Source organism: Homalodisca vitripennis, unplaced genomic scaffold, assembly GCF_021130785.1.
Source record: "Homalodisca vitripennis isolate AUS2020 unplaced genomic scaffold, UT_GWSS_2.1 ScUCBcl_774;HRSCAF=3470, whole genome shotgun sequence".
Taxonomy (NCBI): Eukaryota; Metazoa; Arthropoda; class Insecta; order Hemiptera; family Cicadellidae; genus Homalodisca; species Homalodisca vitripennis.
This window is the reverse complement of record NW_025776900.1, coordinates 26910-98998: the sequence shown is the minus strand read 5'-3', so window position 1 is coordinate 98998 and position 72089 is coordinate 26910. Positions and strand designations below refer to the sequence as shown.

The window sequence follows — 72089 nt, the reverse complement described above, 5'->3', positions numbered from 1 at the left end:
ATATAACATATTTTCTAAATCTATAGATCAAGGAGTATTCCCGGAACAATTAAAAATTGCTTGTTTTGTTCCTATTTTTAAGGGGGGTGACAGCAGGGAAATGTCCTCATATAGGCCTATCTCTTTGATTAATACCTTAGCAAAGATATTTGAAAGCTTAATAAAAACTCAATTGTTAAATTATTTCATCAATAGCTCATTAATTTCACAAAATCAATTTGGCTTCCTACCAAACAAAGGTACGGATATGGCAATTGAGAAACATATACAATATATCGCTGAATCTGTTGATAAAAGTAAATACACAATTGCAATTTATCTCGATTTTCAGAAGGCCTTCGACCTGGTGGATATTGACTTATTGTTAAGACAGTTAAAGTTATATGGGATAGGAGGTAGGGCCGGGGAATGGTTAACCTCATTTTGTAAAAATAGAAGTCAAGTTGTAAAGATAGGTAATCATGTTAGTAATGTTTTACAACTGAGATTTGGGGTGGCTCAGGGTGGAGTACTGGGACCTCTCATGTTCATCATTTATATAAATGAATTATTGAAACTAAAATTAAATTCTAAAATTTTTGCTTATGCGGATGATACTGGTCTAGTTTGCTCTTCCTATAATAAAAACATTTTGAAAAAACTAGTAAGTAGTGACTTAAAGTCTATATCAAACTGGTTAATAGAACATAAACTATTAGTAAATACTAACAAATCAAAATGTATTCTTTTTTTCGATAGAACTAAAACTTGTAGCAATCTTCAGAATGAATATGAACTTTTTTGTCATAATCATCAATGTATATATGACTGTAAATGCATAAGAATAGAAATAGTCGAGAAAATAAAGTATCTTGGGTTAATTATCGATAGAAATTTAAAATGGGATTGTTATGCATTGGATTTAACTACAAGGTTAAGTAAAATAAACTATGCCTTGTATCATATGAGGGAGTTTCTCAGACCGGAGCATCTTAAGCAACTTTACTTTTCATGGTTTGAGGGAACAATGCGATATGGTATTATCCACTATGGAGGTACATACAGTACTATCCTGAAAAATGTTATTATGATTCAACGATTTGCAATTAGAAATATTCATCATCTAAGAAAATTTGACAGGGTAACACATATTTTTGAAGAAGATAATATATTTACTTTCAATCAACTATATGCACTGTGCTGCTTATTGTATATTCATAAAAATCTGTACAGATATGAATTTAATGAGTATTCTCGAAATACACGCCTGTCTTCTAAATTTATAATTAAAACTGAAAACCTGAACAAGGAAATGGCTAGAAAACAGTTTATTTATGCAGGAATTAAAATATTTAATAATTTCATCATACAAGGCAGCGACGAGTTGTTGTTTGAAAGCAAACCAAAATTTAAGATGAAAGCTAAACAATATATTCGCCAAATTATAATATAATGTAATGCTCCATGATGTGATTCCTGATTATGGCTTTCCAGTTGAACAGTTTTATACATTTAATTATATTTATTGAGTTCTGTTACTGATTTTTTTGGTTTAAAGTTTTATTATCCTGTTATTGAATTTAGAAGTTTATTATTTGTTATCATTGTTGATATTTATTGCTGTTATGAATTTAGATGTTTATTGTTAGTTATTGTTGTTGTTCATTGTCATCATTATTGTTGATCTTTATTGCTGTTATGAATTTAGATGTTTATTGATAGTTATTGTTTGTTTATCTTGTTGTTATTTATTTATTTTATTTATTTATTAATCAATAACTTATACATATGGGTGTAGACTCATGAGAGAGCTTACATGTACTGGGAGTCACTTGGAATACCTTTTAGTCAGAAAATGTGTGTTTTGTTGGTGTAATTGTAATTGTAATAGTATTTATTGTATTTTGTTGGGGTGTAGTTTTGTTTTAAAATTCTGTATTTGATAGTTTTAAATTGTTATTATGGATTGTTATTGTTATTGTTATCATTATTAGTTATAAAAAGTAATTTCATTCTAGAGTAGACTTTTCCTATATTGGAGTATTGCACTGTATAGTAGCCATATAAAAAAAAAAAAAAAAAAAAAAAAAAAATTGTATTAAAGATGCTTGTTTTTTTCAGAATCCCGCACGTGCTGTGTCAGGCACATGGGATAATGTATCAAATAAAAAAACAGTTAATAAATAAACATATTTGAACTGTGAACTGTGAACACACACACACACACACACACACACACACACACACACACACACACACACACACACACACACACACACACACACACACACACACACATGTGAGATGCAATTGTGTGTGAATATATATATACATTTCTTTACCTAGTAAATAATACTGAACAGTTAAATCGTATTTAGTTTTTCTCAATAGTATTTTAAACGTCATGAAGCTACACATATCTCTTTTGAAAATACAGATTCCAGTGACAATGGCCACTTGCTTAATAACCCCAACCGTAAACTGAGCTAATGAAACTGAGACCAGTAGTAATTTTTTGACCTGATTATCCGTTCCTAATTAAACACGTTTTTAAGCGCAAAACACTAAGGTTATCATTGCCCGACCTATTAAACACCTACATGCACGTGCTCTAGCGTATATTTGTAAAGCCTGAAATGTCGTGAAAAGATGTCGAACATTATTCCTAAGGAATAACATCACTTTGGTAAAAAATACACCATCTGAGTATGGTCTTTTGATATTTGATATCTGTTAAGACTGCCTCCGCCTCACCCCCAGTTAACCCCACCCCACCACCATCCCTACCAACCCCACTGGCAGGAGGGTCAGTACAAGGATTGGACAGCGACAAAACGAACAATGTCCTCGTTTACCACCGCTCTCCTTGTAGCAATCACCTGTTATACCTCCGGTCATCCCCAAGGTATTGCACTAGCCTCTTTAATGTTTATGAAAGAATCCTAAGATATTTTTACATGTATTGGGTATAACTGAATTATGAATTTTTATTTACCGTACAAATTAAATATAATTTATTTGTAATGAATTGTTATAACAAGGAAGCAGTGATTCTATTCTATGCTAAAAAACAACATACGTATGCTACCAGTTTCTATCATGTAAAAATAAAAGAGTTTTTAATTTAATGTTTGTATTTTCATACTTACGAATTTAACACGTGTATTACTGTTTATGTAACAACATAATTTTGTAAACACAACAAAACTATATTGACAAAAAAACATTGAAGTTAATAGACAATATAAAAGTCACGGCCAACGATCTCGTTATTTGAGTTAATGAATGTATAAATTTAAAACAAACCCCATACTGTATAATTACTTATACTTATAAACTATAAACATAAAATCACATTTATATCTACAGTATAAAATTTGTTCAACGTGTTTCATGCCTTCCGTATGCTCATAAACACAGTTATAGAAGTAAATTATATATTGCTTTGTTTTATATTCATATAGATTAATCCTTTTGCAATATTTTCAATCAGGGAGCTTGTTTATTAACAAACCTACCTTTAAATGGGAATTTATTGTGGTTTGAAAATATTGGAACAGGTTCTGAAAGAGTAATAGCCCGCATTAAATCTTTTACTTAGGTTGTCAGTCTTTTAATCTTGAATTAATTTTTGCAAATTGGATTTGGTCCTAATTGAAAATGTTGTTTGTAAAACGATAAAAACGCTAAAGACAAGTTTCTTTAAAATAGGCGCATACGAATCTGTGTACTTCAACACTTCAAAAAACTTATCACTGTTGTTTCAACACAGAAACGCGCTTAAATTCGTTTCCTTAACTCCACATTGATTCTTCATAAATATCTACTCGTAGGTAAAAGTCAGGCCACAATATGGACTATTTTAAAAATTATTTACAACAAGATTTGGAAGTTTTGTTTAATAAAACATTTGCTTACATTTCTGAATGTATTTTATTAATCTGACCACTTAATTTGAAATCAATGTCAAGATATATTAGGACAAGGAAACGTGTACCCTTAACTTCTTCAATAGTGAAATTTTTATAACTAATGCTGTACAAATGATTCTATTTTCGTATCTAATACCCTTTGGGTTCGTCATGAAACTATTTGCGTCGGTACAGTTACACGGTGCAGAAGTGTTTTTAATCATATAGTTATCATATCATAATTATATGATTAATTATATAATATGAATGATATCATATCATATAAGTCATATACTTTCATATATCTTTTTTATTTGTTTTAGTGTTAAGATATTTTAAACCTAACCAATTACAATTAATAGGAAATTTTTTTTTTAATTACACATGTTTTAAGTAGTTTTATAAAAGTGTCCAACCATTTGAGTACATTTTCACAAAAATTGCTGTACTCCGTTAAACTAATAAAAATAGTATACACTAAACCGTTAAACGACAAAATCTTATTCAAGAATTTCTGTACATGTCTTGTTCTAAGTTGATTTTAACCGTTAAACAATTAAAATTGTGACATTTACTAATAAATGGTGAAAATTACGAGAATTTTGAACTTTCACTTTTTAGATTACACCTAATTGTAATATGTTTAAACCCTTAGTGAGTTGGTTAATGGTTTAGAAAAGTATATTTTTGGGTATATTTATAAATTACACTTCAGTTGAAATGCAATTCAGTTAAATTCACACTATTCATGATGCCTCTATTATGGGCTAAATAAATGTAAACTTTTGTAAAAAAAGTCATTAAAATGTTGATAAAATTTAGACTTTTAAACTCTTTTTGGATAACGAATGTGAAAAATGAACATATATTTAAGAACGTTTTCGACTACATGCATAGGCCAAATTTACTCCAAATATATTTTGCCCCAGAAGTATAGTGGTTTGCGCGTACAGACTAGCAGGCGCGACTGCTGCATAAATTAACACATTACCCTTGTTCAATTAAATCTGTGTTACACACTAAGAGTTTTAAATTGTGGTCAGCAAAACTACACACCCAAGATAATGACGTTAAGAGTTCCATAATAAGACAAGTGTAGCATCTTTTAGACCGCTCGTTCAAGAATAAAATTAGGACTGTAAGTTAATAACCACTTTTTGATATAGTTCTAAATTTTATATATATATATATATAATATATATATATATATATATAAACACATCATATTTGAGTACCTATCTTGTATAAAATTTAGTCTTAATCGGATTACAATTTTTTGTTACTGGGAGTTATTGCTTGTACACGTAAACTATTTGCTTAATGCACACATATAAAAACCCTAATTTTAATGTAATTTCCGTTATTGTAGTTCTAATAGTTATTTTGCGGTTAACTTTGAAAACTCGGGTATCTATACTTTTTTATTCGAGAGTAATTTTATATAATCCCCCCCCCCCCACACACACACACACACACAGACACCCATCAATTACAATAGCCAAGATCTCTGACGGGCACATCTCAGGAAATCATTTGTCTACTGTTTGTTTTTTTGTTTTTTGTTTTTTTTTTTTTTTAATCTTATTTAAGCTTCAGCGTTGGCTATGGCGGCTTCGAAGTGCACTGGTTTTTGTTATTATTATTACATTTTTTGGACCTCCCCGGGATTCGAACCCGTAATCTCTCGGTTAGAGAGCCGAGACTATAACCACTAGTCTACGGAGGAGGACTGTTTATTGTTTAGTAGATAGAGTATAGTAACTATCGCGCCGTAACAGACAGGAATATAACGCCAAGTATAACTGCTTTTGAGACCAGTTCCACAATTATTTCAGATATTCTTAAAATTCGTACTCCTACAAATTCTTACTGCTCCCTTTTATAAGCTAGTATTGACACTTTGTTAATTCAATTAATTTTTCCATTTTCATGTTATATAATCAATTTAAATTGCATATGAATGCTATACTGATTTTCATAGTAGCGCAGATGGCAATCTATGGAAACCAAATCTCGAGATTAGATATAGTGTTTGCAATGTTGAAACATATTTCTTTCAGATTTTCGGCCACGTCTGCAAAGGAATGAGGTTATTTGATTTTACGATAAAATAATTTGTTCTGTTAAACATATTTTTTTTAAACTCTTTTCAGTTAGCCTTCCTTTCCACATAATTTAAGAACATTTTTATCAACATATCAATAAAAATGGTAAAAAACAGTCTTTGCTTTGGAAACCTTATCTGGCAGATCATTCTTTCAGTAGTGAATCTATATACGCACATAAATTGCAAGCGTCCACAATTCCACTATGAAATTCCCTCTAACCATCTTTGGAACAAATTAAAATTAAAACAAAATAGCAATTCTTTATTTCGGAAACTGTCTGATCTGCATAATTCAAATAAGCTGTAAGCAAAGAGTTGTGCTACCAATTGGCTAAAAACTTAACAACGAGCTGCATGGCTTAAAAACCTTAGTTTGCCATTAAATTGGCAAATGAGAAAATAAACACTTGTCACCAAAAGTTCCACTAACAGAAAGAACATAACCTCAAATCGAACCGTTCACTTTCATATCTTTTTTTTTTTTTTTTTTTTTTTTTTTTTTTCAAAAGCTTTAGTTTCTGGTTCAATTACTACCAAGATGTAAATAATTTTATACACAGAAGTTTGAATCATAGAGAACAGAAGAACAGTAGGAAATATTAAACAATAGTGGTGTTTGCTCTACCAATGGGAGAACACCCTATAAACTTAATACAGCAGTCTAACAGGAAAATAAAACAATTTAAAATTAGTACTTGACAAAACAATGTTAAGTTTCAAATTATAATTAAATTGTCTTGAACAAGACGTCGCTTTTCAGTCTTCTTGTTGGAGAAGTGGGAAAACACAGTTCTATTGATATGGGCCCTCTAATGTTAAAAAAATTCGGACAGCACCTGTTGAGAAATTGGTCCCAGAGTTTCTAGATATTGTAGCACTTAGTTTTCGGATGTAGGTCAAAGATGGTCGGTATATTCTAATTCATTTATAATGAATCGCTGTCGGTTTTTCTAACAAACATGGAGAATTTTGTTTTTGCTATTTCTCAAAAAAAAAAACAAAAACTTGTTTTGGGAATATTGAAGTTTGTTGTCATTTTTGATTTATGGAGGCCATGGACCCCCCAAACTGGACAAGCCAAAGTGTAGAGGGGGGTCTGAAAAATATTCACTTGGTAGATTATTTTTTTTTTTTAAAAAAGAGCGCATTTAAGTTTAAGAGATGATCTTCTATTGATAATTGGGTACATTCGGTGTGCCCAATCTTGTGTTTTTTATTGCTTTGATTTTTTTTAATTTTGAATTTATGTTGCTGTGTATAAGTAGTGTTAGAGTTCTAATAATGAACCCAAATTATTTTAAACAGTTTCTGTCATTTTCATTCCATGGTATGATGGTTATCTTGAATTTCTATATTCCTTAAGGGATTAGGAAATTTTCTTAGCGAAAAATAATTATTTTAGCTCACAATTATTTTCTAGAGGGTTAAGTGCGATTTTCCAATTAACGAACCTAGTCCAGCAGGTTAGGTGCCTGTATCAGGTCGGAAGCATGGTCAAAACTGCTGTGTCAAATTTGTCCTTTTTGATGTTGGGAAAAAAAAAAAAGTAAAACAAAAGAAAAAGCGAAGAAAAAAAACATCAAGGCAGTGTCCATTCAGCGAAAAAAGAGCAAGCGTGATTGAGCTTGGAATTGGTTGGGTAGGTCATGCATGAACATAATTAAACAGGGATAGGTCCTAAAATTGAGCCTGTGGCACACCAGCCCGGATCTGTTCGACAGTTGGATGGTGAAGATTTGAGTGTAGATTGAGGAATTTTATTTTTACTCGAAAAAGTTCCGGTTACTAAAAATGGATTCGCATGATGTTTTGCAAGTAAAATTTGGAAGTTCCGTTTGTAATAGCTGGTTGGTTTATATTTTTTTATGTTGAGTTATATCTATTTTGTGTTCCTAATGTTTTTGGTGTTTGCGAGAAGTTTTTTTATATTTTTTTTTCTTTTTTGTTAGTTGTCGTTTTTTTTTTTCATTTGTTTCTAAATTATTTTATTTTTTTTGTTTATATTTGTTTTAGATATTATGTTTTTCTTTATTTTTTCGTCATTATTTGGTATTCCAGAACGGCCTTTGGGCCAATACTTTGTCACAATGGCTGAGCAAAAACATCCAGAAACAAAGCCGCCGAGTGTCTTATTTATTTTCAAAACCACTATTGCACTATTGTTTGTGTTAACCCTCGCAAGGTTGCTGCCGCGGTAGTAGAATGTTTTGCCTTAAAACCGACAAATTGGTGGGGGGAAAGGAATTCATGAGCTCTTTCAATTGATCTGCATAGTCTCTTCTTGTATTTGCTTTTCAAATAACTTTTTGCCAGAGGGGGTTTAGTAGGTGATGGCTGGGTCCCTGTAAACTTAGAGGGATTTCTTAAAACAGGCTTACCGGGGGTTGGTGGGTTAACAATAAACTTCAGCATGTTTCAGGATTTAGGAAAGGTGAGTAACCCAAACGTGTAGGGGGGCATCGCATTATTTTTTAAATAAAAGTTTTTTAAAGCTGATGGGCTGTTGGGTGCGGGAGTTCCTCCTTTAATATTAAGTTTGTTATTCAAGTCATCCCAGGAGCTTTCCTCAACGGTAGGTATTGGATAACATTTTCTAATTTCAGATGTTGAGATTACTGAGTGGGAAGCTCAGCAGATAAGATTGTTTGCTATTTTTTTATAAAAACTGTTGACTTCATCTCTTCAGTTTGCCACCCAAAATATTAACAGTAGGGTTAGGGGAAAAAGCATTTTCCAAAATGAATTTCGCCAAAAACCCTCAACATTTTTTTTCAAGAGTTGCCAACTCTGGTTTAACGTGCTCCAGGCCTTGTTGCATCAAGCAGGGGTGGGCTGGATCGTAGAAGGGTTGGAACCGGATCGTTGCTGAGATAAATTCTTTTTGGTTGCAGCCACATTGTGAACTATCGCCTGGGGTTGATTTCTCCTCAACTATTTCTGAATAGTCATTATATTTTGAAAATATTTCTTATTATTTGATTTTTATTTTCCTGATGAGCACTGTTAAGCTTGCATGCGTTCTTCTGGATGCCTGTGTCCTCTGCCACCGTATCTCTCCTAAAAACTGTTTTTTTTTCTTTAATTTAAATTAAGAATTCTTTGCGGAGGGCGGATTTTTTTTTTAGGACAAAACATGGGTTATGTGATGGTTTGCGACTGCCTCTCCTTTTTTTTTAACCGAATTTTTTAATCAGCCTCAGTGAATTGTAGGTACACAGTTGTCAATATTCTTCGAATGCTGTAAACAATTCGGGCCAGATAATACTTTTTAGTTTCTAATTTCGTTATGAAAAAGACAGCCCAGTCAACTTTACCATTTATTGTTTCAATGGAGGATTGGTTTTAAAATCGGGTTTAATTTGAAAAAGTTTAATTTGTACATATTACTTGGTAATGTGTGAAGTCGGGTTGAGGCAGTCAGACGTTAACTCGCATTAAGCAGGGCCGAGGTGTGCTGTTCTTCGGCTTTCATTGAAATTAATGTAAACAAAACAATATTTCAATATGTCAGGTTGCTGGTTTCGCTCTGCTTAGTTTTTGCCCACGGATAAAAAAAATGTTGGTTCTACCAGGAGCAGATATATTAATAGTTGTACGCATCAAAGTAGTCATTCAATTTATTACCCTTGGGTTATTCAGTGCGACATTCCCCCATAAAGTTGTTTTTTCTGTTTTAGATCTCCCATTAAAAAAAATAGTAGGATATTATTATAGAGAATCCTATGATATTCTTATCAACATAAACTGTTTGTTAGGGAGGTAAGTATGTGATATACATGAAAAGTGAGTCCATTTTGTAAAAAATTATTTTTATGGAAAACAGCTTTCTAAACTTTGTAAAGTGGGAGCGGGATAGCAAGAAAGAAATTCGTGGTTGTTTTCTTATGTTTTTTTTTTTTTTTTTTTTTGATTCTCTCCAAATTGCGACCACCCCCAGAGGCATGAGGAGCCACTCGGCGGGTCCTGTCTGTAAATAGAATAGCCACTTATTTTAAATTTATCATTGGGCAGGAAGTGAGTTTTCAGTGAACCACACATGCAACATCTATTATTAGGTCTTACTAGGGAAATTCGGGTTTAAAGAGTGTTTTTGGTATCTTTCAAGCCTTTTGGCATTCAATTGTGTTACAAAATTTGTTGTAAGTTGTTTTATAAGGTGAGGTTGGGGGGCTGTTTGTTTTTTTTTTTTATTTTTAGTCCACGGGGCATTTTTTAAAGAAAGGAAGCCATTTAACCTGCTGAATAACCTTTTTCAACTGGGGGTCTTTCTTTTATGAGGTTATGTTTACAACATTGCTTTTATTTTTTCGTCAAGATCCTGAAGATGTTACCTGCCTTCCTGAGGATTTGTGTCTTTGTGGATTCCTTCTAGAGAGTTTGCGAAGTTGGAAGGAATGTTAACGACGGATGGGAGCCCCCACACCTCAGCATGAGCAGCTGGGGGGCTGTTCCATATTCATACGGAGATTCGAGGGAGGAGATGATTTTTGGTTGAGTTTTCCCTAGGTTTTCGTTGAGTTTTCGGGTCTCGTGTCGTCGTGTAAACGTGTGGAACTAAACGAGATTTCCTTTGGTCGTTCCATTATGGAGGATTTTCTTGGCGACCGGTCAATTTTCGTTCTTTCGTTGGCTGCTTGATGCGCAGGCGCGGCCGGTTAGTATTTGTGTTCCCGTCCTGGGTTTGAGGTCTCTGGTTGTGTATGGGCCTCGCCGCAGGGTGAACCACGAGGGGGAGGTGGGGGGTCACCGGGTAGGACCAGGGCAGGAAGGGGAGGGTTGTGTGTGGGGTGGGGGGGGGACCGGGGGAGGGGGGGGTAGGAGGGGGCACGGGAGGGGCGGAGGGGAGAAGGGAGGGGCTGGGGGAGAGGGGGGGGAGGGGGGGGGGGGGGGGGGGGGGTGGGGATAAGGGAGGGGGGGGGATCGGCGGGACGGAGGGGAGGCAGAGGGCCACGGCGAGAGTTGGTAGGGTGGGTGGAGAGTGGGGGGGGGTTGGGTTGCCTCTGTGCGTCCGCGGGGGGGCTGGGTGTTGCCTCTTCTTTTTCTTTCACTTTTTTTGTTCCTCCTCATCTTTTTTTTTTTTAATTTCTTTTCGTCTTCTCCGGCACCACCGGCACCAGCCTGAGGGGGAGGGGGGGGTGGGAGGTGCCGAGGTCGCCGACCAGTGCGAGGATGGTAGGGTCCAGTGTTGCAGAAAGTTTTTTGGGGGCCTAGGCGCGCTTAGTCGGTTTTCTGTTGTGACCAATAAGTCTTTGTATTATTGGCATCTCAGACATGTGGGATGTTTTTTGACTTTCCTTTTAATTTCCACTTTAAACTATGGCGTGAAACAATTGTTTCTATCAAGGTTCATAAAATATCACGACCCACTTTCCGAATTCTCCAGCTCTACGAAAAAGAGTGGCATTGGACTTTTGTTTTTGTGAACAATCTTGGATACTTTAAGGTCGGGTTAAACCCATTGTCACATAACTGCTTGATTGATTTCTTCGTTCAGTTAGGAGAGAGTAGGGAACATTTACGAATGCTCACTTCTAGGTTTTTGTCCTGGGGAAGGTGTTTTCTTAAAGTGAAAACTTTACTTGAGTTTGTTTCATTTTATAATTTTAAAAGTTAGTTAGTTTCCTGTAGTCATGTATTTTTCTGATTAGGTTTATCTTGATTCGATTTAGCTTTGATTTCCAGTTGTGAATACTTGATGATTACATTACACTTTAATATCTTTTATTATTTCTTGGTGGTTATTTACGTCACGCAAAAAATATTGGTGGGAGCTTAGATCACCCACGTCGTGATTTTATTTTTTTTTCTTTATATATCAGGAGATCCCTTGTTCCATTTCATGTCCTTTGTTGTGAGGAAGGGAAGGACAGTAGCTATGTTCTTGCAACATTTGGTTATGGTTCTTTCGGTTCAAGTATCTTTGAATCGGTTTTTTTTGAATGAATCACACTCACATCGAGGTAGAGTACTTCTTTAGGAGGTGGAGAGGAATATAACAGAGGATAAGCTGTAGCATTTGCAGTAAGTTTTAGTTATAATATGTTTTCGCTTTTGTTTTGGGATTCACGAAGTCGTTTGTTGTTATCGGGAAGAGAGAAGAGGAACCAGTCAGTTAGCGATTTCATCAGCTGTCTTAACGTCCGAAATTTGTCCGAGCGGGAACAATTCATTAGCCTGGCTACGGGCTGTCATGCGGGTAGGAGTAGGTTTAAAACATTTTGGTTAAAGCCTTTGTTTACCAATATTTGAATTGAACATCAAATTTTCTTGTGTGAAATCGAATCTATGTGATATTAGATCAAACAAATTACTAATCCTAAACACGGTAAAAAGGGTTAAAAAAAATAATTAAAAAACACTTAAATAAAACTTTTGGAACAATACAATTCGAAGGGGAAAATTTTATAGCGGACTAGAAAACACTAGGGTAAATAACTGGTTTTGCAGTCAGCTGGTTGAAATCACTTTCTTATCTCGACTACACGACCTTATCAAACCGTTTTTTTTGTCTTTTTTCCTGAAGGCCGGCTTTTGGAACATCCCATGAAGTCATGATGTTCACTTTGTTTTTTTTTTTTTTTGTTAATTTAGATTTCCACAAAAATCAATCGGTTCTTGTAGTTGCCTGTAAAACAATGATAATATTAATGGGTTTTAATACATTTTTTTATAGAGTGACACATGGTTTGAATTTAGTATAGCGAGATTCCATTACACCAACACTAAGGTACTACAAGTTTCTCTATGAGACTGCTCTTGTACTGTTAGCATGTGATGTCGTATAGCATTAGTTTTTCCTCTACCATAAAGTTTTTCCTAATTATCAAAATTTTGTTGACATATACCAATTCGTCTATAACTTTTTCTGAAATTTTGAAAGGAACTCGAAACAACACAAACGAACATACGATACATGTGACTAAAGGAAGGTTAGGAATTTGACGTTGTATGCGCCTGGGCGAACCTTTTGCTTTCGGTGGTTGCACATACAAACACGTCATACCAGACGCCATTATTATTCCTTGCATCTTTCGACTTTTATACGGGGTGTATCCGGTCCAGACTTATGCCTCAACCTGTATATAAGCATTAATAAGCTTTCATAAAGAGTAATTTGATAATTAATGCTATAATCATAAATTAAATGGATGACCTCCATATATTATGTAGATTTAAAAATTCTAACAAGACATTTTATTTAAGGAAAGGTTGATCCCCTTTCAAGCCTTATTATTACAGGTCACTGGCCTGTGCGAGAGGATCTTATTAAACAGAATAAGGGGGGGAGTCAATACATTACGCGTTCAAAGGTTTTGATTAAAAATGCTACGGTCACAGACGGGATTTGAATGTGTACTATCTCAAATTCATCTGCACTCAGATTCAGCGGTCTTAGACCACCCAGCCATTGGTACTCCATTGGGAGAGTAATGGTTAGAGCCTGTGGAGGAGGGAGATTCACTTGACCTTCACAATATTTATTTTTCTATTATCCTGAAAATCTTACCTGACCCATGGCCTTTTCGGGGCATTTTAGGTAATACAGTCCTGATAAAATCCGTTAATAAGTCCGCTTACTGTTTCTAGATGAAGCTCATGAACCAATGGTCTACATTAAAATTCCACACAAGGTGCCAGAAACCATTGAGAACACAGTTTCTCGTTCGAACGCCTTCCACCCTCTTGTTCGCTTTCGGACCATAGAAGTGCAGCCTGTCTACTTCTTTGTGGTTGGGAAATCTTCAGGTAAGTTCTGGATTAGTTTGGGTTATTAACGAGTTGAAACTTGAATTTTTATCTATGATGATCGTGTGAAAAAATTTATTCAGAGATTCCTTTAATTCCTATGTATAAATCCCATATTTTTTATGTCATTGATGATTCATTTCATATAATAGCATAGGGTCTAATAACATTGATAACGGACTCTGGAATAATCCCATCACCAGGATACTTACCAAATATTGAATGTCTGAGTTTAAATGCCTGAGGATCGGAATCCTTAATTTGGGAAGCAAACAGTTCTCTAGTAAGGTAATCTGAATTAGAGTTAACCAAATAAAACACACCTCATTTTTCTCAGCTGTATTGTAGTCATTTGGGAGGCTAAAGGAATGAGGGTATTTTGAATATTCAGCTTAAATGCTCACAAATATTTTGTAATTTTCAGAGTAGATTGAGTTGGTCAGGAGTTGATTGTGCTTATGCAGAAAAAAATGATCTTATTAACTACACTTGTATATTTGTAACACCTTTTTTCAGAGCTGCTTAAATTAAAACTTTTTAAATTAAAGCAAAGTATTCAGGTCTCAAAATTTATCAAAAACTGCTTCTTATTATTGGAAATATAAGTTCTGTTGACAAATTCAAGACTGAACTTAAAAAGTCCTCAAAACTGAGCTAGCGACTCTCAAAGCGGCTTTTCTTTGAACAGCAGCCGTTCTCTTTTGATACTTCTCTCTCCTTAAAGAGTCGGCCCAAACATCACATCAATACAGTAGGGTGGAGTTGGCAATCGACATCAAGAGTCGGCTTCGACCTGCGGTCAGGCTCCCGATATTCACCGTAAGTCTACTCAACGCTGCTGTTAGCTGTAGCTTTTTCTAATAAGTACCTGACATACTCCCAAAATTAAAACTTTTTATCCGGGTACACACAAGGTACTGCGGGCTTTGTAAGTATTTAAAATCTTCCAGCTTGGAGTTGGATGGTTCTAGGTAGTCTTTTTCGCATGAGCAGAACCAACTAAGTCTTTTTCAGTTGCCATTTTTAACTTATGTTCTCGGGGCCTTGAGCTCATGCGTCGCATTATCATGTTCAGTACCAAGTGTGCATCTTCTGAGCAATAATGACTGCAGCGATGTCATCTGCATATGCCACCAGGAAAGCCTCTGCGGGCATCTGCAAACGCAAAATTCCATCAAGTTCAGGAAATGTTCCACAAGTCGGGGTCCAAGATACAACCATCAGCAAACCAGCTTGTGACCTCTCTCATGCGTTCATCATCTGGTTTATAAAAACCAGCTGCTGATTAGTCAGGTAGTCTGCACCATTCTGGAAAGATATTCCGAGATCCTGAAATGTTTCTCCAAGGCTTCCAACGTGTCAATTTTGCCGAATTGAAAGTATTCTTGATGTACAGAGTGGCCAGCAGTACTCCCTAGGATAGTGATTTATATCTACTGTGCCACCTGAAATGTACTTATCACTTCTTTGATAGCATCAGTGGTTGACTTCCCCTGCCTGAAGCCATACTGCCGTGCCGAGAGGTCGCCAGCTTCCTGTATCCCCTTAAACTGACGTGGCCGAAGAGGTGTTTCCAACAGCTTCCTTGCAACATTGAGCATACGGAGAGGCCTATATGCGGATGGGGAGTTTGAATCCCTTTACCATTGCTGATCAAGACTAGACAGTCTTTTATACATTTTTTTTGAAAACAACCTCCTCCAAACAGCGGCTGTACATCCTCAGGAGCATTTCCAGGCACACCTCCACAGTTTTCCTCGGCATTCCACTAGGTATGCCATCTGCCCTTGGAGCCTCTTTTTTTGAACCTTTTTTTAATTCTTCTGTAAACAGTGGCACGCTCTGAACCGGCACCATATATAACTCCAATTCTCTTAAAAGATGAAGAAAAGAGAAAGTATCACAATGTTCTCCATCCTTTCAATATCCATCATAGGTCTGGGTGACAGAGATTTGAGCTTTCGCATTACTATCCTGTATCCCAGATCCAATGGGTCTGAGTTAATGTTATATCTACGCTCTTCCCACTAGAAATGCTTGGTTTTATTTATTGTAAACTTAAGATCTCTCCTTGCAAGCCTGTATTCCAAGTGAGCTTCATCTGCAACATCACCTCCTCTCCTTCTCACCCTGGTCAGGACCCTACGTCGTTGCAGACATCATCTCCGTAGACCTGCGATCTCACCTGTCCACCAGTATGCAGCTTTTCTCCCTCGTGGCATCGATTTCTTAGGCGTTGAGGCATCACTGGCCCTTAGTAATAAAGCCATGGTTGCTTCCACCAGGTCCTTGGTTGTACCTGCCCCATCCAGTACCTCATTCTTACCTGTCTCAAGAACTTCAGAAAGCACTTCTTTATTAATTTTTATCACGTTTCAACCAGCAGGTTATGAGCTCTTAGAAGGCCGCAAGAGATCATTGTATCGGTCAAACCGCTAACTGAAAGTAATAAACTGGTGATCACTACGAGTATAATATTCTCACTTTCCCTTCAGTCTAAAATATTACGTGCAAATGCATCCACTGCAAAAGTGACATACGGTATTATATCTTTCTCTGGCATCTGTATGGATCAAACCCCTTGATCTAAAACAGCATCAGCTAATCGACTTCTGTGAAGATTCACCTGTAAAATGCGCATCATCGTATTTTTTTAGTTTTTGCGTGAGCAAGAGTCTAAAAACAGAGCAAGCTCCAGTTCCTGGCAGATGCTTGATCAGGAAGCTTCAAATTATTCCCCTTGCAGAGAAAAGAATGTGGATCTGCCTTGCATTCGTCCTTTAAGTGACTTACCTCCACACTGCAGGCACACACCATCTTTTCTTCGGTCAGGGCCTTTACAAGTAGCTTGATAGAGCCCGACCCAAAAAAATTAGAACCAGCGAACAAATGTCACACGGGATCGCACATGGCAGTACACCCAACCAATCTTGATACGATCAGTGTCCACATGATAACTGCAGTTGAACTGAGCACACCCTTCAGCACATCACAAAACTGTGCTTTTCTTTTGAATTTGTGCCTTGCTCCACAAGAATATATCTCCTGACCTCATTTTTCTCACGGATCGGATCTCAGTTTCCATATTCTCAGGTTTATCCTTTGCTCAGATCTCTCTAAGCACATGAGTGAAATTCTTCCCTTCTAGAAGCTTCTTCCCTCCAGACGTGCCTTAGCCACTCTTCGTCCTTTCTTATTGACTTTACTGACCACTATGGCATTGATGCCATTCCTGCCGCTGCCCCACCAGCCACCAAGAGCCTTCTGTCAGCTCTTCTTGCTCTGTTGGGTAGCCCAGACGTTTGGTGATTGCACCTGAGTTGGAGGGAAGTTGCCATGGCTATTTCTCATAAGACACTATCATCTCTGCTTGCTGCTTTGCTTCATCTGTCCTTTTCTTCTTCACATCTTTGCTGTTCTTAACTGGGCTAGTTGCTCCTCGCTTCTAGAATCTAAAATTTTAATTAATAGATACCACAAATTTGTAAACAATTTGTTTGATTATAAAACTACACAATTTTAAAATTAAATTTTCCTTGAATTTTTGGGAGAAATTATTTTGATGGCTTTGGAAAAGTAAAAGTAGATAGATGCAATCTGTGTTCTAATCCAATCATAGAACTGGAATGTAATGAACATTAACTAACCAACATGGTTTGATGTTATATAGACACATTGACTTACACACCCTAATTAAGTGATTTTTCAATATAACATACGTTATTAGTCTAAGATTATAATTCTATTTAATCTTTGTTATTTAGATTATCTATCTAAGGTTTTTCATGCACAGAGTACTACTAATACACGTTTTGGTGATTGGTAATGTGTAATACCAATCAGCTGTTTTCCATGAACATAGACAGCAGACTTGCAGCGATACACAAACAATAAAATATAAAATATTGCAGCTATGTTGCAAGACTGGAAATGGTGGAACATTAACATGACTCGCGCAGTTAAACTCAGTAGATTCAATTATTGAATCTCATTGATCGTCTCGAATTAGAATCGATCGATGAATTCAAACTTTTTTTAGAATTCAGTGGAATTGAGATTCGGATTGGATACATCACTACAACCTACAGACTCTTATAGTTTCTAGATACAAGTTAGAATGCCAAATATAGTGATTAGAGGAACAAAAAAACTATGAAAAGCCTTAATTTGCGTAAAGTTTCACGCTTATATGTAATACATGACACAATTTAGAAAATTTTGAATAGAATGAAGTTTATTGATAATGAATTTAGTTTCTATTGTCAGTACTATGGTACTTTTAATATTTTTTTGTCACAATTACTTAAAATTTGGTACTGTTTTACAAAAAATTAAGTATTATTAATTTTGTTTCGAGCTAAATAAGGAAAACGATTGAACTCTAGCTAATATTTCCTAGTATGCCAGTTGAACATCAACTGATTTTCACTAAGTAATAATGCTTCAATGTACAGAACTGCCAGAGGCTGCAAGTTTATGTTTAGTTGTTATAATTTAAAACATTAAACGTTCTGTATAATTTATTATATATCTGTTTTTAAATATTATATTTAGATGCTCTTTTGAGCTTCTAAAATTATCCGTCGTAATGTTTTCTGTGTTTCAAACTGCCAAGTAATAAATAGTAATAATCTTACAGTTTATTTCTAAGTAAATACTTTCTAATAATTTTAAATAGTTTTCTGAACACTTTTTGAAATTGTTCTATACGATCAACCAATTTCATGGCATTGTAACTGCCATTTGCTCCAGCACTTGATTCCAATGTTGTAAAATTAATACTTAATAGAACAGCTTGTCCTTTATTTTATTCGTCCACTAAAAAATCTGGATAATTTTACACTACTTATATACCTCCATCTACAACAAAAACATTTTACTGTTACTATGGGTATTAGACTAGAGGCAGAGATAAGTACTAAACTGGAAGACTCACAACGCTTGCCCTCACAGACAGGTGTTCATTTCATAACAAAATGTCCCAATTTTCAAGGCATTAAAAACTCGATCAACACACTTTTTAGTGTCACAAACATTTTATAATGTTGATGAGTTTTTGGAATATGATTGGGAGACCACCAATTAAAAACACTGACTGACTCCGTCGCTAGAAGTAGGAATAATTGGCAAATGAATGGATATATGTAGTTTTGTATGTCGAGATTTCTTGTGGTGTATGACAAAATTTTAGTGAGTAGAAAGTTGACTTTTATCCTGCATTGTAAAATGTTCTTTTAATAAAAATCTGATTTTATTTGCCATTTTGCCTTTAAGTTAAACTTGTAATTAAGTTTTGAACCATATTTGCTAACTCTGCTCACAGAACTGCACTATTTGCCAAAAAACCATCTTATGCTGGAGCTAAGCTGTTCAACGCTCTCCCAACCCAGCTCAAGCAACTGGAGGAAAGCAAGTTGAAAAGAGGACTGCGCTGCTGGCTTATGGTGGAGTCAATTTACACCATTTGCGAGTTTCTGGAGAGGGCAATTGAACACTAAACCATAATTTATTACTTTTTTATTTTATATTGTGTGATACCTGTTCTAAACTTGATGTTTGTGAACAAGTTTTCTGTATTTTGAACAGTATCAAAGTGTATATCAACTCTTCTAAACATTTTCAGACTCTGAAGAGCAGAAAATAACAGCTGGAGAGTTGGTACAACTGCTCAGCTCAGTTTACGTAGACGAAAACAACGAACAACCACCAAGAGAACACTCACAGAGTATCATCCGGTTCGGTGTTATTCGCTAAACCAATAAATAATTTTAAAATAAAAGACTGTTATTTCTTTCCACCTTGGCTTAAGTAAGTGCTTCAGCACAAGGTTAAATAAGAAAAAATATTACATAAGGTGATAGATGTGTGTGTTTCAGCATAGAAGCTTTCAAGTAATTACTGCAGAGATATTGATGATAACTCTGTACTAATTGAGTGTGGCTGCCAAGTTATATATCTATGAACTTTATCCGTTTCTATGTATAATGGTGTACTAAGCATTCCCACACATAATTTCTGGCCTGAAGGTTAGCAGTCTGCATACTATTAGTTCTATAAAAACTCAATAATCCAAGTTTTTTCAATAAGTACTTAATAATGCTATTAAAATAAAAATCTATTTGTATTATACACATGCATAATACATTGAGTAACAAGTGCACTACATACTGTAAGTTGAGTAGGAAACTACAATTTGCTTGACAGATTTCAAAGGCATGAGATTGAAGCTCTTGGATGAAAAAAATATTTAATTTAACTTCATTTCTTGAATAAACTACTTCACACATCAAACTATATTTTTAGCACATTTAAATTAAAATTTTGTTATCAAATAAATGTTAAACTATGCAGATTTTAACCTTAATCTACAAACACACAAAGAAATAATATTTTAAGATGAGAAAATAATAACAATTATATAAAAAAGAAGGTTTTAATACAATAATTTCTTTTATTATTAATTTCTTTAGGAACAAATTCTTCCACCATTATTCATTTACATTACCATGGTCATGTGTTTTTAATGACCATTTCAGAATATGTTGCGAATTAAATTAAAATATCTGGAATAAAAAACTAGGATTTTAAGGATTGTAACACAGTTAAAATGAAGTACTTTTATTAATAACAAAACTTTAAACATATACTAACAATCGGGCCAAAACATATCCTTAAACTTCTTCTTCGGGTTTTCTGGGTCTCGAAGTTTCTTTGGAATATAACAGTTTGCTCGATCATCCAAGCGTCTCTTGAAAGGATCTTCTCCAAGTTCAAAAAATCTCCTCTTAGGATCCATGGGCCTTGTCTGGAACTTTATCTGAAAATAAAATAATTATTAAACTATGTTTGAAAATGAATTGAGACTGTTTTGTATGATTAATACATTTTGTATGCATTCAGCATTATCTTGAAATTGAAAACTAATAATTCGTAATATTATTTTATTTCATAATGTTCATCCTACATAAGACAGAAGGACACAGACAAAATATTTAAAATCATTCACTCCTAGTGTTTCAACAAAATAAATTCACAAATCTAGAATTTTGGAAATAAATAGAATAGTAATTTGATAGTAGTCCTTCAATGGAATGGAATTGAAGTTTATTTTTGAGGAGATGGAGATTTTAACACTTCACAGACAAGTGTGAATATACTCACTTAAGACGGTTTACAGATATATACTCTTAAGGTTAGATTCCTCATGGACGTTTTGCGGATATATTGTAAATTCAGAGCAAAACCAACCAAATTTATATTTTATGCAAAACTTTTTAAGACCGTATTCATCAGAGATAATTTATGAAAATTTAAATAAAATCTCTTGAAACACAAACTAAATGATTATTTTTAAGAGACCTTTGTTTTGTGTATTGGCAACACTGCAGTCAAATGCACAAAATGCTCTCAAATGGTATGGTTTTATCAGCACACCATTTTTGCAATAAAAAACTAAAAAAAATTGTTTGGTACAAACTATCACACACGTTTTACATAATACTGTCAGAAAAAAGGTTTTACTGTAACAAATAAAAAATAACTTAGCAAAGCCTTAACAGACTTAATGTATTTTACGGATTTTGACACCCACGAAGAGATAAATAACCACTTCTGTACCTGTTCTAAATGAAGACATTGCTGGAACGGGGATAGATCATAAATTCTGAATTTTGTATAATTCCTCAAAACATTGAGCACATTTCTTTCATTCATATGGTAGAGCTTACCATCTGTTTCACAAACTAGAATTGGCTATATTGGGTAACTGGGAAAAATAATAGGAATATTTTTTTACTTTATAATTGACAATGGATGATTTGAAAGTACAGCAGGTTTTCGGACATTTCAATAACATGATTATATTAATTTGTCAAAAACAATTACAGAAACATGACAGTTTAAAGTGCTGGTATCTGCACTGTTCTTGTGAAAATTAAAACAAAGTTAAACATGCAAAATGTGAAAATTCCAACACGTGATGAACGCACAAAAATAATTTTTGTGAACCAAAAAGTACATAAAATGTACCTGATATCCGGTTCTAAATCAAGAATTGAACAGGAAACCTCATGTAAAAGCCGATAAAAAACTAAATGGCATCCGTTGGGGTAGGCAAGAGTGGATAGTCCTCCAACCTACTGGTTATTCCTACCATTTAAATGGCTCTAAAGGTTACACTGTGTCCAAACTTTAATGAGACACATATCAATAATTTTAATATTTGTAGACTTTCTAGTTAGTTTTTTCTAATTACTGGCAGTCAAAATGACCTCACTTCAAAAGATGGTTCATGTTGGTCTGATAATTGTATATATAAAGCCACAATTCACAATAAAATTATTGTCTAAAAAAAATTATTGTGTTTGTAAAAAGATTCAACAACCCAATTAGTATTTTAAACCAGCATGATTACAATTTAAGATGTAGCAGATATGTGGAACAACATAGGCTGAAGTTTTAAGAAAAGAAAACTAGTTTCATCGGCACAACATTTTTGTTTAACCTTCCTCTCAATATTCAAAATGAGCAAAATTATGACAATTCAAAAAACTACTAAAAGATTATTTATTAACGTTATCCTTGTATTATTTTGAAGACTTTTTTTCAATATGTAAATAACTTTTAAGTATTGTTGGGTATGTTTAGAAATGTATAAAATCCCCTTAAATTACCTTAACTAATAACTGCCTTGATATAAAAATTGCTTTAACTTACTCTGTAGAAGGCTACATAGCCAAATCTTACTTTTTCAGTGAGTGTCAAACTGATTTTTATGTTTTACTATATAAATGATAAATTTATATTGAGATTTATTGTGACACTATTCTTGTAATCTGTTACATGTCTGAATAAAGAAATTTTGAGTTCGAGTTGAGTTTGAGTCTTTTTTGTTCACTTAGGAGTAGAATATGAGGATATCCCTTATTGCACTTAGTTCTCGAAGGAATGCCAGAATATTCAGGATGAGTAAGGTAAGGTAAAGAGATAGAGACCACCTTCTGTCAAGATCGTGAGGAGGGATTATGGACACTATCTCAGTCACATCACCTTGGAAAAATGGGAGGCTAGATTTGGGACGGAGAGGCAATACTCCCTTACGTTTAGGCTTGAAACATTCTTTAACTTTAAAGGACCTATACCCACTCCAACAATTATTCTCTGCTATAAACTACACTTATCGATCAAGTCATTTTACCCCAATAACCCGAGAATTATGAGCAATTTAGTATTTTTCCAATTGATTATTTAGTATGCAAATAGTATATAAGCTTTCCCAAATGGAGGTGTTTTAATGGAAATATTGATTTTTTTTACTGAATAAGAAAGAAGGAATAAATCTGAGAAAGCTAGAAAACCGTTATATGTGTGTCATGCATCACACGATTAAAACCAAAACTAAAAGCTGTGGCGATTTTGTTTCAATTACACCCTTTGTTTTGTTGTTTATACACAATAAAATTTAAGGTGGCTGTTCATTTTTAGTAAAAAAGACATGTTTGCTTTAAATCGCTGGTGATAAAACATTATAATGGTATTGGTTAAAAAATAGAAAAGATAAATATTTAGAAGGGTTGAAATTGTTTTATTATTTATATTAGTGTCATAGGAATATAAATTTGAAGAAGTTACTGTTGCCTCCAGCTAATAACAATAACATTCAGTACACTTTTAAAATTATTTCTATCACTATTTTATCTGATTCATTTTTTGTACCCTTAATTCATCTTCTTATAAATGAAACTATGTAGAAGTATTTGTTGGAAATCATGCTATAGTAAAATATTGTTTTTTATTCAGAATTTATTGATTGTTTTTACAAGTTATCTACACTCACTTAGATGGTGTGTACTTCCCAAAATAATATTTTGTATTGCCATTGGATATGAAATGAAATTCCAAAATGGTAATTGATGGGTGTCCGTAACACCTGAGTGAAACAGTTGGGAAATATGATAGAAAAGGTGAAATTGGTACAGGTTAGTGAGTCAGTGGACTGTTGATGAAAAGTGCTTACATTATCAGATGTGTTTGAAAAAATTCCAATCCAGAAAGCAATACTTACTCTCTTACTCCTGTGGCCACTCGAAACCCAGATGGTTTTTGACCTCGCCAACAATGTCTCTCCAACTTCTTCTATCTTGAGCCACTTCCAGTGTAGCGCCAATCGTTCTTAAATCCTTCTCCACCTGATCTCTCTATCGCATCCTAGGTCTGCCCAATGGCCTCACTCCCTCTGGTTCCCCTCGCCACACCTTCTTTATCATTTTATCTTCTCTCCTACGGGCAACATGGCCCATCCATCTCATTCTTTTACTCCTGATCAGTGCAATCACATCGTGATCTTGGTATATTTCTCTTAGTTCTCTGTTCTTCCTGATCCGCCATATGTCTCCTTCTTGAACTGGTCCAAAAATTCTTCTTAGTAGTTTGTTTTCAAAGGTTATTAATTTTTTTTGGGATTTCTTTGTGAGTGCCCATACTTCTGACCCGTACATCAAAACTGGTAAGATCATGGTTTTGTAAATTCTTAATTTAACTTTCCTCATTAATAGTTTGCTTTTAAGAAGTTTTGCAAGGCTCCAGTATGTTCTATCTGCTGCTGCTAATCTACATTGGACTTCAACTTCTTCTCTATTGTCATGTGTTATCGTCACTCCTAAATACTTAAATTCCTTTGTAGCCTTGAAATCATGGTTGAGTACTTCTAGCTTTTCTCCTTCCTGTTCCATTCTTCTGCTTATTTTCATGTAGTGCGTCTTGTCTTCGTTTACTTGTAATCCTACTTGTAATCCAGAATGCAATCCTGGAGTTTTTTGTTAAAAAAGAGGATGCCGATCCCCTTTTAAGCCTTACTCTACCCATCATCATGGGCTACTTGCCTGTGCAAGGATCTTATCAAACAGAATACGGAGAAAGTCAGTGGTACTGATAAAAATTGCAATGGTCAAATATAAATTTGAACCCGCACTTCACTAACTCAGATCCAAAGTCTGACATCTTAGAACAGATGGACATCGGCTCTACCATGATGTCACACCCTGCACTGGAGGAATTTGCAAAGGACTGCTCTGCCAGAATTGAGGCTTTCAATAGCATGTTGCCTCCCAAAGCAATGGTTACCTACAAGCCTTGCCTACTATCCACCCAGACATCCTGAGTTCTATTCAACCAAGATAATAAAGCAAATCCTACAGAGTATGCCAAACCACCAAAGAAGGAGAAACCAAGGGCGAGAATGATATTGCTAACTGTAGATAAATGTTAACAAAGCTCTCCATACCTTTTTAATCTGTGCTTATCTTTTTACTTCATTCAATTTTTATTACTTACACAGGCAAAATACAGACAGGTTCCCATGTAACCTTTGTAACCACATTATCCATGTATTAAAGGAGAAAAAAAGTTAATTGGGTAAATTAAAATTCATTTAATAAAATTTTGAAAACGATAATGATACCTGTCATAGTAATATCTATTTCTCTATTTTATGTCATATTTTATATTATTTGGATTAAATCATTTAGGTATATATGGAAAACAGTAAAACAGTAATAAAGCTGACGACAAAAAAAGAGATCTTCGAAAACAATTTATAACAAGTCCCCAGCTTTTAAAATGTAACAGCAAATGATAACTTCCTTTTTATTTACAATTAATAGTAATAATAAACTATCTGTTAATATTTCGGCTAATTGTATTGAAGTGAACACCAACCACCAATTGGCTATTAATTCAATGTATATTGCCCATCTTGTATCTTGTATTTGGTATTCGTATAACAATTTTAAAATTCATTTAGATAGTAATAATGTATTTAAGGTGTCACAGAACTATCTAATAACCTGTTCAGGTATCTGGACCAAAAACAAATAAAAATATCTTGAAAGTTTCAAAAACTCCATCATAACAGGAACAGCTGTCATTACATTTTATTTACAGAATTTAATTACAAACCCAACAATACCAAATTAATGAAAATCAATAGATAAATAAGGGAGATAATTCATTTTTAAAAGGCTGAGTATTAAAAAATACCGACCATCATTACATGGTGACAGCACTTCTAGAGAGCCACAAAAATCAGCTGTTTTAAAATTTGTCTGCTCTAAACAGCTGGTAAAAATAACACACTGTTTGAATGACAAGACATCACTAAGAAAAATGTAAGATTTAGGTTTCTTTCAATTCAAATTTTAAAGTAGGAAAAACAAAATGGTGGCTGTTTGAATAATTATGGAGTTTTGTAATGTTTGAATAAGATATTTTTAATTGTTTTTGGTTCAGAAATAATAACTGAAGAAATTGGTAAAGCGTTCTATCTTGTGTAAAAGGTCAAGTATTTACATTGTTCAATAAAATATGATTATGACAGTTTCAAATATTCTCTATTTACCTTGTATATATACTCCCAGTCGTATATCTCAGGGTCAAGTCGGTGCCGGGGGCGGTTACTGGACAGGTAGCGGAACTGGTCATGTAACCAGACCCTCCTCTCTTCTTGACTGATGTCCTTCACATAGGGCGCGTCCTTGTCTAGGAAGGGCTTCATGTCTACACCTTCCCTCTCCATCGGAGAGTTCAGGTAAGCCTCCACCAACTGCCGTAGTGCTCTGTCATCCCAACCTGTCAGCACACAACTGGTATCAGTGTTAAACTGTTTGTCTCACCACTGTAACCATATGTCTACTGATCGCGAGAGAAAAGAAGAGACCTGGATTCTGGCCTATCTGAAATTTGCAGGCGCTACTACTAGTATGTTGCCGCGCCTTGTTTCGTAATTCCATTATTGTTTCACTGTTCCATTGCTATGATAAACAATTCGCAGGGTTGGCTGTGGGGCGAAGCGCCTGAAATTACCGCGCGGCAACACACTAGTACACAGCTGTGCGCCGGCACGGGCCAGGTCTCTTCTTTTCTCTCGCCATCAGTACAAACCTGCTCCACCACTGTAACCATGTCTACAAACCTGCTCCACAACTGTAACCATGTCTACAAACCTGCTCCACCACTGTAACCATACGTCTACAAACCTGCTCCACCACTGTAACCATGTCTACAAACCTGCGCAACAACTGTAACCATATGCCTCTCAACTGTTTTACCATGTAACCATAAGTCTACAAACCTGCTCCATCACTGTAATCATATGCCTATCAAATGTTTTACAACTGTAACCATAAGTCTACACACCTGCTTCACTACTGTAACCAAATGTCTATCAACAAGATTCAAGATTCAAGATATTTTATTGTCATTAAGCACAATACATATTATGCAATAGACAAAGTCAACATATTATATAGCCTACTTTAATCTAATCTTTAATCTAGGCACAGTTATAGGACAAAATACAGTATTGCCAGCTAGAACTAAATAACAATAATATAAATGTGAATAAAAACAATAAAATTACAATTAAATAATTTAAAAATCTATACAATATGTGCTAACAATCCTAATCTTAAATTAACAATGGATTAAAAACTTAATGAGCTAATATCACAGGCTAGGTAATCTTCAACAGTGTAAAAAGCTTTATTTTTCAGCCACTTTGCAATGGTAACTTTAAAATTATTAAGTGTAACATTCCATGCTTTCTCTGGTAATTTATTAAATAATTTTATACTGAAAAATATCTGGCTGTTTTTGGTCTTTTCGAGTCTGACTGGGGGTAGATCGAGTAAATATTTTTTTCTTGTGCAGTGTGTATGAACATCTTGTCTATTTATGAAACTATTCAAATTTTCTTTTACATCAAGTAATGAGCAGTAGATGTATAAACTGGGCAAGGTCATAATTTGAAGTTCTTTGAAAAAAGGTGAACAAGATTCTTGTTTAGAAACATTTTTTAAAATCCTAATAGCTTTTTTTTGCCATAAAAATATTTTTTTGGCACTGGAACTGTTTCCCCAAAGAGTCACACCATACCTCAAGTGTGAGTGGAAAAATGCATAATAAGCAGTTATCAACATCTCCTGAGTAACAGTATTCCTTAGTTTACATAATAGGTATATAACTCTAGATAGTTTAGTACATAAATAATTAACATGATGTTGCCAGCTTAATTTACTATCTAGGATAACACCCAATAACTTAACAGAATCATTACTGTATTTAGTATTATTGTGTAGAGATAATGTTAAATATTCAGTTTTATTATGATTCACTGCCAACCCATTTGCTTTAAACCATTCTAGAGCTAATTTAAATGAACGTTCTTGATCAGATTTTAAGGTTTGTGAGTCTTTATTACAGTTTAAAAGAGTAGTATCATCCGCGTACAAAACAGAATTACAAGGTAGGCTAGATGAAAAATCATTGATTGCAACAATAAACAGAAAAGGTCCCAAAACAGAGCCTTGCGGAACTCCCAATTTCACTGTTCTGAAATTGGACTTGTTCTCCCCTTGGACAACCATCTGTTTCCTGTCAGATAAATAAGATGACAATAATTGTAATGCTTTATGTTTTATGCCATAACTAAACAACTTTTTTAACAACAACTCATGATTAATACAGTCAAACGCTTTACTTAAATCTATCAATGTTGCAGATGATATAATCTTTTTCTCAAAATTATTTAAAATGTTTTCCACAATTTTTCCTATTGCTTTCACAGTGTTTGATTTTTTTATAAATCCATATTGTTCTTTACAGAGCAAATTGTTTTGAGAAAAGAAATCATACAATTGGTCTTTTAAACAACACTCAAAAATCTTACTCAGTATGGGAACCAAAGAAATGGGACGGTAACTAGCAGGATCTGCCTTGCTGCCCTTCTTATATACTGGTACTACTTTGGAACATTTCAGTGCTTTAGGAAAAATCCCCTCAGATAACATCCAGTTGAATAGAAATGTCAATGGTTTTACTATGTAGGGTATAATATCCTTGATGATTTTATTAGAAAACCCAAAATAATCTTCGCTTTTTGATCCACTCAACTTAGATACATATTTTATAATTTCAAATTCAGTTATTACATTTAATTGGAATGTTTTACTAGCATTATTAAATCTAGATAAATAATTACTCAAAAGCTCAATAGCAGTGTCAAAATTATTTTGCTTCAAATGTGTAGTACTAACTATATTTATAAAATAATCATTAAAGTCATCAGGCTTTATTAATTCTTCAACGCTTTCTTTCTTACAATGAATTTCCTTTTTTATTATACTCCAAGCAGCTTTACATTTATTTGGAGCTCTCATAATATATCTGTCAGTGGCTAATCGTTTTTCTTCCTTAATTCTATTTTTATACATCTTTTTTATTTCTATATACATTTTTTTGTGTTCAGCTTCATTTTCTGTGCCCTTACTTATCTTGAATCTATCATAAAACACTGTTACTATATTTCTAAGTTTATATAGTTCAGGTGTAAACCAGTCAACCTTTGGTCTATTTCTACTTTTGATTTTGACATCTTTAACAGGACAGCATTCTTTAAGTGAACTTGTTAATATTTGTATAAAAAAATCAAAAGCATCGTCAACAGTTTGAAAAAAAGTAAGCTGCCACCAGTCAGTCTGATTCAGTCTATGTTTCAAACCTTCAATGGCACCAAAAGACAGATCTCTCACTTTTCTTTTAAGAATATTTTTGTCTGGTACTGTATTTGAAAAATGCAACTCATAAAACTCTGTGTATATACCAGCATGATCAGATACATTTGGTTCGATAACTTGACATTTTACTTTGTTTTTGCTTAAATTACTAACAACATTGTCAAGACAAGCATCTTCTCTAGTTGTATCAAAATTATGACAATACATATTAAATGATCTTAATAAATTCAAAAAAGTAAATTTTTCAGAAGAATCTTTTCTTACATCTACATTAAAATCACCTGTTAGTATCACAGTTGCAAAATTTTTATTTAAAAATATCATTAAAGACTCCAAATAGTCAAAGAAACTAAAAATATTACTCTTTGGAGTACGGTAGATGGTAACTATAACAACATCAATCTCCTTTAAATATATAGCTGTTGCTTCCAAAACAAAGACAACACAAAAATTACTAATATCTACAGTTTTATATTGGATTTTGGACTTTACAAAGATTGAGCTGCCGCCCCTACAGAGTGGTTTCTCTCTACAGTAAATACTTGCTAATTGATAACCATTTGGTATATACAAATCAGATTCTTCATAAAATAACCAGTGTTCATTAAGAGTTAGGATATCACAGTCATAGCTATCTAAAAATAAGTCTAAAACATCTACTTTATTTTTTATAGATTGAATGTTAAGATGAAAAAGAGTTAGGGGTTTGGATGAGTGCTGTCTGTTTGTTCTTCTATTCGATGACCGTGAAGAGGAGGCTGCACATTTCCCGTCAAGGTTTCGACAGTAGGTTGTAACATGTCTTCCGTACTGGGTTCTCCTGCGCTGCTCGGGTCCATGGCCGAAGGAGGTCGAGTGCTGTAACTTTTCACGGCCTCATCAATTTTACCAGCCAGCCAGTCCTTACCTTTGGCATTGAAATGCATACCGTGCTTCGTGTGCATGTCCTTTGTAGCAACACTTGCTTCCACCAAAGACACATTGCCAAAACCATTGCTCAGTTCTTTTAGCACTAAATTGGTTTTTCTTGTTTCCTTATTCACACAAGACCACTCAGCGAGATCGTACCTATTTGGTAGATCAACGAGAACTACCTTTTTTTCTTTCACACTTTCTAATGTATTTGTTATGTTGTTAATTAAAACATCCGCTTCGTTCCGTGCCACATCATTTGTTCCACACAATTGTTCCACACAACTGTTATACCATTCTAACCATAAGCATAAAGACATTATTTATACCTTAACCGTATGTTTACCAACCCATTTTCCACTGTAACCAGTTTTACACCACGCCCTATCAACTGAATATCCTGACTTTTCCATGTGTTAAATTGAAATTTTCAACATTATTACAATAAAGACATTAGAATTTCAATAACTAAAGGGTTTCAGATCACTACTTGGTTTTGTTGCCTTAGTGAGAACAACTGTATCATGTAGTATTAGCCCATTGGCTGACGTCTGTGGGGGTCATTCTGTTAGAAGAAAAGTGGAAAGTGATCAGAAATGAAAATATACAAACTAGATTAATGTATATCATACAGCAGTGTTACTTATTAGGAACATATTATAATAATAATAGTATAATAGTACTAAGAAATCTGCAACAATAGCCTTAGTGCAGTAAGCAACATTTAGTGAATAAATCTATTGCATTGTAGAATGTGCAATGAGACATCACTTGTACATATTTACCAATGATCTCATCCCCTTCAATTTTCTGGAACAACTCCCGGGTGGGCGTCCCATAGCAGACATTGACTTTAGGGTTCTCATCGATGAACTCTTCGTGGAACAGGAGAGTGTTGAGTTGGCTGGCAAAGAAGGAGAAAATCCGGCCATCGGTCACCACAGTGGTTGTTGTCAGAGGGTACGTTATGTCCTGGAATGTTGTGAAACCTGTAACGTCACTTGTGCTTAGCAACTACGTTCCATCAAAAATGCAATAAAATCACTTCTTTTGTTTCTATCAATTATAAGCCCTTTATTTTCAGATCCCTTTGAGGTGTAAGTATATAAATTTGAAATAAGTATAAGCTAAATAATTTTATAAACTTTGAAGAAACACTTCGACCTAACCAAAAATTAAATTTTTTAGTTGGTGTAGTATAAAATAGTCCTTCCAGCTCAGTCAAAAGAATAATTAGATTTTGTGACAACTAAAAACCACAAGGTCAGGCATACAATAAAAACGCAATAAGGAAATGCATAGTGGTCAAGAGCAGGATTAAACTGCCCAACACTTGCTCTTTGATTGTTCTGCAATAGCAAGGGATGCCATCTTTGGTAGTTTGAACAAGGGTGGTGAATTTCCCCAGGAGGACCTGATAGGTTGTTTTTGGCAGTTTGTGGAACTGCTGAAATCATAGACTGGTAGACCTCATGGTGTGCTTCCGGGGTGCGCAAAAGGTCCTGGAGGCTTAAGTGCATGGCAATAGGCTGCCCCATAGAAAGAAGAACCCATTGAGCGCACAATGTGCTTTAACATGTTCACGACAACAGCTTATTTCTGGACTTTATTTGCCTTTGAATTTTTCAACAATAATGGCAAAAAACTGTAATAGTTTTTTTAATATGTTTTATAAATGTTTTTCAGTGTACCACAAGTGGTACCTATAAAATGAATTTACCTTAAAAATTAAGCAATCATTCACCCGATGGGGGAACACTAGGGTATTCCCTACTAAAGAATTACTACACCTCCTCCAGAAATTGTAGTATGAGAATATTCTGAAAGTACAGTTTTCCATATTTAAGAATTCATGTTTGATTTTTGACAAGCTGTGTTCCGTTTTATAAATAATTTGAGGGTCAAATTTAGTATCAAATGTTCAATATCTCCTAAAATTTCATCATGACGGTGAAAACTCTAATTTCTGAATAATGTACATGTACCACACAACCATTTGCAATGACGCATCCAGCACTAACTAAAACTAAAAATGTATTTAACATTTTTCAGAATCTCTGTGTTGAAAACAAAACAATTATTGTTCTTTTATCATATTTATATAAAATAACAATAATCTTAATATTACCAGCTTTTGAGAAATTACAATTTTTATTTTCTGAAAGTTTTTATTACAAACATAACTTTTGAAAATTAGCTTGTCCAGTCCTCTACTGATGCGATTCAAACTAATTGGTTCCTATTAAATTGTCTCTTTTTCCTGGTATAACAGCCTTATGAAGGTGGGTCTTAGCCAGACTGATGAATGCAGACTCTGCAGAAGAATCAGCAGAACACATATGGTTAAATTGCCCTGCCATATCTACAATTCGGAAAAGATTTCTATGGCGTATCTCCTCAGCCCCAAGGATATCAGAGAACAGGAGCCTTCAAATCTGATTGGCTTCTGTAAAAGTCTTTGATTTTGATATAAATACAAGTTAGGGAGGCACAAAGGTCCTTAGGGTTAGGGTAGGACTAAGTGCGGGGATAAAGGTCTCTTCCCCTGAGGAAAAGTAAAGAAAAACATCCGTTGGAACATACTGAAAAATAATTAAACTCATCAATTGAACAAATACAACTTGATAGTGATGTTAATGTCTATAAAGACCTACACTCACCTTGATAGCTGGCCTGGCCGAGCAGCCAGGAGTAGCCTGCCAGCATAGCCTGTGCAGTGATGGTGTGGCTCACATCCTCGGCTCCAAAGCTTGGTGGACGTCCCAGCAGATGGCCTCGGCTGTGGAATGACAACAGGCCAAACTCATTCGGGTCACCCGGCCAGAATCCTGCATAACAAGTCGTCTTGTAAAGTTTTACAACTTGACATGCTTTTAAAGTTTTATGAAAGGAATATCCAAATAATACTGGTTTTTAACTATGTGTAGTAAGAGAAACTGCTTTCACACACCTTGATTCGTAAGTTTTAAGTGATTTGGATTACATGCTTTTTTAATGATTACAACCGTGAAGAATTGTTCTTTGAAAAGTTGTCTCCATTTACGTATAACATCCACCTTAGCACATGCCTCCGTCTCCACAGCAGAATGCCTTAGTTCACTTTGATTCGATTTTAGAAAAAATTCCAACAGGACAATTGCATTATGAAATGTGGTCCCAATTGCATAACCAGAAGCTTTTGTTCCAATCGTAAAGGGTTCCTGACTATCAATAGTTTCACTTACGGACTTAGATATTTCAGTTCTTGGAAAGTGTCCACTTTGAGTGCACCCATAAGGAAAGTGAACGGCTGTTACTTAAAAAAACTATTCAAGATAACTGAACAGTTTAAACATCAAAATGAAGTTGAAACAACTAAGTTTTGTTTTCCGTATAGCATGGGAGGAAACGTTGATCTTGAATGCACAGAACAACTGCGTAGCACCAATCGTGAGTACGATATTTACAGTGCAACAAAAGACAAAGAACTACCATAAGCAGGATTCATGTTGATGATATGCATAGATAAAATCATTTGTAGTCCACCACACCATTAAGGAAAAAAAGAGACAGCATGTGGATAAATCAATAGTGGCATCTGGTTTATTACTGTATAAAATTCATTGCTAAATACGATCATTATTGATGTAAAGTCGTTTGTCATAAATGTCGAAATAAGCTTGCGTAGTGCGATGTTAGCTCTATTAAGCGGCTTGCTAATATAACATGGTGCAATGTCAATATTTTGAGGATTCAATGTGGATAAGCAGGTTTATTGTATATATTGTTTTCTGTTTACTTAATTCTTAATGTATGAGTTAAAAATTTAGTATTAAACGGTTGATTCATTTACAAATTAAGTCAACATGTTTCCTTAAGCTGTCTAAGTAAGAAGACGATTCTGTACTCATGAAATAAAATTGCAAATTTAATCATATTATGCACCTGGTATGTTAGTCCCATGCCTTCTGATCTTCTCGAGCCCGTAGAAGCCAGGATCATACCTGAGGACAGGCACTTGGGACAGGTCAGGTGTGAGATGGGGCTTCACTGATGTCACACCTTCCTCGATGGCGGTTGTGGACGTCGAAGACAATCGAGGTTCCAGTGGCCTCAATGGCCGGGAGCTCCTCAGCTGGAGTATCGGCTGACCGATGTACTGAATAAAATGTCCCACAAGGTCGTCCGGTTCTTCCTTGATCTTTCTCTTGGCGAACCGATTTGTCTTCAATTCCTTCTCATGATCTTCCTTGTCTTTTTTCCGCTCGTCGTACGTCTGCTGGTCAGGATGGAATCCACCCACCCGCCAAAATGCTTCTATCCGTGGCTCAAAATCTATCTGTGACATTAATACATCAATATACCAAATAATAATGACAGGATATTTTATGTAATATTGAGTATTTTACCCGATCAACCTAAACTTCATAGTTTGGGGTAATCATATTTTAATCCTTGTACCTATTCAGTTAAAACATATGGCCAATGTGAACTTAAATAAGTTTACTTTCAATATCACCTCACGACAACAGCAACCACAATTAAACTGAATCAAGACAGAAATATTAAAACTCATCATAGAAATATTAATGAAGGAAATCAGCCCACTGCATATAAATCGTCATCCAGCAATCACTTTATACTCAAATGCTGCAAGTACCACACCATGAACAATGAATAGCAATTTGCAAATGTACAAACTTTGAAAAAATTAATGAAAGACTTACTGTCATTGACCAGACAACAAACACAATGCATGTTTTATTATTTTATTACTTTCAAATCCATTGAAACTTTCTGTTAATAAAAGTCTTCTCCTGTACCAATACGTTCAGTGTCATCAAAAAAGGTTGCAGCAATTTAAAAAAAGATAGTTCCTGTTGTATTTTTTATAAAGTGATAATTCGATCATATGAGTAATATGGTACTTGAAGAATATTAACACATTCAGTGTGGCCGGCCCCACATGGGGACGTCGGACCTGCGCGCTTAGTACGGATGTCCCCAAATGGGGCCGCCTTGCCGCTCTACACACAAAGCCTCAGTGTAATTCACCCATTCGTTGTAGACTGTTGAATCTCTGCCGCATTTTAGGTTATGACCAACGCTTTATTGTAATCGGTTTTGTTCGCTTTTACCCATTACGGTTCTTTTTCAATAGGAGCCCGTTGTAATCTTTGAGTGTTCAGTGTGTTGTTTCTGTGTATATCAACTGTGTAATTCTTTCTCTACATTATTTGTGTGTTTTTTTTATAAAAATGGATCCTGCAGTGCCAAGTACCTCTGGTCAGACTAACTTTTACTCCAGAAATGAACAAAACTACGACAGTGATGGTTCTGTGGATATCATACAAAGAGTTGTTGATGACTCTTCCTCAGACAATTCACCTGCTTGTTCTGAAAGTGACGACGAGGCTACTGTTATTGAGGTTCCTACTAGGAGTATTACAACAACAGGTATGAGGCCTATTGAATTCATCAGAACCGAATCTTTGTTAGTATCAGTCCCGGGGGTTGGTTCCCCAATAGATTTTTCACACTCCTATGTGACAATGTTTTCCTAGAAAATATTTGCAAATTTACAAATGCTTATGCATTCAATTGTGTATACAGTAAACCAACCTTGACACCGAAATCAAGAATAAATGCGTGGAAAGACATCACTGTACCCGAGCTGAAGACATTTTTAGGCGTTTTATTGCACACAGGCACAATAAAAATGAATCGAATCCAGGACTATTGGAAAACAGATTATTCAATTTTAAGTGTTTTAGTAATTTTATGTCGAGGGACAGGTTCTTGTCCATTATGCGTTGTTTGGATTTTTGCAAAACAAATGACAATGCTCTTGACCCAGGAAAAAAACTCCATAGGAAAAATTCAGTTCGTTGTATGTTACTTCAACAACAAAATGAGAAATGAACTACCCTTAAAAAGAGTTATCTCTCGATGAGGTTATGGTACTGTGGAGAGGATGATTACACTTCCGTCAGTACATCAAGGGCAAAAGGCACAAGTATGGTGTCAAATTGTACACTTTGACAGAGCATCAGGGATTTATTCTTAGATTCCTCATGTACATGGACAAATAAGATACTACCGTAGGTGGTGTAGGGCATACGGAGAAGGTTGTGCTACACCTTTTGAAGGATTATTTGGGGCAAGGTCATTCAGTGTATATGTACTTTCAATGAAACAAGTAAGTGATATTATCAGCAGAGCGCTCGTAACAACTTTCGACAATACGGGACCAGCACAATATGCGGCCAGCCCCAGTAGAGGCCGAAAATTGTGACGTCACAGTTCTAGGAAATTCGGCCGGAAACGTCATTTAGACCTTCAATCATGCCTATCCACTGTAAAAGGTAAGTTTTTTCTACATACAAATTTTTCAGCATCCGGTAACCCTAATTATGCTTTTTGCCGCAGCGAATGTGTTAAGAGCCAGTTTTACTAAGTGACCTTGAGTTTTTCCCCCGCAAAACAATGTTAAACCAAATCCAACTTTAGTCTCTTATTTTTTATTCTATTTTTATCAATGCCTTATTTTAAATATATAATTAGTATACAACCAAACGCTTTTTTAGTAAAGTGGTTACTTTTTAAATATTTAAACCGTAAAGTACAAAATATTTTATGATTTTAAACAAAAATATTATTAAAAGATTAAAACAAGCGTTTGGAAATGTATATAATAAATGATTTAAAATGAGACATCTGATGTATATAAATGATTTAAAATGAGACATCTCTAAAACAACAACTATCTTGAGTGTAAAGTTGCATGAAGTTGTTTAAAATTTGTTATGGGTAAAGACTCAAGGTTTTTTTACTACAACCATCTCTTAAGTGTTGAATAATCTCTAAAACCTTTGTTTTTACACACAACAAAAATATAGGTGTCTATTTTGTATAATTACTTTTAAATATAGCCTACACTTGATTATGAAACTATATAATAGCTTACCTCGGTTTCATAGAGGTGAGGAGCATGCTGGGCTAAGTTTGCTGACAGGATTCTATTTAATTGTTCAACAACTCCTTTGGTCACTTCATCGGCCAGCTCGCCTTCCCCCATCATGTCAGCTCTTCCGTCCACTATATGTCGATGTCTGTACATAGAACAAGCTTAGGTTATTTTAGTTCATAAAGGTATGAAGCATTCTGGATTAGGTTTGCTAACAGGATTCCATTTACTCCATCACAATCTTCCTTTTACAGTCAATATACGGGAATATAGAACACATCAATCTTATGGATTTTTACTTCATATAAATGTAGGCTAGTAAGATACATAGAAGTGTGCAGAATTTTAAATGTAATGTATTGTAGGTAAAATGAAGTAATCTGAACGCCATGTATGTCCCAACTTGAAACTTCTTTGAATTTTTGATTCCACAGTATAAAACAATTTATACATTTAGTACTTTTGTTTTCAGAGTATTTTGTGCTCATGATAATGCCTAACTTCCTGGGCATTCTGATGTAGAAGCAAAACATGTAAGTTAAAAGTAGAAATAAGTTCATAATATTATTTTATTTAGTTAGACATTTTTGCCGAAAATGAATGGAACAGTACAAGAGAATAAAAGGGCCCACAAATGGAATGGGCTAGTATTATTACTCTTTACATTTTTTAAGTAGCCTTCTTTTCACTTATGAAGTGAGGCTTGTTAACATTTATTGGGTTATAAATAATCCTTTATATAGTAAGACTACTGGTGAATGTTTAGAATCACAAACGCAAATTAATTATGATGGCCTACCTCCTTCTCTGCAATATGAGCAAATGTTGTAAAACCTTGTTATTGGATAGGCTACTTACTGAAGCATTTATGATTCTGCCTTAATAATGTTGTTTTAGCCTATTTCAACAAACGACTAGTGGCAATAAAGAGATTGATTTCAAATTAGTCTGAAACATTAATTAGCTATATTGTATTTCATTGAATAATCTTTTAGCTATTTAAAGCAATTTTTCACTATTCTTTTACTGCACTATTGCAGTAAGAAACCCACTCACTATTGGTGTAAACAAAACCCATTGAAAGTAAATAAATAACTGGTTGGTAATTCTGAGCAATTATTGTATCAATTCCAATTTCTTTCATATTTTACTATGAGGATCAGGCAATCCTTAGAAAGTAAGAAACATAAAAATTTAGTGGCAAGCAATAATAAAGTTCATTGTCCACACACCTCACAGCTTCAAAGAGGTATTGAGGTGCTCAGGTGATCTGAGCATGGCTTTGAGACATTATCTTGAGGGATGTTTTTCTTCAGAAGCCTGCATTAGTAGTCAGAGGAATTTGTGATCGGTACTTTCCCGTGATGAAATCACGTTTAGCGATTTGGCATGAGAAAATGACAGCTACATTTTGATGTTTCGTATTTCAATAATATTTTATATAGTACAAGGTTATTTCGGCCACATAACCTGACAGTTATACTTAGCAGGTTCTAAACTATAGATAAATATGAGTTTTACATTGTTTTCCTTACTCTTCGATCTCTGAAACATATGTCGTTTTGGTGCTTTGGTATTATCCGCAGGCCACTATTTTTATACGAGTTTTTCTCATGGCGGACCAAAATAAATTACAGTATTTAAAAGAACAAACTTTATTCAACTTATTTTAAAATTTACAAGTCATTACGACAATCAATGAAACCAAAATTGAACAAACAACAGTTAATTATTTAAAAGTGAAAGAGCGATTCATGTGACTAGGCCTACTTGAAGGGTCGCTTGCCTATTTGGAGGTGATTTAGTGATAGGAAGTATGACTCATCAAATATTTTTTATTCATTATGAAACAAAGAAAGTACAAGGAACATATAATGAAGTTTATTTTGATCCCTGATAAGGACAACTTGTCCAAATATTTGGGCTTCAGATAATACCAAAGTATTTATGTGATGATTTTGTCTTCCAGTCATATTATGTAGTGGACGAGTATCGTGCTGCATAACGGCCATTCTTGTTGTTATGTGCAGGTAACCAAGCATTTTAAGTAAATAAAAACTAAAATAGTTACTTATACAGTGGTTTACCATACTACTTCTTAAGAGTAATGCAGTGATTTGAGTTGTGTCCAAGCAAAAAATATGAGTTTTCAGTGTAAATATAATAGGGTTATTTTGGTTTTTACAAAGTTGCTGACACCTATAAAAAAAGGAGGCCTAGAGTAATTATTTGTTTCTACAATTTATTACTAATCATACTGATTTGTGTTATCTTGATGTTTTATTTGACGTACTTTGAAAACTGCACTACTACTATGTAATTTCTAAACTCTGACAAAACAAGAGACTTTTTTTATAAGTACAATTTATAAAATGTTAGTACCAGGCAGCATTTTGTTTATGAATACTAAGCTGTTTCTTTTTATTGTAGAATAATATATTATACATGCATTTTATTTAGAGGTTCATGACCTTTATCATGGCATAACTGTAAAAAATCTAAAACAATATATATACAACAAAATTTACTTCAAACATTTTATTTTATACAAATTGGGGGATTTTGCTTTATACACAAATGTTATTTGGTATTTTAAAAATATATGAAAATAGTTGCGCATGCTATTCTCCATTTTATTTCTAACAAGTTATTTAATATAAATCATTAAAATAAAATGAATAGCTTTTTTGCAATAATGTTTTTCCTAAAAGTTTGTAATTTGAAGTAAAATGTCACATTACATGTTTTTTGTCAGTAAAGAATGTTATGATAAGAAATTTGTTCAAATTTTCATGGCCTTTCCATGGAATAAAGAAATATCTTTAATCATGGTTAGAGTACAATAAGCAGACCCAGTTTTTATATCGATTGGTATAATCATCGATACTTAATATTCCTATATTGAATACGAGTCGATCTATCATATCAACATATCCGTATTCATAATAACAATCATATTTGAAATAAAAATAATTAATATAATACACATAGTGATAATCTCATAAATAATAAAGGAGCTATAACAATCAAACTAGCAACTAGAACTGGAAATAGGAAAAAATCATAAATAATAATGGGTACCAGTAAGATTAAACGCCGGGGCGGCAAATCACGAATTTGACGTTACCAACGTATTCTGCTCACCCTCCTGAACAAAAAATATATATAGTACTAGGGGGTGCAAATGACAAATAACATGATTTTAGGGGGTATATTGATAAGTGGTAAAGTTTCTAATGTTTTAATGTTCAGTTTGTGTGCTGTGTCTGGATAATCTGTTTACTTGAATATTATCTGCGGCCGGGACTGATAGCAGCCTGATAGCATACCTGTTATCTGAGTTGTCCGGGGCATAGGTCAGTTCTACACAAGATATCGTGTTCAGTAGGTCGGATTGAGTGAGTGAGTTTACAATGATGAATCAACCATCCACTAGTTCAACCAACCCTAGTGAATTGTGTGTGTCGGAGTGTTTCGTAGGGCACGTAAAGAGCTTACGTTTTAACCGAAACGAAATTATCTCTTTTTTAATAGAACAGGGCATTTTTAAAAATGAGTGTATTTGTTCGTCGTGCGGTCGAGTGGTGTTTTTAAACCGGGAGACTGTGTCGTTTCGTTGTGATAGACCACTTTTTTGTTGCTGCTGTTTAGCTATATCCGCCAACACACTAATGGTAAGTGTTCTCTGTTAATATCCATCTATATATTTGAGTTTTTCATGATTTATTTACTTTTTAAACTTTACATAATTGCCTTTGCATTACATTTCAATTTATATTTTTGATCAGCCCCTCTAGAATTTTATATTTTACTGATAGGTACTATCTCGAGGGATGTTTTTCTTTTATTGACATCAGCGCGGGCTTCGGCAGCACCTTTGGTGCTGCCCCGCGCTGATGGCCGGAGGCACTCGTAATTAATTTTTTTCTCGAAATTAAGAAAAACATTATTAATTTTGATCAAAATTCTGCTCATTTCTGTAATTTCTCATTTACGTTTGCAAAGATGGCGGCGCAACCGATGACGTCATCACGAGGTTCAATCATTGGCCACAAAAGGTCACGTGACGCTAGACGTGGATGTAGAACATGGAGATATTACTGGAAAGTTATTTAATTTTTTATTTTCTAGAACTTCGTTATTTCTCATTTCCACCCCATCAAACCTTATACTTTTTTTTATATAGGACGAATCCAATAAGTTAAGAACGCAAAACTCGTATTTTTTCCGCCCCGGCGGTTAATATGATAATTACCTAATAATGAAATAACAATAAAACAAACATATGCTATTTATATGTTTTTTCCTGGATAGGAATGATTAGGCCTAACCACTTTCAAGCAGTTATAGAAAGCATCCTCTCTACAAAGCCGTACTTCTATTTTCTGTACCAATACAGAGATGATCTGCAAGCAGGTCAGCTGACATGCCACTTTTTAAACTTCATTTCACGGTCCTCCACAAGATTTTGACTATCTTACTATATGAAGAAGCACTTACAATTTAATTATCATTCAAGATCAGTATCAGTTTGTTATGTCGATAGTTATGATAAGTAACATTGTTTGTCAATATCAATATAAAAGCCAGGTCCGTTTATCGTACTCTACCCCCATACACACTCAAATTAGGTTCAACTTAACTTTTTATAAAAAAGTAAAAAACTTTGTTTATACAATCTGAAATTTTTATAAAGCACATTTTGTTTGTAATCATATATCTTATATTCTTCATTTAATTAGAAAAAAGCCACAACAAAATTATGAAAATCTATTAGCCTAGATAGTTATTTTACAACTGCCCAGCTTTTCCTAAAAGATTACAAAAAACAGCCTGGCACTTTACGCATATGGCTTGGGGGAAATGCCAACGGCACTAAAAGGGTTAACATATTTGTTAAATGCATACATAATACAAAATGTTTACTTGCCTCTTTTTAATCAATTCCAATAAAATAGCGTCTTGCAGCTGAGGTCTAATTCTGTCGACAAGATTTTTAATTTCATTTTCAGACAAGTTAGTTGAAAAAGGAAATTCATCTACTTTGATGAAGTCTGTTCTAGTGATGTGTTGCACAAATGGTAAAAAGTTGAATGGAAAATTCCCTTCTTTCAACATTAACGAGCTCCACCCATAAAATCTTGGCATATTTATACCAAAAAACTTTTCCTCCACTGTGCCTAATTTTTTGATCTTGTCAAGCTTTGCATCCCTTTCTCTTTTATAGCATGACTTTTCAGATAAGTCCAAGATCCTGGGATAGTTTGGTGTTTCTGTATATTGATCATCTGGATAAATGTTAGAACTCATCCTTCTTAAATGCTTGATTTTTAAAATTCTTTGAGTTGCAAATGGTGTTAGTTTAACACCTTTAAAGGTGAACTGGCTAAGAGACATTATGATGTTAATTCTATTTTATTTGGTGTTATATAAAGTAATAATATATTTTGTTCTTGACAAAATATATGAAACACAATGAAACGACCAAAACAAATGTCCTAAATCCAGATAAATCCGTAATGAAAAAGTACTTTTACAACCATATCATGAGAAACAAATAGTTTAAAACTGAAAACAATATTCACTTTCGGTTAAAAACATTCAAGGCACTCTCTTTCTTTACACTAACTCGATCACTGAAGTTACTTCACTATACACAGACTACTACATTTTGATGTAAAATTCCATGTACCTACACCTAATCCATAAAATAACATAACCTAGCTCCTTGCTTTTTTTTTTTTTTTTTTTATCTTTTTGTTTAGCGTTAAGGCTAATAGGCTTTGGGGAATCCATGAAGCCTCGATGTGCGATAACTATTATTCTGTGGTTGTCATGTTAATAAGGTATTCAGCAGTATTAGTCAATCCATATACATGTATATCTAATAGACATAATCGAAGATATTAATGGTAATACATGAATGTTTCAGTAGTGTACTGTAGTGTTTCGTTAGTCACTCAAAAGATGGGGAGTTTGGGATAATCTAAGACATATGTGGGAAGATAGGGAATGGTGGGGTGTTAGGAGAGCTTCTCGCCAGGGGCCCATCAGGCAATTCCTATCCCGAAAGGAAGGGCCTCTCGGTTGAAGTGCCTATTCCCAAGGTTACATGTATGTAGTATGTTGATTTCTGTTGTGTATAATTCAGTTTAGTTATATCCTTCGTTTAATTGCAACTAGAAAACTATTTAGTCTCTTTGAAAATTTGACTATCATTGGTTTGTTAATACTCTACATAAGTTCACATTATTTAAACCCCAAATTGTTTACTAATTAATTTGAAATTTGTGCTTCTAGCATGGTCATTTGCCGGGCATCTGAAAAATATATGCTCTAAAGTTTCGTTATTACCCAAAGTACATCTTAAGCATAACGGAGTAAAATACTTACCTATAGTAAAAAGACTACTATTTGTATTAGCATGTCCAACTCTTAATCTAAGTAGGTTAACTATCTCCCATCTTTTAAACTTGACATTTTTGAACCAACTTTGTTTTGGGACTGAATCTACAATTTGTTTGTACCATTTTGCTTTATTTGAACCTAAAAAGTATTCATTTAAATTTAGCATGGTATAGTATTTTTTGATACGCCTTAAAATCGTCAAATGGTATGTTAAATTCTACTAGTCCTGATGCCATCTGTTATTGCTTCCTTAGCTAAACTGTCCACTTTTTCGTTTCCAGCGATACCTATGTGACCCGGTATCCACTGTATAATGATATTTTTCTTTGTCACTAATATTTCATAAACTATTGTTATAATAATACTTTGATTATCATTATTCGACCCCTCCATGCTTTTTTCTATGGCTATTACTGCAGCTTGAGAATCAGTTAAGATTATAAAATCGTTGTTATTTAGATTACTTATGTGTTGAATACTTTTCAAAAATTGCTACTAACTCCGCAGTATAACTTGAAGGAGTACTTATTTAAAGTATATTTGGCTGAGATTAAGTTGTGGTATCCAGAAGGCAGAGCCAACCCCTTCTTACAGATTTGGATCCATCTGTGTAAACACGAATGTAATCTTTGAAGGTTATGTTTAGTTTGTCTCTTACTATTTGTTTTGTAACATTTTCATTTTGTTGGTTCTTGATAATTTTGTTGTCTCTAGTATAAATGCATTACTGGTAGGTTTTACCTTTCTATTTATTAAGAAGAGGGGTTCATCAAAATCCCAAATATTCTTAAATACTACATCAGTAAATTATGTTTATATTAATCTGACTAATATTATTCAAGGACTGTAGAAATAAAGGGACCCTTTTGTTTGCCCAATATTGCATGTCAGTATATATTGAGCTAAGATACATTAAAACTTGTATAAGCAGGGTGATTATTTTGCGAAACTATTTTGTAAAACTACCCTATCGGCTAGTAGCTGTCGCCTTAAGTTTAAAGGCATTACAGATGCTTCTGCATGTAATGTTACAATAGGGGAAGATTTAAAAGCCCCAAGGGCAATTCTCAGTGCCTGATTTTGTAAATTATCAATCTTATTCAACTCAGTTTTAGTGCTATGTCCGTAGAGGAAAACATCATAATCTAGCTTACTTCTTATCACACTCTTATAAATCTGTAATATAAATTCAGGGTGAGCTCCTGAGTTCTGCAACTGACAGATTTAAGGATATTCAAGTCTTTCCAGCATTGTTGAAGAATACTATTGATATGAGTCTTAAAAGTTAGCTTATTGTCGATGTATATGCCTAACACTTTAATTGTGTCTACTACAGGTAAACACTGATCTTTTATAAAGTACTGTAGATTAGGGTCATTATTTTTTTTTCTAGATACAACTAGTATATTACATTTTTTTTGCATTGAAGTCCATGTGTAGGATCTCGAAATATTCAACCAGCCCATTAATAGCTAGTTGCATATGATTTTGAACCATGTCATAATTTTTATGTGCGGAATATAGCAGTATATCATCTGCATATTGCACAGATTTGAACTTGAGGTGGTAAAGCATATTTTATATGTGATGTATAAAGGGAGAATAAACAAGGGACTGAGAACACAGCCCTGTGGCAAGCCTCTGTTAACTACCCTAGTGAAAGTATACTTAGGATTAATAAAGCTTTAATTTTCTATTTATCAGCCAGTTGTGGCAGTATATTAAGAACTTAGATGGAATACTAGGCTAGATAATCTATCTATCAATGCCGGTATAAAAACATTATCATATGCACTAGAAATATCTAATGCTGCAGCAACAGTTGTTTCGTTAAATGATAAGGCTGTTAGAGTGTCGGTTACAAAATGTAATAGGTAATCACTAACAACCCTTCATTTTTCTGAAACCATATTGAGTCTCAGAGACCAAATTGAGTTTTTTTCGGCCAACCATTCTAACCTATTTTTAATTAGTGAATTCATAAGCTTAGCTAAACAAGATATTAACGAAATTGGTCCTGTATGATTCTTCTGAGTTCTATTTTTTATTAGGTTTAAGCAAAGCAATAATCCTGAAATGCTTCCATGTTGTGGGTATGTCTATATGTCCATTCCATATTTCATTAAATATTGCAAGGAGCATTTTAAGGGCATTTTCTGGCAGGTTTTTAATAATTCTGTACGATATACCGTCAAGACCTGGAGAAGTGTCTTTATTTTTATTTTTGATAGCTATCAGTAATTCTTGAAAAGAAAAGTCTTTTTCTAGTGAATCATCAGAAGGTCTGTACAATTTCCTGTCAATATATTGCAATTCATTGACATGGGCACATAGTCTGGGACTATGTGTTTCATAAAACCTTCACATAATTTTTCATTGTTTATTTATAAAAGTGTCATTACTGTTATGACATTTGTTACCTTTTAACTTGCCTACAATTTTCCAGGCAAATGAGCTTGTCCTTTTCTCCCCTATATCCTGACACGTTTTTTTCCCAACTCAATCTTTTGGCCAACTGAATTTCCTCTCTGGCTTTTAACTGAGCTATCTTGAAATGTACGGTAGTTTACTGCCGTCATTTGTTTTCTAAATCTTGTAAATGCCAGTCTCCTTTGAGCAATAGCCCTGGAACAATTATCTGTCCACCAGGGTTTAGGAGAAAACCCTCTACTATTTGTTTATTGGCATTTTAATTTTAGGTATGGATGTCTCACAGGCTCTGTAATTATATTATATAGCTCATCCATTTTATTAAAGGATGTTGAAAGTTTTAATTCATTAACTTTATTTTCTACTGTCTTAGAAAAAACAAGCCAATTTGCTTTCTTAAAATTAAATTTGTTATGACTAATATTTTTCCAATCTAGGTTATATTTACATGTTAAGTTAGTCATGTTAAAACTTATAACTATAGGAAAATGGTCACTACCCATAGTATCTTGCATTATCTCCCAATTTTCTAGCTTTGAGTGCATATTGGGTGACACAAATGATAAATCTAAGGTAGAAGTGTTTTGATCTAGAGTAGGTATTGTAGTGTGTCTGTAATCATTAAGTAAAATTAGAAGGGATTTGTTATATATTCCGTAAAAATATCACTCCCTCTTGGATTGGGTGATCTGGCTCCCCAGTAAGGATGGTGAGCATTTAGATCCCCGCAGAAAATTGAGTATCCATGGTCTTTATTAAACATATATTGTTCCCAAAATCTACTCTCTTATTTTTTATTTTTAGGTTTACAATATATATTGTATATATGAACAGGTTTATTATAATTGTTTATTTTCAATACCAATTAATTGTGTTACATTGTCGTTGTAACTTAGTGTTTTTTGTGTAAGTTACTGATTTGTGTATTATCATAGCTACACCTCCATATCCATCAATCCTATCAACTTTTTCTATATTATAATTGTTATCTTTGATGTTATTCATATTCTGTTAACCAAGTTTCTTGGATTAAACCTATTTGAATTTTTATTTTTAGTAATATTATATATAAAATTCTGACCACTTGGGTTTTAGTGATCTTGCATTCCACTGAATTATTTTCAATTCATTTAACATGTTTTGAAGTTGTTACTGCTGAAGTATTGCCAGTACCTTTATTTTTTGGTTCTGTTTTAGTGTCCTGTCAGTGGGCCCATTGCCCCTAGTCTTGGGATTACTGTCCGTAACCTTAAAAGGAGCTAAGAAATCTTCTATTTGTTTTTTATTATTAAAAGTAATAGGTGTAGATAGTAATTTGAATTTTATGTCATCTATTTTTTTGTTAATTAGGGAACGTAAATGTTTCCCTATCTTGTGATGTAGACTCAGGTTTTTGTGTATTTTTGGTTAATCGTAAGTGAGTTCTGTTTGCCAGTTACAGTAAGTTTACTGGTATTATTACGGTTTGTATTTATGCTAGTGGTCTTATAATGATTATTACTGTGACTTAGTCTATGGGAAAGCATTCCTACTTAGCCCAACTGTAGATCTAGGTTTTTTAAGGTTAAAGTTACTCTCACTGCATTGGCTGTGTTGTTCCGATATATACTCTTCAGTTAGGGGAGAAAACATGTTGTGTGTGACTACTGGGTGGTAATTTAATTTATGTGCTGGTAGTTCAGGATAATTTACCTGATATTTGTGTATTTTAGTAGCAGCAGCGTAAGAAGCTAGGCCTTATAACATGATTTTTAATTTTTTTATATGTTATAGGGAAGTATTGACTAGCTGTGTGGTAGTCTTCCCTCATTGAGCTCATTCTATCCTTAATATTTCTTTGTCGAGTAAATTCAGGACAAAATTTAGAGTTACTACTATGAGTACCTAGGCAGTGAATACATTTTTAAGGGGGCCTGGCATTCCTCTGAATGAAAGTCCTCCCCGCAGTTTCTACATATTCTATTATTGGTACATGGTTGTGCTTGCAACATGTCCATAAGCAAAACAACGAAAACATTGTTTTACAGGTATTCTGAATGTGTCTACCTTCATACGAACATAATTAAGTTTAACATACTGTGGTAGTATGTCTGAGTCAAAAGTGACTTTTACAAAAGAAGTTGGAAACTAGGTCATTATTTACTCGTCTTTTAATTCTATTGGCAAATAAGATTTTACTCTCACTTTCCGTTTCGTTTTAAGATTTCTTCATATCAGAAATTTCTTTTTCAACATATATTACTCCTACAGAGTAAATTCTAATAGAGGGTACGAAGACATTATATTGTGTTTAAATTATTGTGAGTCAACCAAATTATTGGCTGCTTCATAGTTTTTGCATTTAACAGACAAATTTTTGCCAGAACGTTCAATATGATGAATGTCTGAGCAATGGTTTTTAATTATCTTACCAACAGAGGAAAGGGTTTGTTTAACTTACGTTTATCTTTGTCTTGAATGATGATTTCATAGGGTCCCCTGATTGTCATACTTGTAATACCTTTTGGTAAATATTTTTTTAATTCTGGAGTATTTTCTATCTGGTCAGTGGGGCTACATGGGTCATTGTCTCTTTTTCTTTTACCTTCATTATTATCTTTAGCAGTTTTATTTAAATAATCATGGTCTATAATAATAGATTGAACCGCTTTTTGAGTTTCCTCCTCCTCGAGGGTTACCATGGCCAGACCTTCCGACATGTCGGGGTCCGGCCGGGACAGGTTTGTGTAAAGATCGTGTATGTATAGGTTAGTGATTATTGGCTATTGTGAAATTGTAACTGAAATGTAAATTAAATTGTAATGTTAGGAATAAACAGAGATGGAAGAGATTTACATACTATTAGTTACCCAATACAACAGGTTGAAAGGAATTCAAATTACACTTAACGAAGGAACTTGACAACCACAGATGAAGAACACCTTTATGCACCAAAGTTCACGTACGAATGTAGCTCCTTGCTTGTAAAATAATTCTCCTCTCTCAGACCGGCTGAAGCTTTTTTTTATTTGCAAAATGCAAGTTCGGGTGTTGTACCATGCTGTTTTTCTGTTCTCTATCTTGATTACTTTGTAATTTTTACTAATTATTTTCACTGATGAAGGGTTAACAAAATAATATGTTTCATTATTTCAGCATTCAAGTAATACTTAAAAGAAAATCATCGGAGATACGTTGAGCTTAGCACCCCGCTCCTATTGCTGTGAACATTCCACAAAATTATAAATATGTATAGTTTCTTGCTTTTGTGTAGAGCATATGAATACACCTGATATACTCAATAACAAAATGAATATGCCTGATATACAAAAAACAAAATTTATATCTGAACAGTGCAAACACTTATCGCACTAGATTTAGAATCATTTGTCATTAAATATGAGTTCATACTTTTAAAAAGTTGTCGCTGTAAACATATAACTATAATAAAGCAACTATGGTGGGAAGGTTTGATTTGACGTGAATGTTGAATTTAGCTACAGTTCACCTTCCTCTTACGTGCATCAACTAAAATCTGATACTGTTGCAGACTTGACTCCTGAAATCTGGAGTCATGTTCGTCTGAAGGGATAAAACATGGTCGGTGAAGAACAACGAAGGCGCCCAAAACGAATCCCCCCCCTCACCATTTCGACATTAGAGACTCCCAGACTACAAAAAGTAGTGCAAACTAGGTTAAGAGGTATTCTTATTGTCTCACCAGGTGCATAATTGAGCTGACTATGTTGTTGACTGACACGATTTCAAAGCAGTGGAGCAACCGAGTCTTCTACACATAAATCAGCTATGGTTGGGAAGGGCTGATTCGATGTGGACTGGAGCTAAATTCAACATTCATAACTTATAATTTCAAACAATACATTTTAGTAAAAATTAAGAGTGGGCATACAAGATTTTATTAAAAATATTTGTATTGCTTGAGCCTGGAACAATATTAATTGTAATCATTAATTTTAAAAGTAATTTGTTCCCTCCTCCATCTAAACCTAAGTTCATCCTAACAACGCGGTTAGATATTCAAAAGCTCAATGTTTAGAGAAGCTTCTGTGAATTACATACAGTAGTATCAAGTTATTTGTAACATACAATATGTAGTTGTTATTGGTTATACTTTAGACACTATTTAATATTGTATACTCAGAGATTATACTTATCTTATTCACTTTTTCATTGATAATAATTTCTGCATATTATAAATTGGTTATTGTAGAACATTCGGTTATATAACTTAATTTTGTATTTAGATAAATAAATATGGACGTCATTATGAGTTATTACAGAGCTGATGATGTAGTGATTACATTACTTCATTTGTGTCTGCAAATTATAAGGGAGGCCTTGTTTTTTATTATAAGGTTGTCAAGTAAAACGTCCATGCCTTTCTTTAAAACAGCGTAGTGTGTCTGAAGGTAGTTTTCTTAGTTGAATATTATTCAATTTGTACACATCAAACCTGCCTATATGTATGCAAAAATGTACTGATCATTTTGTACGCAAATGGCTGACAAATTATATTTGAATTACGGCACCTAAAGACAGTAATGGCCAAAAGGATAAGTTCTATGCATAACAACGAATTTCCTACAATTTATCCTCTTCTTCTTTCCTTTTTGTTTATTTCCTTCTAAATCTTGTCATAATCTTTTTCATCTTGTCTTAAGTCACCACTAACAAATAACCATACTTCTGTTGATTTGTATGCTCACTAGAAAGCTGATATAAATAAATGGATTTTGGGCGGAAATAACTTTATATAACCAACTTTGAACTGGTATTGGTATTGCTTAAAATAAAAATGAAAATAAAGAAATTATTCATGATTTGGTGTGGAGCAGTCTACCAAATAATGATTAACTCGAATAACCTTTGTGGTCCTTTTTAGGGGGGTTTTTGGATACAAACACATTTAGCAAAGAAGATACATATTGGGTCGAGAAATTGTATTAGGGTTTGTTTTTAATTAAGGAGCCTTTATAGTATTGAAGGCACTTGAGAAAAAAATCAATCAGATATTAGCTATTAGTCTCGTTAGAATGTTATTTGTCTATTCAGTCTATTGGTATCTTACAGTGATTAATTTCCAAAATATTGTAATTGTCATGCTAATACAATATTGTTCAAATGCTTAAACCATTCTATTTGGTTCTTAGGGATTATACCGACCACTCCCAGACATGAATCGTTATTAAATTTGACATTTTGCTTCTACTGATTACTAGATTAGCGTAGAACAATATTTCGTCAATATAAAACAGGAATTGTCTTATCGCAAACCCCTAACCATTCTCAGACAGAGGTCAAAGTCGAGCGGTCTAGTAGATAACGTGATTGCAGAGTCTCGCCGCCCGTTCAGCTGGAGCGTCGCTTTGTTGTACTTCCGCGTTTTACCCCTACATTTCTCCAGACACAAAAATTCAACTAAAACAAACATAACCAAACAAAAACTAAACTCTTTATTGAAAAAAAAACACACACAAAACTTATTTTTATTCTTGATCACACTCCGCCACCCAAAATGCAAGTGCCTCCGGCTATCAGCGCGGGCTTGTGCATCAGGTGCTGCCGAAGCCCGCGCTGATGTCAACGAAAGAACAACATCCCTCGAGATAGTACCTATCAGTAAAATATCAAATTCTAGAGGGGCTGATCAGAAATATAAACTGAATTGTAATGGAAAGGCAATTATGTACTTTGCAAAAAACTTAGATAATCATATGATGCCGCGCGGCCTGCCGTAATCGGGATTCTCGAGAAAGATAAGATAACAGTGACAACAATACCGATCACAATACCTGGAAATGCTTGTAAGTTTGTAATTTTGTAATTAAAGAGTTGTTTTTCGTTTTATCATGTTTGTTTCTATTAATTTATATTTTTGTGTTCTTCATACTGGTGTGGTCGGTATAATCCCAAAGTACCTTATATTTCGTCAATATGCCATCTTATAATAATGTAAAAATGATCTATCCTGTATTGATGTTCACTTGCACTGTATTAACTGGCACAAAAAACCCACGTAGTTCTAAAATACGGATGCGATGTCCGTGAGACGAGCTCAAAGTCTGGCGTGCGTTTAACCTTGTCTAACTGGATTTGATAGTTTACTGAAAAATACATTACCTATGTTATTTGTATTAGTTTAATAGTAATATCAGGGGCGCACCGACGTGGGGAGGGCGAACCGGACCTGCTCCTCCCCAGAGCATTTTATTTAAAAATAATCGATCGCGTAATAGTCTATTTTTGACTAAAAACAACATTTATGTTGGAACTTTTAAATAAATCATGATAATATAAATGAATCATATATATGAATGATATAATATATATACAAGCGGTTGCTCACAGCTATCCGGGCAAGCTGTAAGTACTGTAAAGAGTAAAATATCTCTTATCTATAAACATGTGGTCCAACTTAGCGTTAAAGTTGGTTTTGTTATTTTTAATGCTAAGTTGTTAAGTTATTTTTTTATAATGCGTTATTCATGTTGTTAATGTTTAACAATTCTTGTTTTATGATTATATAATATCGAAATTGGGTAAGATACCGAGTGGTTCGATAATGACGATCGAATAACGAGTGCAGGCCGCTTATTACAGTTTTGTCGGAAAAATCAACAGCTGCAGCTGATGATGTCTGACTAGTCTTACAGCTGACTGTCGGCTGTCTAGTGTCTGAAGGTTAAGTTTTGTCGGCGCATTTTGGCTTGGTTAGGATTTTTGATTTGGTTAGTTTATTATTATCATAAAAGTTTTCTAATTTATTGTCTATGTATTTATAAATTATTGTAATTTTTAGGTATAATTTTAAATATGTTAGTTACGAGTAATTAATTTGATAACGTTGTCATGACGATTTAAAGGTTAACAATGTTATGATCTGAATAAATGGTTTGATTAGTTTATAAATATTTCTTTTAAAACAAGTTGTTTTAACTCCTTTACTGTCATATTACATGTTGTTAACACCTTTACTGCTGCTTTATTGTGTTCTGAGTGATCAATAAGTAGTCCAAATACAGCATGCACATTAGGGTATTATGTCACAGTTAACATTTAAACCTAAAATGTGTATTGTTTATTTTGTTACGTATTTTGTTAAGTTATTACTATTTAATAAGAGAGCTTAAAATTTTATTCAATAACTTAAAAATCACTACCTTTTTTATTGTTAAAAATCTTTTTGAACTGACTTTGTATGAAGTATTGAAGATGTGATTAAATATTAATTCAAATTTATCCAATGAACACACAATATATTTTTGAAGAAATTAGTAACAAATATGTTGGTATTTTCACGGATTAAAACAAAAACGTTTATAGGTTGATATCATGTGACGCTTGTTAATTTAACCCCTTGACTGCCCTTACTATTTTGCTTAAACACCAAACTGGTTTTCTCAGTTTTGTAAGCTACTTTTCTAAAATCTGTAAAAAATGGTTTTTAATGCAAACCTAACAGTATTTGGTATTGTTTTGTTCACAATGAACAATAGAATACAATAATAATAATTAATGATGGTAAATATTTACATTTGAATTTTTTATGGTGAGTGAATCTAGGCCTATTAGTAAAATTTATTTGTATGAAAAAAGGTGAGAGCGTGCCTAGAAAATATAGTTCAGTATATAAATTTCAAATTCCAAGATAGCTTTAAGGTCACCAATTTAGTATAGTTTTGGAAAATGTACAGTTTTTGGCTAAATAAACCAGTTGTAGCGCAAAAAACTGAAAGTAGTACAAGAGGCGTGGTTTTTGTGATTAAAAACACATACATTTGTTCAAAGTTTTATAAACTGTAAATCTAATTATATTTGATATTATTTTTTTACAATAAACTAGAGAACTCTATAGTAATAAATTTGTTTTGGTTACTACTAGATATCAAAACTTTTATAGTATGATTCCAAAAAAAGGGATAATTACCTTATAAAAACAGTCATTGTAATAATGTTTATTTTTGGTTTTTTAAATGTTTATAATAACATAAAGGTCACAAATTTATTCCAGTTATATATATATAATTTCAATAAACATTGAAACACAAAAAATACTTGCTCCACCAGGACTCGAACCCGGATCTCTCACTTGCCGGGTGAATGTGGAACCATTACACCATAGAGCTCTTACTTTTTATGATTCAATTATGTTGTATTTGGCCGTATCTGTAACATATGCGTTTAAATAACCGAACTAACATATGATCGAAAGACCAAATACATGTCAAATGACTTTTGTCTTACATTTATTAAATTAGTATAAGTGGCAAAAGCCTAATTTAATTTCAATAAACATTGAATCACAAAAAGTACTTGCTCCGCCGGGACTCGAAAGCCTTTGATTTTTAAATACCAGGTGTCTAAAAAGACTAGAAGCACTTAAATCTTTTTTTGTAATGAACAAACATAGCTAAATAAATTATTGGGTTGCACATACTCACTGAAGTTATTTACAGTTTAGGTCATTTCGCTATGGGTGGGTGGGAGGGTGTCCTGTCGAGGATGTTGTAACAATCTTACATGTAGGTCTAGATGAAAATGTACCTCATTTTAAAGATATTTGTTAGGAGAACACATTACCACAAATCTGACTGAAAGAGGACTGTTCATTTGGACATGGCAGACTATCAAAATTTTGATTGACTAATGACACAGTAATGAGAACCAAAAGTGAATGAAAGCCAAAATTGAATAATTCGGTCATGACGATTTATAGGTTATAATACTAATGTCTCTGTACTATTGGATTACTATTAATTTAAAACAAACACTAATAATATACTGTATTTTGTAGCGTATTTATTAATTAATATTTATATAAGTATTGTCGTTTTGCTAACTTGTATTATGCATGTACTTCTTGTAATCAATTGTAGTAATGGCTGCTGCTGTTGGAAATAAATAAATAAATACTGGATAGTAATAATAAGTATATTATTGGAGTGTTTGTTTTAAATTAATAACAAATCCCAATATGAACAGAGCTTCTAGAATGGATTATTGTTACGGAATGGAAAGTAGATTATGGGGAGAAAAATGAGAATGTTAAACTTAAAGTAATTTATTTTACTATATAAATTTAAGGAGAGCATAGTTTTAACTAATGTACACTATCGTTATGAAAAAGCTTTTAACAAGTCGTTAGCCATATGTTGTTTATTGTTTGTCAATTAGTTACCAGTACTTAGCAAGGTTATAAATTATTAACACAAGAATAAAACCTAAGATGTGTTTTAAAGTAGGCGCTCTAAGTGCCATTAAACCTTCAAGCCATTTTCTACTTTTAACCGGTCATGATACTATCAATACTTTCTTATGTAATTATGTGTGCCTCGTTCATTATGTCTTCTACACTGGTCAGTTTTGTTACATAAATTATTCCCTTCAGAAGTACAAAAAAAAATATAATCTAGTGAAAGGTCAGAGGTCTTTGTGGCCACTCAATTATATCCCTTCTGCCAATCTTCTTTTATCTTAGAAATACCAGCCCATCACTAATAATATTTATTACTGTTTGCTCATGCATGCATTACAATTAATTGTTGTCTATTGCATTGTTGTGATTGCTTTTTACAAATCCATCTTGGACATGTTTTATTTCACTTTTAATTTTAGCATTTAAGTTACTTATATTACGTATTGTATTATTTACCATATTATTATTATTATTATGAAATGGTGATACTGCTGGAATAAATAAAAAACGCCATTCCTGCAGAGTTTTAAAACATATTCTCCAAATTGAGAAGGGGCTCCTAGATATCCCTAAACTGAGGACCCAATAACTCTCTTAAATGTGGCATTATCCTAGTTACCAACAATCTGTATGTGTTAGCATTTATATTCCCATCTATAGATTACTGATGCACATCATGAGTACCAAGTAATCCTGTCCAAACATTTACTTTTTGGGGATATTGGGTATCTGACTATGTCATCCATCGTGGGTCTTCTTGAGACCAATATCGTGAGTTGTGTCTTTTCAATACCATTGCCTCATCAGAAAACAGAATATGTTTTGGAAAGATTTAGTTCTTGGTGAAGTTGCAAATGGATAAAATTTATTTTTATGTAGTATCTTATGGACGGACATTTTACTTATATGTACATACTGCACTGATATTTTAATGGATCTGTGAGGATTTTCCATGAAACACTGAAAAGTATCAAGATAATTTTCTTCGACAGTTGTTGATATTGGCCGTCCAGATCATGGACAACACAGAACCACTTTATCAAAATTATTTACTATCTTATATACTGTTCTGTTAAGTATTCTATTGGGGTGGTTGTCATTGAACAAGAAGCTTACTTCCTCATATTGTAGAGTTCTACGCCCCCATATCCTGTCATTTCCAAAATTGTTGTTCCCACTATCTTGCTAAGTGACATTGTAACCAAATGGAATAACTGACTAAAGGTCATTAGAGACTATAATGAACAGGTCAGATTGCAGAGCCTAAAGAACACCAAGAGAGATAAGATAAGACTACCCAAACTTTACATCAACAAATAGTGGGATGGCTCTATTCTTTCACTTTCACATTATCAATGTTTTCATGTTGATTCGCATTTAATACAGGGAGATAAATAAATAAATCTATTGTTTCATGGATTTTATAATATTTCAAGAAAGTTAGTCATCTAACGCAACATACTGTTTGTGTAAGTACCATAACTGGCTATTATTTAGCATGTTGTATTTACATCAAAATCAATCAAACTTTAAGAAGCTACTATTTTCTAACGAATAGTCTTTTTCAGTTGGATTTTTGGCAATGTGTTCTTCTAAGAAATAGCATTAAAATGAGTTTTATTTGGACCTATGCTTACATTTAAAATTTTCACAACTTCCTTAACAGGACATCCCCCCCCAAGCAAAAGATGGCACCTAAACCAACCAAATAGTAAGGAACTTCAGTGAGGATGCCATCCTAAAGTTGTATTTACCTAAGTTTATTCAAAAACCAAATATGTGTGTCCAGGCTTTTTGTGACACCTTAGAAAATAATATCATGTTGACACTATTCTCTTCTTTTATGTACAGAAATAAGCAAAGACCACCTTTACGGTTTATTTCCCAAATGTTTTAACTACTTTAGTTTGGAATATGTAGATATTCCAACAGATTTAATACTAGAATAGCAAAATAATATTTTAACACCATGTATGAGTGTGTAATGTATATATTTGAAAAACATATGTGAGGTATTCAATAAGTAATGAGACTAACCATTGCATCTAATAAAAAAATTTAATTAAATCAATACAAAACTTTGGTTACTTTTCAATACAGCCCACAGCAACATGTGTTCTATTGTCCCATTGTTCTTATAATTTTTGTATGTCACAAAATACAACATTTCCCTTATTTTCAGTAGTCTATCATGAATTTCTAACCTTGAATACCCTCTACAATTAAAAATCTAATTGAGTTTAGTTCTTTTGAAGTGCAACACTCGACCAGACTTGCCATTGTTTACAGAGTATGTTTGAGTTTATGCCAATAATACTCTCAAACAGCTGATTAGGAATAAAGTACAAGTATGCCAATTTGATGAATTTAAACTATTGTGTTGATTAAACAACCCGCATTGAAATTATAGTTTTTTAATTCGCTTGTAGTTTTTTGAATTGCCGACATATAAGTGATATGAATTAAATTGAATCGGGATGATTCATTTAGTAACACATTATTTTATTCTTAGTGTAAATATTATTAAGGTCTATAATTTTATAAAGTACTTCACTGAATTTCATTTTCAGATGAACTATGGCAGAAGAAATACCATTTTCCAAACAGATGCGCTTGGCAACAAGAGAGATCCATGCCCTCAGTGATGCTCTTATAAACGCCAAGCTGGCCTTTGGTAAGTTTTTGGAGGTTTGTTTCTTGTCTGAGACATAGAATGATTTTAACTTAAATTCATTGCCAATCTGGCATCTATTGGTAGTAGTATTCATTAGTTTCAAAGTGCGTATTTATTTTTATTAATCGGGCCAAATCTAATGCATAGCAGTTTTCATAAACTTATTTTGAGAAAATAGTTTCTTCACTGTTCTCATCTGTCATCTGTTTTTGGTTATTAGTTTTGAAACAATGCTTTGATATGTTAAAGTGCTGTTAGAACTTTGTTATGAATAGAAAAAAGTATACTTTTACATGATTTAACTTTTTGATTTAGGCTGTACATAGGCCTAATTTGAGGAGTTTGTAAAAATGTTATATGTAAGTACTTATAAGCAGTGTTTAATTTCTAGACCTAGATGTTGTGGAATGCACCGGAAGGATATTGAATACCTAGTGAAAGAAAGAGTAGCGAGGAAAATTTTGAAAAATTAAATCTTGAAATAGTATTTGATGCATTGCTTAGATGAAGGGGAAAGTCTCCTGTGAATATTAAAGTTTTTCAGATAGTGGTACTGGAACTTCGTTCTGGCCCATTTCGTCTCAAACTAAGCACTACTTGTAAGTAAATATTATACATAAACCCTTGAAAACACTGAAGTTTCGTGACTAATATGACTGAGATTCTGAGTAATAAAACAAAAGAAATCTACATTTATTTATGTTATTATTATTTATTTATTTACATAATCTAAGAAGATATTGTCACAACAGTGCAGTGAACATTTGAATATTGTTATATATGGTGCATATTCCTCAAATCACCACACCATTCTGTGTACTCCAAATCCAAATCTAAATTTTAAAAAACACAAAGAAGCTGAATACAGATGTTATCAGTAAAGAAAATGTCATTTTAGTAATGACTGTGGACCTGCATGATTGCAAATAACGTTTACTGTATACAGGGTCAATGCAAGCCTATAATGAGAGTGATTATAAAATAAAAATAGTCTTCTTTGTTAAATTTTGCATCCCTTACCTTCCCTATAGCCAAGATGATGAGTCTGAAATGTAGTCTGCCATCCCTCCAAATGGATCTTAACAGGAGGTAGTCCCTATCCCCAACCTTACCCATCCTGAATATCCTGTCACTCCAGAAGCAAGCGTAAGGATCATTTTAGGACAAAGTGCACTGAGAGGATTTTAATCATCTTGTCTTATGTGGAAAAAGATGGCTAGATATTTGGTTTTCTGACTCTTCTTTGCTTATCTTTATTAATTTGTATCATTCTACAGTATTGTCTCTTTTTTATTGGGTATCTTCAATTTTAAAATTTTAAATAAATATTTTCTACGTGCAAATGTTAAGTTTTGCTTCATTTCACCTTCTGCTTGATGCAGTGTCTAAGATCTGGCATTGTCACGGATGTGACTCCTGGAATCTGGAGTCCACGTCCATCTGGAGGGATCTAACAAGACTGAAACAGTAGAGTACCTTGGTAATACTGCTTAGTAGTACTTGCCATGATTTCAATATTCAGAACATACTCTCGGTAACACAATCAGTTCTTAGATGTTTTCGTGATGTATTGTTTTGATATCAGAGACACCAATGCCACAAAAGAGCACCGTCTGGTTCACCCAGCAGAAATCCAGTGTAATCTAGATGAAGATGTGTCCTCATTATTTCATCAGTTTCACAATTGAGTGCACTATAATGTTTCAGACATGATCCTAAAGAATAGTGGAACAACCGAGTTTTCTGCAACACAGCTATGGTGGGAGTAGATGATTCATTCTCTGTTTCCTTCTATTTTGTCTGTTGTAATTTTTCTGTCCTTGATTTTATTTCATACATTTTATATTATGGTATTCCCTCGTTTATGTCCTATTTACTTTTGGTTTTTATAATTTATGTTCATGAGCGGGGTTTATCTTTTCTGCTAAATTGGTTTCTGGAAATAAATGTATTGCCATGAGGGATTTTTAGTTTTAATATTATATACTAATGACATTGAAGATTCATTAGGTGCATTATCCTATCACATGGCAATTTTCTGATTTACTATTACTTAGGTATATAAAGTTTAAATTACATTGTTAAATGAACTAATAGAGTAATTAAGATCCTCGTACTTTGAACAAAGTGACATGGACTTAAAATGAAATCTGGAAAAATGTAATCTATATTGATTGACAGTACACCATTGTACAGTAAAGTAGATGTAAATAAAAAAAATCTGCAATGTTTAAGTTGGAGTGACTGGTTACTGTTATTGTATTAGTCTTTTGTAGCATTCACTTGCTGAAAGAGGTACACAATTCTCTCCCTCTACTCATTTAACTGCATCTTACAAAGTGTTTGATTTTTACACTTTTTATTGTGACACAGTGACCAATAACATGAGAGTGGCTTTAAAACAAACATCGACACATTCAACATGTTTTGTTTCATATATACTTTTTATATCACTCACGTTGCAAACATAAAACGTTGGAAGTAAGCTTTTAACTATTCCTTAGAATATTGGTGCCTGATTGAATAATAATATATACCTTATAGAAACTAACCTATCACCAAACGTGTACTTGGTTTTATAAATCGTGTATTCTTTTGACATAATAAGTATTTAGAGACCTCTCAGATTGAGGTGTAATCTCAGCTGTTAACAAGAAACTTACTTGCAGCTAGGTCTCAACATTAATCAATGGCTTGAAATTTATTTTGCCCCAATACTTGGAAACTGAGAGAAAGGATATGGGAGAGTATGAGAAAGAGAGGATTGCGTGAGGGAATAGTAGAAAGAATAAAGAACCTGTACGGCATATGTAAAAACAGGGTAAGAATTGAAGAAAAATATACGGAAACTTTTAAAACAGAGAGAGGAGTAAGGCAGGGAAGCATATTGTCACCTTTCCTTTTCAATATTATAATGGATGAAATTATTCTAGAAGTACAAGGAAACAGAGGAGCAGAAGAACTTAAGACAATAGCATATGCGGATGACATAATGATATGGGAAAACAGGGAAGAAGAGTTAGAACGAGAGTTGAACAAATGGGCAAAAGTGGCGAAGAAATATGGTTTAGAGATGAACATACAAAAATGTAAAGTAATGAAAATAGAGAGAAGGGAAGGAAATAACAAAGACGTGTTAGTTGAAGGAAAAAGACTTGAAAAGGTGAAGGAATTCTGTTATTTAGGAAGTATCATAACATATAGGGGCACAATAAGAGAAGAGATAGGAAACAGAATATGGAAGAGTGGAAAGTTTTTCAATATGGTGAAGAAGATTGTGTCGAGTTGGAACATTGGGAAAGAATCAAAAGTATTGATGTATAAATCTTATTTCCAACCAATTTTATTATATGGAGCAGAGACGTGGACATGGACTAAAAATGATTTAAGCAGATTGCAAGCTGCAGAAATGAGATTTTTAAGAGGGATAGAGAAGACTACAAGAAGAGATAGAATAAGGAACGAAATAACCAGAGAAAGATTGAAGGTAGTTTCACTGCAAGAGACAATGGAAGGAAGAAGAATACAGTGGATGGGGCATGTGAAGAGGATGGGAGATAATAGAATGCCTAGAATAGCACTGGAGAAGGAGGAAGGAGGAAGAAGACCAAGAGGAAGACCGAGAGGAAGATGGGAGGACCAAGTGTGGAAAGACATAGAGAGAAGGGGACTACAGAAAATACAGGTGGAGGAAGAGGAGACCTGGAATGATAGACAAAAGTGGAGGAGGCTGTGTACGACGACCCGTGATAACGGAAACGTCTGATGATGATGATGACTTGGAAACAGTCCATAAGCTGCAAAATCATCCCCATTCTATTAATGGCTCCTTATCTGATGTAGCTAATAGTAAACATTTAGATAATACAAGGATTTTTTTAAAGTAAGTACCATTTTAAAATTCCACAATCCACCTTATCAGCACTGCATTGGGTGTCCCGCACTTGTGAACTGTCTACCTTCATTTATGTTAGGAAGCCGTAGATGTAATTACGGTAAAAATCTATTGTTTTTTAGATCTGTTAATGCATACTCCCAAGTGGCCCCTTCAATTGACAATTCTGTCGACTGTGAAGACATGATGTAATTCGTTTTAGGTGCTAAAAGTGTTAAAACAGTTGAAATTTACCATCAAAATTCAGAAGTTTAAGAACAAAACATAATTTGTAATGGAATGGCATTTAAATGACAAGAGTTGGAGTGGACGACCCTCAATGATCACCAATGATTTGTTGCAGAAAGTGATTGATAAAGTGAAAATGAACAGACATTTCCCAATTTCTTTGTTATCAGAAGAGTTTCTTCAAGTTTTAAGAATTGTTCTCTGTGACATTTTTATCGAGAAACATGTTTTGCTGTACAACGGGATCCCTCTAAATGCATCAAAACAAACTCAAGATCTCATGACAGCATTTTGCTTGAGGCAATTTGATAATCCCCCAAACATCGTCAATTTAGCGCCTAGTGACTATTATTTTTCCATTAGAAGATGCGTCTTGAAGGTTAGCACACAAAACTAGCGTCAAAATGATCGTGTTGCAGTTGTGTTAAATCAGGCAACAATATTCTATGAAGACAATGTAGAAAAGCCATGTTTTTTAGATATGATAAATAGGTAGCTAAATATTGAATGCATTTACGTGGAAAAGTAGATAAAAGTGTGGGCTTTTATATAAAAATAAAGTTGATAAAAAGTTTATTTGAACTTTTTATATATCAAAACGGCACTTACTTAAAAGACATGCTTTGTATGATGTTAATGAGTGCTTTTCATCAACCTGGAAGCAGATGGGTGAGTCTAGATAACTAAGTGTCTTGTTAATCTCACTATTTCTCAGAACTAAAGCAGTTAATCTGTTTGTAATTACAGTGTGGTAGCACTAATTGTAGTTAGCTTTACTTGATGCTACAATTACGCTCAACTCTTGAAATTACAAATTATCCTGCAAATTACTGTGACTTCCAAGCCACAGATTTTATAATCAACCACCTATTTACATTGATGTGCATCAAAGTTGACCTAGAATATGTCTTATCAAGTCATAAGTGGCTGATATGTTGAAGAAATTTTTAATTTTACTAGTTTGAAGTTTGTGATAAAAAATAATTCTCTGATAAGAATAGAGTTCATGATTGATACAAACGGTTTATTGCTGTTAATTACTGTGAAAGCTTCTTCAGGCTTCAAAGGAACATTATAACTAGGCAGAAGGTTTTTATAGTAGTTAATGCTATTTGGTAGAAAACATTGTACCTACAAATCCTTTCATATAAAGAATGTTAAGAATAATGCAATTTTAAGAAATACATAAGTAATGCCTGAAATGATATACCTAGATGACATTGAAACATCGTACATATTTCTTAAATTAAAATTCTTCAAAATATATTTTTATCATTAATTGGAATTGCTGACCACCTTCCATTCATGACTTTGGCAATATTTATATGCATCTCAGTTATAGATATTAACAATTGCTCAAATATCTTTACTTGCTAAGGGAAGGCTAGTCTCGACGGCATAACACCTTTAGTGTTGTATTACTGTGTCATTTGGCAGAGTTCATTATCATATATTTCCCACCTAGATCTTTCTCTGTTTTTATAGAAAAAGAGTTTAATTTTAATCAGAAGCAGATTATAATAGAAACAAGTTGAGAAATTATTTATAAATTGTTATCCAAATCTTGCCAGCCTAAGTTTATGAAAAAATAATACATGTGGCCTTGTGTTTCCATACATGATTATACTGGAACAATCTCTACAAATTTCAAGATCTTGAATCTTTTGCTGTGAAAACCTCAAACAGATGTAGTCATGAATATACTTAAACCTAAACAAATGGTTTTTGTATCTGTATTCCTTTTTTAATTTGTTAAAGGTCGTAATAAGGTATTTAAATCTTTAATTGTTGAATGTTGTAATTTATTTATAAATTATGAATGGTAAGCCACCAAATTGGTACCATCTCAATCATTCAAAACCTCCAACTGGTTCCAAAACGTTTTATAGTTTTGTGATCAATTGTGCTATTGACTGTAACTCTGTCATATTTTAAAGAAAATTGGATAATGAAGTTTGAAAATAAAAAATTACATTAATTAATACATTTCAATGCATTATTGTTTTTTTAAAGAACTTTTGGACCTAAGGATCCAAAGTATAGGCATAAGTTTTATTTATTCACATTCATAATAATTCGAATCCCAATAAGGTTCTCAGAGCTGTGTATATGTATATATTTTTGTTGGAATTATAATTCACTCGAACAAGAAGTGTTCATACATGTACAAAGCCTATGAAATTGTTGCACGAATCTGCATGTAAATGTTGACAGAATTACTTAAATATAGGAGTCAAATATAAGTATATTTTAATTCCAAACTACCACCCACAAATGCTTTTATAAATAATTTAATTTAATAATTTCTTAAACAACATCGGAAAGATGACGTCTTTCTGTGTTTATACACATTCATAGTCTCCCTTCAAAAATCTCCATAACGTTTGTCAAAGTGTCCTGTGCTACAGCAGCAATTTCTTTACATATTGCAACCTTCAAATCTTTGACTGAACGAGGTTTACACGATATCGGCTTCCATGGATGTATTACTCGTGTGGACACATTCCATCCTGTTGAGACTAAATTTCTGCTGTGTCGATCCCCATAGCTTCAAGTTATGGTTGCAAAATGTGCTTAGCATTTGGACGTATCTTTGAAAATTAACTATGACAGTTGCACCACCTACTTCAAAAACATAGCGTTCAATGATATTAATTTTCAAGACCATACGCCACACCTTAACTTTAGGACTGCACAGTGGTTTTTTACACATTTATTGTGGGTTTTTGCTACCCAACAGCAAGAATTCTGCATGTTTACAGATCCATTCAAATGGAAGTGAGCTGTACCACTCATCATTAAAAACAGCATTTTCATTTGCAACAACGTTAAGCATTCTCTCACAGACAATTCTTATTTGAAAAGCACTTTAACTGAGAAAGCTATGAACTTCAACTTTGGAATTCCTGCACATTGGTATAAAATAGTTCAAATGTTACTGAATTATTGGAGCTTTTCAGTCAAATACATGGAATACTGCATAGAAATTGCGGGCTAAGCTGCGAATATGTGCTAGTGTCAAAATACATTTCTTCGTAAATACGATTTTTTTATGGAATCTTTACAAATTTCATAATTTTTCAACATCCAATTAAGAAATTATTTATGCTGTTGATGATATTAATTGACCCAGGAATTGAATCTTGTGGACATGCGGAGTGTTGATATTTAGCTAAAAATTGCTGCTTTTATACCATAAGTTGGCTAATGGCCAACTTATGGCATCAAATACAAGTGTAGATCTCATCACCCTTTGTATTCAGTCCTAAAATATCTTTAACTGTTAAAGTAGAATTTGTAAAAATTTGACATTTGATTACAATAAACTAATTTAAGTGTTATGATTGTAGCCATGTCAGATAACACCGTGTGGGCCGAGGGATTGTTGATGTTCTACGAGGTCTTCCGGTATTTGGAGCAAGCAATGGTACGGCTCAAGGACACTCCAATCGCAGAGTTCCAGCTGGAAGGTCTGATGAGGACTGAAGCTTTCCAGAAGGACCTGGCATTTTATCTGGGAGAAGATTGGGGAAAGGAATACTCTCCGAAGGAAAGCGTCTCCAAGTATCTTCTCCAACTCATGGAGATCGAAAGAACTAATCCTATATTGCTTATGGCGTACATCTATCATTTGTATATGGGGTTGCTCTCCGGAGGGCAGATATTGAGCAAGAAGAGGGCATTTACAAAGAAGTTTCTCCTATTTGGAAGCCAAGTCAATGGAGGAGACGCTGTCACCGACTTTAGTCCACATTCCATCGCCAGTCTCAAGCGACAGATCAGAGAGAAGACGGACAATATTGCACTGACATTGGATGACTCGATTAGACAACAGTTGCTGGAGGAAAGCAAAAGGGTGTTCATTCTGAACAACGCCATGGTGAGAACTGTACAGAATACCAATGCTGTGATTTTGAGGAAAGCAATTATTGTGTTGGTAGCTATTGCTTTGTTACTGATCCTATTGTGGTTCTTCAGAACATAAATTCATTAGAGGATTATTTTGACTTTTTGTCTTATTTCTTTTAATTTAAAGAAAAATATGTTACCATTCTTGTTTTCAATAAAAAAAAATGTAATTAATTTTTGTAAGAATGTACAACTTTTTGTATTTTTATTAATGTAAATGATTACCTTATGCAACTGTTGTAGCTGTATATTTTTATGTATGGTAATAATTGTACAAAAATATACTTATATATCTAGCGTTTATTTGAATTATTTTCTGATTTTATTATTTTTTTTACAATTTGTTTAAAGGAAAATAATTTTTTACATGAAACTATTTTCAAAGGCACAAACTATTTTGTATTGTTGGTATTATTGAATATTTACTGACGTACGTCCCTTTTTGTTTCTCTAAAAAATTTTATTTTGAGTTACTGCAAAACACAAAAAAATTATCTTTCCAATGAGTTAATTTTACAATAAAATAATTACTATCTTGTTTGTAGAAATAATTGTTATAACATTTAATTATTGTCACAATGTATAGCCAAATATCTTATACAGAATGTTGTAAAACAATAATTTTAATTAAAAAGAGTGCCTTAATGAGTTACAGATGTGAACATGTTGGATGATCAAATGTACAGTAATTTCTATAATTGCTACCAGTTTCTGTAAATGTGAAATATTCATTCGGTAGGACAGAGCAAACACATGATCAAGTGAGCAGCCAATTTCCCGTATCGACTCGTCCAGTGCCAATTAAAATTTATGGCCGGCAGATTGGAACATGTTGGCCGTGTCAGGTGAAACCTGATGGCTTTTGTCCAATGAATATGCAAAACAGTAATTTATTCTGAAATATAAATAACTAATGTGTTTCTCATCAACTTAGATTCATCATTGTAATAATGAATCTGCCCACAATTCATGCCTTCTCATAAATATAATTAATTAATTAAAATTCCTGAATGAGTTCTTTTGCGACATTTGAGTACACAAACAACAATAAATTAGTAATGCATAATAGTGTGATGGATACCTAACGATTTTGATGGAGTTTATAAGAAAAGACTGAGTAAGTATTACACAAGAATTACTAGATGATTAATTTACTAAGAAGAAATCCAAATTTAGTGTAAATAAGTTTTTTAAGTGGCCCTGTATTTTTTCTTTATTCAAGTGCTTGGAAGCTTCAGAGTAATTATTTAAATATGTGACAGGAATTCTTAAAAAGTCATATCAGTACTCTAAGCAGATGTAACTGTACTAAAGTGTACTTGTTTTGAAAAGTTTGCTTATATTAACATTATACATGTAATTAAATCAAGGTATAACTCCTGCAGTGTTTGTCCCAAAGTAAATAAAAAAAAAAAAAAAAAAAATAATGAGATTCCACCTAAGCACTAACTGTCCAGCTGGATGTTTCTCTATTTTATCTCATTCCTGGAGCATTCTGTACTACAAAATAAAATACCTGTAAATGTTGGTTTCACACAAAAACTGATGGCTTATCTGGACATCTTGCTATCATGGTAAGTTTGGATTAACTTTAAGCTAGAATTTTATACTCATTGTTAATTTTAAATTATGTTAACCTTCTAAGATTCATAAATTACTTTCCTATTATATTATACTTGCTAACAGTGCAAATTCAATTTATAGCTAAAGTTACATAAAGTAATTTCATAACTCCTTTGTAACCTGCAAAATGTGCTGATTGATACTTAAATTGTAGCTGAAATTATTAGACTCATGTGCAACTACTTTACTGCAGGCTACTGCAGTTTGTTGCAACCCATAATCTCTCCAAAATCATTTCAAGTATCGACAGCTATCATATCCTAAAGATTAAATTCTACGGTACTATTAACCGATGTGTTGTAAGAGGCAGAATTGGAGGCGAATCAGAATTTTATCCTCTCTGGGTCTTTTATCTATGATCAGTGGTATTTCTACTATCCATCATGAATATTCTGTAACTTGGGAAGCAAGCGCAAAGATTCTTTAAGGACTTGTGCAATGAGAGGTTTTCTCAGCTTCTTGAACAAAGTGAGCAAAAAGGAGTTTCTTGGCTTTTCCGGTTCTTCCTAAACCACTCGGTAATCCAGGTACTCAAGAATTACGCCAGAAAGATAAAGGAATCATCTGGTCTGTTCTTTCCTTCAACTCTTCACCCTTCTGTCCCAGATTAGTCGCTCCTCACATCTCAGCAGGAGCAGGTGTCTCCAGCACTGAGGTCTAATATGTGCAGGCGCTTTGCAGACCTATTGAATTTTTGACACATGATGTGTAGACTTTCAAAGGACCAGATTCAGTTTATGTAAGGTTTAAATATTTGTTATTTAATTTTTTATATTTGACAAAAAAATAAACATATGTGTTAATTTTTGTAATTCATACAAAATAATATATCAAGATTTATCATCTAAGTTTTCTGATTTTATATTTTGTTGAAACTGATGGTTGAAACATTTCTTACTGTACCGGCAAGAATGCTACAAAATTTTCGATATGTGTCATAATAATTGTTATTCAAATAGTCCTTTCGGCTCTGTTTAAATAAGTAGGTAGATTTTGTACCAACTGAAATATTATTAAGTTATCCTCATGAAATTGATTTGTACTTAATAATTGTTTAAGATTCCAAAAAATACTTTAATTAAAATGTATATTACAATTGTAATACATGTTGTAAGCATATTCCAATAATTTTTTTAATTTTTCTCTAGGTTTATAAATAACAGAGTTTTTATTTCTATAAATTTGAATGGGACAGTTATTGTTTCCATTATAAAAAGCGAAAATGCTTGTTCACAAGCCGTGTTATATAGTTTTAGGCTCGAGGATTATGTTCACTGAAGTTATGGAGAAATTTTCAGTAAGTGTTATATACAAGTTAAACCACTCATATAAAGTTGTATCTTAAAATTAATACCAAGTTTAAAATAGAACAAAGATAGTCCATAAACTCAAAGCTCAATTTCCTCTTATTTAGTTTTATTTTACCCACAAATTAATTTAATTTAATAATTTCTTTCAGTCAGGCACTTTGGTTAATTAATTTAATGTGTTCATTTAATATGTGAAAATAATGGAATCAATATCAATTATACATAAATTTAAATAGTATAAAAATGCATTTTCTCCAATTAAAAGAATAATCAAATAAAATCTAGTTGTTGTTAAGAAAAAATGTAAAGTAAATGTTAAGAATAAAATAATGAACTTAGCAATAATTTTATACTAAGACCAGAAAATTCCTAAAAAATCTTTTTAAACTTGAGCAGCACTTGCTGCTACTTGCACAATAAATATACAGTATTAAAGTTTGAAATTTAAAGTTCATACATAATGTTACTATAATATATTTTTCCAACGGCAAATAATAAAGAATGCTTTAAACTTGGTATGATAGCAAATTAAAATTATTGAACATTGTCTTAAAGTTATCTGCAGTGACAATTTTTTTTCTATTAACAATTATTAATGTTAAATAGTGGTCAGAAATATTAGCAACACCTGAAAATGTTTTTATACATATTTTACATTACAATTAACATTAATTTGTTATAAATCAACGTTTCGACATGGGTGTGAACTGGAAAATGTTAAATGATGGTTCTAACATCGGCCGTGTGAGTCTAAGAACTGAGACCATGAAATATGTTTTGTATTATCCACCCATAATTCACTATTTGCAAGTGGGATGCTTAATTAGCTATACAATCTGAAAATCATGTAGTACTGAGCTTTATAATGGGTGCGTGTTGGTGATTATTTATATGACCCACAAAATACACAAAATTATTTTGCCGCACATACTTGGTCCTCCCACTTCTGATGTTATTACAAAATACATATTGTCTTCAGTACTTTAATTCTAAGAGAGTTCTTAAAGTAGTAAATGGCAGGATGAGATTCTATTGTCTCTAGCAGCTTTTCATAATTTTCAAGTGTAAACAGCAACCTTTAAAGAACACCTTTGGATACATTAAGACCAAATAAAACTCTGAAGCAGACAACAAATGCCCAGACCCAAACCATATGAAATTTTTCCGCCAATGAGAGAAATTAGAACACATCTCATGAAATACGGAGCAATAACGCTGACAAAGTGAAATTACGTAGCATTACAAACCTATATTTTAAGTAAAACACATATAAACAATCATGCCATTATTTAGAAATATGCAACCCCGTGCCATAATTTGTTCACTTTCCTTTCCATCCTACCCATCAGTCAACCCCAGCATTGTATCGATTTCGTACTGGTTCCAACCAGCTATAATCAGCTTTGTACTGTAACCTTGACACTTTTCTCTTGGGTTTGTTCTTTAATTTGCTAACTCTAATGGCACGAATTCTGCGATAGAAAAAGAAAAAATGTGAATAATGAAAAAGATCACACGTGGAAAGCTTCACTGTATTAAATGCGCGATATAATTACATTGTACAACAATGGTTGAAACCAATCAACCTGCTACATTACAATATCCGCCATACCCCAATCCGGGTTTAATATGCAGCTGGTACCTTCTATATTAATGTCAATCCCGTGCAGTATATCTTCCTCCTCGCAGTAGAGCAAACTATGAAATTGCTGCACCATATGGATCAATGCTGCCTTTATTATGTGAAATTTATGTATGACTTCACATTGTAATAGCGTAATATCTTTTGTTTTGCATAAATTAATTAAACAAAAAATTGATTTGAGTAGTTGTCACTCAGAACCTTAAATGGTCTAAACATATCTCAATCAAAACCTACCTTTATGAATGAATGAACTTTTTAGAATTAATAACATGGCTTTGCTATACTTCCTAAGCTAAGTGTTGACACTCAGAATCTTAACTATCTCAGTAAAAACCTGCCTTTATGAATGAACAATTCACCAGCCTTTTTTGATATCAATACATTTTTCTTGTGACATGGTGGCACCATTCCATTTACAAATGCTTTGAAATGAAGTTTTAGAAAGTTACGTGAATTGAACATGTGAAGTAGTTGAATACAACATAGGTCGGATCCAAGAACCGCACTTACAACTTGCACCACACTCCCCGTTTCAGTCTTATGTGATCAACCAAATAACTGCTCACTGGAAACGTAATTGGCTTTCACAAATCTTCTGTCACATGTACAAATGGATATTTTCTCATTTGGATTATAGCAAATTTAGAATTAAAGTGATATAGCTTAGTTTATTTTTTTTACAAATAATTTAGCTTTAGTAAAATGTTGGACATTACTACCAGTATGTCTGAACCAATGTTTTCGTACTGACAAAACATAATTATAATAAACACGTATATTATATATCTCCAATTTCCCGACATCCGAAAAGTAGAATTTTGATACATGTAATCTTTTTGATTGAAATAGAAAAAAATCTTTCATGAATATCAAACGTCAACAATACGTGTTGAAATGGAGATGCAGCTCCTAGAAGAACTATGAGATGTTGTTTTGTTTTTCAATTTCTGATTGTCCTAGAAAGATTAAATTTTATACATACGTTCCTGGTAAGCTGAACAGAAAACAAAAGCATTTTTATGAATATCAAATAACCGTAGGGGTTGATAAAAGTCTGATACAATTCAAAAAGCCAAATTTTTCTCAACTTCCCAATACGGGAAGTTCATACCAATGTACGGTGGTAAAAACGATTAGCCTCCCTACTCATATTCTTAAGCGGCCTCGGTTAAGAGTAATAGAACAAATTAAAACACATGTTATGATTTTTAAAAGTAGTACTATTTTGTACAAATATACATTTTATAAATTGTACTGTACACAGAACGATATATTTGGGGTCTAAAATATTGACCACTGTGTGTTAACTTTAACAGGACGTAAAGTAGGTGTGTGTGCAGATATTAGCTGGTGGCTAATATATTGAGTTCTATGGGTAGTTCTCGTATACATGCAGAGCATAAATAATTAACTGCTGCTTTGAAGGCACTGTGATCTATAGAAAAGGTGGTCATTAAAAGCTAGATGAAGGAAGTTAAGTGGACTCTTGAGTGGCAAAGCAATTGAAGTTTAACACTTCTGCGCCACATTGGTAACTGTTGTAGCGTAAAAACTCTTTACAAATCTCCGTTAGCTTAACTTATTGCAAATTAGGATTGTTT

At 33.5% G+C, this 72089-nt stretch overlaps 2 protein-coding genes across 3 annotated transcripts; one reads left to right on the top strand and one right to left on the bottom strand.

Annotated features, from left to right (window-relative positions):
• Positions 1–20345: 20345 nt before the first annotated feature.
• Positions 20346–42914, bottom strand: LOC124370984. The gene is made up of 7 exons (XM_046829289.1): positions 42101–42914; positions 37171–37315; positions 34149–34542; positions 32885–33052; positions 31010–31213; positions 26138–26367; positions 20346–20560 (listed from the first exon to the last, which is right to left on the bottom strand). Exons 1-7 carry the CDS (start codon positions 42565–42567, stop codon positions 20390–20392), a joined length of 1779 nt encoding a protein of 592 aa, XP_046685245.1. The 5' UTR covers positions 42568–42914; the 3' UTR covers positions 20346–20389.
• Positions 42915–52616: 9702 nt separating this feature from the next.
• LOC124370983 (heme oxygenase-like) lies at positions 52617–66211 on the top strand. 2 transcript variants are annotated; one of them, XM_046829288.1, is made up of 3 exons: positions 52617–52736; positions 57775–57878; positions 65352–66211. In XM_046829288.1, exons 2-3 carry the CDS (start codon positions 57782–57784, stop codon positions 65984–65986), a joined length of 732 nt encoding a protein of 243 aa, XP_046685244.1. In that variant the 5' UTR covers positions 52617–52736; positions 57775–57781; the 3' UTR covers positions 65987–66211. The 2 variants fall into 2 exon arrangements, with proteins under 2 accessions (XP_046685244.1, XP_046685242.1); XM_046829286.1 differs by lacking the exon at positions 52617–52736 and adding an exon at positions 56518–56673.
• Positions 66212–72089: the final 5878 nt, after the last annotated feature.

What these genes read in the sequence shown, in the direction of transcription:
- LOC124370983 (XM_046829288.1), top strand. Translation starts at nt 57,782, where the DNA reads ATGGCAGAAGAAATACCATTTTCCAAACAGATGCGCTTGGCAACAAGA. An exon ending in AAACGCCAAGCTGGCCTTTG is followed by an intron (nt 57,879 to 65,351) that starts GTAAGTTTTTGG and finishes TTATGATTGTAG; the next exon opens with CCATGTCAGATAACACCGTG.
- LOC124370984 (XM_046829289.1), bottom strand. Translation starts at nt 42,567, where the DNA reads ATGTCTCTTAGCCAGTTCACCTTTAAAGGTGTTAAACTAACACCATTT. An exon ending in CTCACCTCTATGAAACCGAG is followed by an intron (nt 34,543 to 37,170) that starts GTAAGCTATTAT and finishes TTAATGTCACAG; the next exon opens with ATAGATTTTGAGCCACGGAT. An exon ending in TGAAGGGGATGAGATCATTG is followed by an intron (nt 26,368 to 31,009) that starts GTAAATATGTAC and finishes GTGTGCTGACAG; the next exon opens with GTTGGGATGACAGAGCACTA.